This window comes from Zea mays, chromosome 2 (genome assembly GCF_902167145.1).
Source record: "Zea mays cultivar B73 chromosome 2, Zm-B73-REFERENCE-NAM-5.0, whole genome shotgun sequence".
Lineage (NCBI taxonomy): Eukaryota > Viridiplantae > Streptophyta > Magnoliopsida > Poales > Poaceae > Zea > Zea mays.
The window spans coordinates 30,399,378-30,469,419 of record NC_050097.1 but is presented as its reverse complement, the minus strand read 5'-3'; the positions used below and the strand labels follow the sequence as shown (position 1 = coordinate 30,469,419).

General features: G+C 49.5%; 3 protein-coding genes across 17 annotated transcripts; all 3 read left to right on the top strand.

Annotated features, from left to right (window-relative positions):
• The first annotated feature begins 929 nt into the window (after positions 1-929).
• On the top strand, positions 930-6,859 carry LOC100216998 (uncharacterized). Of its 11 annotated transcripts, XM_035965226.1 has the most exons (6): positions 930-3,146; positions 3,244-3,375; positions 3,803-4,026; positions 4,115-4,219; positions 4,940-5,171; positions 6,393-6,859. In XM_035965226.1, exon 1 carries the CDS (start codon positions 1,039-1,041, stop codon positions 2,968-2,970), a length of 1,932 nt encoding a protein of 643 aa, XP_035821119.1. In that variant the 5' UTR covers positions 930-1,038; the 3' UTR covers positions 2,971-3,146; positions 3,244-3,375; positions 3,803-4,026; positions 4,115-4,219; positions 4,940-5,171; positions 6,393-6,859. The 11 variants fall into 11 exon arrangements, with proteins under 11 accessions (XP_035821119.1, XP_035821118.1, XP_008667361.1 ...); XM_035965225.1 differs by having other exon boundaries at positions 3,244-4,026; positions 6,432-6,859; XM_008669139.4 differs by having other exon boundaries at positions 3,244-4,026.
• A 32,742-nt stretch (positions 6,860-39,601) lies between these two features.
• Positions 39,602-44,357, top strand: LOC100383522 (putative casein kinase family protein). Of its 4 annotated transcripts, none has more exons than XM_008670217.4 (14): positions 39,602-40,245; positions 40,357-40,397; positions 41,072-41,141; positions 41,224-41,372; positions 41,518-41,613; positions 41,856-41,926; positions 42,526-42,587; positions 42,804-42,867; positions 42,957-43,041; positions 43,171-43,297; positions 43,378-43,451; positions 43,541-43,601; positions 43,702-43,796; positions 43,891-44,357. In XM_008670217.4, exons 1-14 carry the CDS (start codon positions 40,170-40,172, stop codon positions 44,164-44,166), a joined length of 1,347 nt encoding a protein of 448 aa, XP_008668439.1. In that variant the 5' UTR covers positions 39,602-40,169; the 3' UTR covers positions 44,167-44,357. The 4 variants fall into 4 exon arrangements, with proteins under 4 accessions (XP_008668439.1, XP_020403500.1, XP_020403501.1 ...); XM_020547911.3 differs by having other exon boundaries at positions 39,708-40,245; positions 43,693-43,799; XM_020547912.3 differs by having other exon boundaries at positions 39,710-40,245; positions 43,693-43,796.
• A 2,167-nt stretch (positions 44,358-46,524) lies between these two features.
• On the top strand, positions 46,525-51,045 carry LOC103646229 (disease resistance protein RPS2). 2 transcript variants are annotated; one of them, XM_008670958.4, is made up of 3 exons: positions 46,525-46,989; positions 47,305-47,977; positions 48,674-51,045. In XM_008670958.4, exons 2-3 carry the CDS (start codon positions 47,348-47,350, stop codon positions 50,813-50,815), a joined length of 2,772 nt encoding a protein of 923 aa, XP_008669180.1. In that variant the 5' UTR covers positions 46,525-46,989; positions 47,305-47,347; the 3' UTR covers positions 50,816-51,045. The 2 variants fall into 2 exon arrangements, with proteins under 2 accessions (XP_008669180.1, XP_008669179.1); XM_008670957.2 differs by having other exon boundaries at positions 46,592-47,977.
• Positions 51,046-70,042: the final 18,997 nt, after the last annotated feature.

The following is a 70,042-nucleotide window of genomic DNA, read 5'->3' as shown; positions in this document are numbered from 1 at the left end:
ATTGAGTGAGTTTCTCAATCCCTATCGTCCACATGGAATAAGAATAACCGAACGGACTCTTCATGAAATCCGTTGCGATGAGTGGATAGCTAGCACTTTGTAGGTTCCAAAATGGTTTAAGTTACTAGGTGTTAGCTCTAGACAACCCAAACTCATACGAAGGAAAAACAGAATGTTCTAACTATTTGTTTCAAATGTAGCATTTTTTTATTTGTGCTGTTATGCGTCAATTACCCGGTAGTACTAATCATTTCTTGGCCAATCCTGGCTTGCAACAGAGCAGAGGTTGTTTTGGTTGTGCCCAGCCTACTCCAACAGTAGTTGTTGATGAGCCTACAAAAGGTTTAAGAATTCAAGGACGCTCAGTAAAAAGGCGCAACGTATCAGACGACTTTTGGAGCTCGAGCCCTCACGAAATGTAGAATAGTGTCTTGCAATCCCGGCACAGTATGTCCTCAATCAGCACAGCAGCACAGCCTAATGATCAGCGTGTTTCTGGAACTAGCAGCTCCCCAAATGAATTTGTAAATCAAGGTAAACTAGCTACACATATCTACATTCATATAACAGTTGGTGCTCATATGCACTAATTTATAATGTTAGATTGTTTGTTCCATACCCCTGTGAGTTTTCAGAAAACATTAAACTAATATTTGCTTGTTGAAGTTCTGTTCATGCTTATTTAATTAAACTGCATTTCAGTATGGTGCGTTTGTGCTCGAGAGAATTCAGCGAAATGGCAATTTTACAAGATGCCATGTGATAGAAATCCTATGCAAATTATTACCTAGCATGACTGTATGCAGTAGCAGTTTGTGGAACTCAGCTATGCTCCTATAATTGGTAACTAATTAGTGTTACCTGTTAGCTATGCGATCTATAATCTAGCAATAAGAACCCTTTTTGGTCTTCATGACAGTGTCTCTCACGCAAGTTTTTTTTGGGGGCAATAGGCCAACTGAACCCTGACTTTGCCCGCACGGTCAGATGTAGCCACCGCCTGACCTCCACAACCACAGTATCTACCGACTCGCCGTCATGTCCGTTTCCGAGGCCGCTTATCCACCGCCGCCCCCGTCCTCATGGGCACAACAGATCCGCGCGGCCGCTGCCGAGGGCCACTTCTGCGACGCTGTCTCCCTCTTCCTCCGGATGCGCGCCTCCGCCGCGCCACGCTCGTCTGTCCCGGCCTCACTCCCGGCCGCGCTCAAGTCCTGTGCCGCCCTAGGCCTGAGCGCCCTCGGCGCCTCCCTCCATGCGCTGGCCATCCGCTCCGGTGCATTCGCCGACCGTTTTACCGCCAATGCCCTCCTCAACCTCTACTGCAAGGTCCCGTGTTCGTATCTCGACTCCACTGGTGTGGCCATAGTGGATGTACCCGGATCATCAACCGCATTTGAGAGCGTGCGGAAGGTGTTCGACGAAATGATCGAGAGGGACGTGGTGTCCTGGAACACTTTGGTGCTGGGCTGCGCGGAGGAAGGGAGGCACCATGAAGCACTGGGGTTTGTCAGGAAGATGTGCAGGGAAGGGTTTAGGCCTGACTCGTTCACCTTATCCACTGTGCTCCCAATCTTCGCGGAGTGTGCTGATGTCAAGAGAGGCTTGGAGGTGCATGGTTTTGCCTTCAGGAATGGGTTTGATAGCGATGTGTTCGTTGGCAGTAGCCTGATCGATATGTATGCGAATTGTACAAGGACGGATTATTCTGTCAAAGTGTTTGACAACCTCCCGGTACGAGACCATATTCTGTGGAACTCCCTGCTTGCAGGTTGTGCACAAAATGGTTCAGTTGAGGAGGCCCTTGGAATATTCCGTCGGATGCTGCAGGCTGGTGTTAGACCTGTGCCCGTGACTTTCTCGAGCCTCATACCTGTCTGTGGTAATTTGGCATCATTGCGCTTCGGGAAGCAGCTGCACGCCTATGTGATCTGTGGTGGGTTTGAAGATAACGTGTTTATATCTAGCTCCCTGATTGACATGTACTGCAAATGTGGGGAGATTAGCATTGCCCATTGCATATTTGACAAGATGAGTTCACCAGACGTTGTATCGTGGACTGCGATGATCATGGGGTATGCATTGCATGGTCCAGCAAGAGAGGCACTTGTGCTGTTTGAGAGAATGGAACTGGGAAATGCAAAGCCTAACCATATCACCTTTCTTGCGGTTCTGACTGCATGTAGTCATGCTGGCTTAGTGGATAAGGGCTGGAAATATTTCAAGAGTATGTCAAATCATTATGGAATTGTTCCTACTCTAGAGCATTTTGCAGCGCTTGCTGACACCCTTGGTCGTGCAGGAGAGTTAGACGAAGCATATAATTTTATATCGAAGATGCAAATAAAACCAACTGCGAGTGTCTGGTCCACATTGTTAAGGGCTTGCAGGGTCCATAAAAATACCATGTTAGCTGAGGAAGTAGCCAAGAAAATAATGGAGCTTGAACCTAGGAGCATTGGGTCTCATGTAGTATTGTCAAATATGTATTCAGCTTCTGGGAGATGGAATGAAGCAGCACACCTACGAGAATCCATGAGAAAAAAGGGTATGAAGAAGGATCCAGCTTGTAGTTGGATTGAAGTGAAGAGCAAACTGCATGTCTTTGTAGCTCATGATAGGTCCCACCCTTGGTATGACAGGATTATTGATGCACTGAATGCTTTCTCAGAGCAGATGGCACGCGAAGGTCATGTACCCAATACAGAGGATGTTTTCCAGGATATTGAAGAAGAGCACAAGTCATATGTGTTATGTGGTCACAGTGAGAAACTTGCTATAGTGTTTGGTATTATAAGCACGCCTGCTGGAACAAAAATTCGTGTGATGAAGAATCTCCGAGTCTGTATTGATTGCCACACAGTAACTAAATTTATTTCAAAGTTAGCTGATAGGGAGATTGTGGTGCGTGATGCAAACCGTTTCCACCACTTTAAGGATGGAAACTGTTCCTGCGGGGACTTTTGGTGATCGGGTAACCACTTGGGATTATCATATGTGTTGCGATATAAAGTGAATTGCTTATTTTTCTCCATCTACTTAAGCTTTTGAGTTGAATTGGTCGGATCATGCAATGAGTTCCAATCATTGCGAGAACATTAGAGCCATCTGAACACTATATGTTCTTACTCTTTGATTATATTAAGGTAAACTTACTCTTCTTACTTTCAATAGCTGCTCTATCACTGTACAAAATTCAGCTCGTTGAGTGTGTTGAGATATTTTTTGTACATGAAATTGCAGTTTCATCTGCTTTTGATGCCAGTTCTGCAATCCATCAAAGTACTAGCTACAGTGTGCTCAATTTCTCAAATTATGTTTTCATTGTTGAATCATGGTCACCTTATCCCCACCTTGCATAAAGAATAAAGAAAGGTATGGATTCTTGAAGTGTGCTTAAATAGTTAATCATCCAACCTCAGTGTCCACCTTGACAGTGGTAAACACTGAATGATAGCACCAATACCCATACTATATTAAATGTAGCATCACCTTGCATTGTGTAGCTGTATTGAATGTAGCACCAACACTCATACTTGTAATCATTTGACTGAGTGAGCACCCTGCAGCAATCTTTTTCTGAATCAAGATCTTTCATGGGCTGTTATCTCAGTTTCTTCTCATGTTTGACCATATGCTCATAACATTTGCTCCCTCCGTTCACAAATATATTATGCCGTTGATTTTTTTCTAAAACTTTGACAACTCGTCGTATTTACTTGACAAATATTTATCTGAAGATTGTGAAGATACAGAAAAAAAAAATCGTCATTCTCATTTGGTGGAAGGACAATGCACACAGATTGTCGCTTTTGGTTCACATGGCCCAGGATGTCCTTGCAATACCAATATCAACAGTAGCTTTAGAGTCCGTCTTCAGCACAAGTGGATGTATTTTGGAAGACTTTCGTACCTCCCTTACTCTATTCATGTTGGAGGTCCTTGTATGTACCCAAGATTGGCCCCGAAGGTCTACTCCCATTGACATACAAGATAATATTGAGGAATTGGCCATTATAGAAAAAGGTGGAATAATATCCATCATTTTTTGTATGTATTTGATGTTCAATCATTTCTAATTGATAGCCGCATGCTTTCATTCCTTTAATTTCAGAGCTAATTGAAGAATTTGGTAATGGTGGCAAAGGAAAAATTAAGGAGTCTGCTTCCACTTCCAAGTCTCAAGCAACAGCAACTAGCAGTAGGTGCCTCTCCAAAGGTATATATATTTTGTTGTATGAGCCCATAACTGTTTACTGGTATGACTATGAGCGCATGACTGTTTATTGCTATGAGCTGCACTGTTTACTTATACTCCATCCGTTTCTTTTTAATTGTCGCTGGATAGTTCAATTTTGCACTATCCAGCGACAACTAAAACGAAACGGAGGGAGTATATATTTTGCTTCAACCTGTGTATGTTGGACAGAATGACAGGATAACTGGATAATAAGTGTGCTGTGTGCAACCGGTGCTGCCTGTGTGTCTGTGCATGTCCACGTCCCCCTTTGGCGTTGGCGATCTCCCTGTCTCCCTGTGTGCAAGTGCAACACTGGAAGTCTGCAATAGGTGCTGGCGTGCTGCACTGCTGCCTCTGTCGACTGTGTCTTTGTCTGTGTGTGCATGAGCCATATCCCTGTCTCTATTTGGCTTTGGCGTCTTGGGCTCTTGGATCTTGGCGAATTGCGATTGGCGATGTCCCTGTCTCCCTGTGAGTGTGTGCAACCGGTAATAGCAGTAGCACTACTGCAGAGAACCTGAATGTATTTTTCATGCTGCCAGCCTGCCAGTCTATGAACTATGATCAATGTGAATCAAAACTTTGTATTCAAATTTATGAGTTAAATTTGTGAGTTAGAACTTAGAATGGCTAAGTGACATTCTTCGTATGTTTTTCAAAAATGTTAATCAGAACTTTGTATGCTTCCACTTTAAATAGGCAGTTAATGTGGATAAAATCAATTTGGCTACCGGGAGTACCCATGCCCAGTCCTGCCCGTGTAGAGCGCACCGTGTCGGGGCATCGAGCACGCGTGCGACAGGTGGCGCGGCGCTCGAGCGCGGAGCCGGGGCGTCGAGTGCGTAGTGTTGGTCGACCTCGACCACAACTTCTGGCGACGACCGACGAGGGCACATTGTGGAGGGTGCCGGGTTGCTGGCTGCAGGCACTGGTATGGCCCTCTCGTCTACATCTCCTATTTTAAACCCTACAGTACTATATCTTTACTGTTACCACGGTATATAATTATATTTGATAGTATAGTACAACAGTCATACGACACCCGAGGGTTCAGTGACAAGCCAGATGATGGATCCTCATAAAAAATAAATTTAAAATTAAAGTAGACCATCTCCATAAAAAATCAATTTAAATTAAAGTAGACCTATGATCCACATATCTTATACTGCACATCATTTTAACTAAAAGTTAAAGAAAGATATGAGTGGAAAAAGAGACATGTCTCTTTTTATAGCTCGCTCTCCCGCACCTAGTAAGATGGTACTATCCGGAAGTGTTGCGTGTGGCTTCACGTCATGTTGGTCTTGAATGTTTTCTCACGACATATGTCTTGTTTGTTAGGCGAGACGTCTTGTTTGTTAGGCGAGACGTGGGAGAGAAACAGATTTACTCTACGTGGGTAACGTATGATGCACGAAACTCGGAGTAGAGGCTACGTAAATAGTGTACTTTAGTACTCTATATTGCAAAAACGTGTTTTACATGATCATATAAACGATTTGTTGGCCATTTGTGTTGTCGAGTTGCAAGTCATAGTTATCAATTTAAACTTTGAGCGATTTTTTCAATCACTCCTATTTATTAGATTATTGGTACCTTTTATGTTATACAATTTTAATTTACGATTAAATTCTTGAATATATGAAATCATATATTGATCGTGTTCAACAGTTCACCTATATGGTCACCCAAAACACTGTTTTGCATTGTTTTACACTCTAGACTGTACTGTTTATAGAGTGGAGTTTGAATCTAGGTCTGTGGATGGGGTAAGCTGCTGGAGATAGCCTTATAAGCTTCCTATTTCTAGTCTTTCGGTTGTGAAAAATATACCTCTATATATTTTACTCAGGCCTGCAGAGCAAAGCTATAGGTAGTGAACTGTGGGTGTACATGCACCCACGAAAATTTATAAAACCAGTAGAATAGAATAGATTTTTATCATATATGCATCATTTACAAGATATTATTATACACGCTCAAAGCGTATGCACCCTCCCTTCATTCACTTTAGGTTCGCCACTGCAGGCTTGCCACGTGCTATAGCAAAACAATTAGGAACATCATAGCGAAATACCATATACAAAAGTGTTGGGAGCATCTATTGCCAAAGGTCCTTAAGTGTTACATTATACGCTGAAACATGTTTTAGATACTAGTCAAGGATTGATGAAGTCAACCTTCATCCAAGGTGGTATGTGAACCTGGGGCAAAGCGGAGAAGCTTGATCTTCGAGGGGTTCACATACGAACGAAGTCGGGTATGGAGGCTTCGACTTCATGTCATCACTATGCGAAGCAGGCGACAAAGGAGAGATATTCCAAAAGCCCGGCTATTGCGACGGATACAAGAAAAGACGATTTCGCCCCCACAAGTGTTATGGATCATGTAAATAGGACTTTTGGGCATCTTTGTAATTTTGCCTTCATACAAAGTTATACCTCACCACTATAAATAGAGAAACAGTCCCATACATTACGTACACGTTGTTGATCAATGTATTCTGAAACCACTCTGCCTTCGAAGGTGTTTTTCGTTACCTTTGAACTCCTCTTTGTAAAGCTGAAGGTATCTTTGTAATTATTTGTAAGTAAAAAAAAGAGAAGCTGAGTTCATTTACTCAAATGTTTCGTTATGTTATATTGCTCTTTTGTTATAACATGTTGTATTATTCCCGTACAAATGAGCAGGCTTTTATTAAGTATATTTGAAGATTTCAATCGCTTCTTACCTTCTTCCTCTAGTTGATCCCTTCGAAGAATGGATTTTACTAAGGCCTTGTTTGGGTACTCTCGTATTCACTTCAATTCACATGTATTGAGGTGAATTAGAGTGTAACATGTATTGAGATTAATTGGTGTGTAAATTAGTTTAAGTTACAATCCAATCTAGCTCAATACATGTGGATTGAGGTGAATATGAGAGTACCCAAACAAGTCCTAAAGGTGAAAAGAAGAGTTTTCTCATCTTGTATTGTCTTGTTTTTTTATTTTCTTTCATGAACCAAGAAACAAGTGAAAACAAAAGGCTATAACGGTTTATTTAGAACCATGGTCTAAAAAAGCAGCAACGTGATTGTATTCATTTATCCCTCATGCTTGCAGGGTACACCAAATGAGCAGCTCGTGGTGGAGGCCCATGATTCCAGGGAAGTGCAGCACATTCTGGACTGTGGTCTGTGGAGAGTGGAGACGGGAGACCGCCATTCTTTTTCTTCAGCATGGAGCCACCACAACAATGTACCGGTACTTAGTTCGTCCATTTTTTTGTCATTCGGTATACCTTGGTAACAGGTATGATCCGCAGTGTGTAATTGTTGTGACATCAGAGTTAGATCTGAAAGGCATATATATTGAAACTACCGCGGTAATAATCCCGATCAGCATGATTATTCCGGTGGTATGCTATACTATACCCTGTAGTCTGTAGCTGTACCCAGTACGAGCATGTCATGAATGAGTTCATTAATACCTTCATAAATCTGGGACCGTCCAGCCACATGTGCAAGTACCAAGCGAGCCCATAATGCTAGCTGGAGCTCGCAACTCGCAAGATCCAGCTGAATCCTTCGCCCCAAGTGTGAAATAGTGGAAGCCAAGGTTCGTCATTTTTTTAGCTTGCTCCCTTAGTGCATGTTTGGTACTGCAGTTTTTGTATAATGTAGTTTTAAAATATCACAATTTACAATACATGACTCAGATACTATAGTACTCTCTCCGTTCTTTTTTATTTGTCACGGTTTAGTTAAAAATGAACTAGCGAACGACAAATATTCGAGAACACATGTAATATTATTTTATTACCACAATATCGTTTAAAACTGAGGTATGTTTAGTTCCATTGGAATTTGGAAAACCGAAGTATGGACTGCTTCTCCACGCTCGCACCTCTTGTCGATGACTCTCCCCCCCACGCTGGTGTCTTATGTCACCGAGCCCCTGTCGTGGTTCTACAACAGTGCCGCGAGGATGATGGCCATTTTGTTGTCAAATCTAGTGTTGTTGCTACCCTCAAAGCTTGTCACTCAGCATGTATTGTGCCTCTGTAGTGCTCCTCAGTGACGGAAAGGTGAGACAACAAGCGGAAGCAGCATAGATGAGCATCGTGGTCGTTTGGGAGGCAGGATGTTGGGTGGCAGCGGGCGGCACAGATGAACATGAGAGACATGAGGCAAGGTGGAGTTGGAGAGGCGAGAGATGGCTTGGTGGAGAAAACTTGGCCCGTCCTCTCCCTCTCTCCTAACTCGGGTGTGGTCACCGTGCAACCGATAGGGGACTAGAAGGCGGCACGGGCTACGCGATATGGGGCTAGAGTGCGACAAGGGGCGGCTCTACGATGTGTGCGGTTCGACAACATGGGAGTGTGGGCTGCAGCATGTCGGGAGGAGGAGAAGTCGTGGTGGAGCAAGATTCCGGTGGCGCAGGGGGCGGTGGCGTGGGGGTGGGGGTGCATGACATGGAGGAGACATGGAGGCACCAGGAGGACGAGCTAGGGTTAGGCAACTTATAAAACCTGATCTTCTTTTTGGATAATTCGGGTACCACCCTCTCGTACCCAAAAATACCCGAATTACCCCAGACTCCCTATGACTCATGTCATTGTTAATTATCAATTTGTGTATCTATAATTATGTGTAAGTGTGTATGACAATATTGAGTTGGGGGATTGTGATTACAGGTTGCATGCGTTTTTTATATGCATATGTGTCATTATTTACCTTATGTTTTGTCTGAGAGGAAATCTTCGCCCGGGTGGCGGAGTGCACCCGCCCTAAATCCTAAGATGAGGAGGGGCCTCGGCGTTTTGCTTGTTAGTTGGAAGCTGGGTGGAAACACAAGAACACACAATGATTTAGAGTGGTTCGGGTCGCTGGAGCGTAACACCCTACTCCACTGTGTGATGTATTGCTTGAGAGCTTGTATGAACTCGTGAGTGTCTGAGTGAGCCTGAAAGATTGAGCTTGTGTGTAACATCGCATGCCTCCCCTTTTATAGTTGAAGGGGGGTATGCACAAAGGTATTGAGCCCCGACATGTGGGCCCAGGGACATAAAGAATATAGCGCTTGGAGCCACAAATGTGTGCCGCTGGAGCAATCTTCTTGTGTCCTGACGCCCAAGATCTCCATATCCTCGTCGCGCAGGGGAAGCTTCTTGTAGAAGGGATGATGAGTACTGTGCGCCGCTCGGCACAGGCGCACTGTTCACCAACAGACTGGTCAGACGCGCCGTCTGCTGGGTGACCCTGACGCCTCCTGTCGGCGGATTGGACAGGACGCATTAAATGCTGAGAGGGCGCGTCGCCCGTCAGCGTGGTGGCAGGCGGCGCGTCCTTTCCGCAATAAATGCAAAGACTGCACATCTGTATGGGCCTTACATCAGGCTCGGCCCGTTAGCCTATGTTACGGGCCACAAGCCGCGCGGCCGTGGTGGGTCTCTGCCTGAGCGGGAAGCGTAGGGCCAGGCCTGGACACGTGTCGGCACCGGACCCTTGCCTGTGCCGAGGTCCTCTCCGCCCCAGGACCTTGCTAAGGCCTGGACCTCACTCGGGGGGACCTGAGACCCACCCGGGGGCCCCGGCATGCCCTCTTGGGAGCTCCGGACCTGTACGTACAGGGGTCCGGTGTCCCTTTGCGGAGGTCCGAACCCGACGGTTCTTCCTGGGATGCATTATCCTTCCTCGCCACGTGGTACCCTTAGGCCTGTCCACGTGGTGGGGTCAGGTGCCACTCTCCGTGTGACCTGGAGGCGTCGTACGGGTGCAGCGCCTTCATACTGTAGAAGAGGGTACCCCTGATTCAGGGTACCGACAGTGGCCCTGGGCTCGCCTCATGGGAGGATGCGAGCCTGTAGGTGGGGCCAAAGTCTGGTTGGCCTGCTGCTCCTGTGCGCCCGTTGGCGCGATTACCGCTGGCCCGCCTATGCCGTCTGCCATGCCTATTCCCACGGCTGACTGGCCCGTGACCTTCGTACTTAATGTCACTATTGGGCCATGCTCGGGGTGCCTCGATTCGCTGTACTGGTTCTGAAAAAACTTAGCTTTTTAGACTTCCGCGACGGCCCCGAGAAGTCATGGCATTAGCGCAAGCGGCGGTGCAATTTTTCTGCACTCAGTAACCGGCGCGCCGGTTGCATGACATGTGGGCCTGAGCCCCCGTGTTGGTTCGCCGGTTACAACGCAGCTGAGGGAGCGCACAACCGCGGGGCGGTTGTACGCATCTTGAGTGGCAGTTTGCCTTTTTGACCACTGGTTACGGCGAAGATGAAGGGGCGCTTTACCGTGGGGCGGTTGATGCTCCTTGTGCGGCGGTTCGCCTTCCAGACCGCTGGTTGCCCCGAAAATGAAGGGGCGCATAACTGCGGGGCAGTTGCACGCTCCTTCTTCGGGTCAGTCTGTGTGACATGTGGGGCCTGGCCCCCGTGTCATAAGGTGGGAACCCTGATGCACGTCGGGGGAGACTTCGCCCGTGACGCTTCGGGGGCGCGAGTGGGGAGATCTGCCTTTAAAAAGGGGTCGATCTCCCGGGTAGTAGCCATGCCTCACTCCTCTAGCGACCATCGCGCCCTTCCGCCTTCTGGGCCTCCAGATGGGGTGTGCCGGTGTTCTCTAGAGGGATCCGCGTCAGGGCCGTCTCCTCCGGCGATCTTATCGCCGAAGAGCTTGCGCTCGCGGCGGTGGCGCCGATCTTGTCTCCTTCTTCTTGTTGTTAGAGGAGTGCAACCCTATGAGGGTTGGCATTCTTTTGTCATCGTTCGGCTTCAAGGATTTTCATCATGCAACCCGGTCGCAACCTCCGGCTGGTGGTCATCCACAAGGATGACTACCAGCCTTGTGGTGGAGAGAAGCAAGCCAGGCTGTGGCCTCCCCCTGCCCTCAGCTTCAAGGATGTTCATCATCCGCGCTGGGGAGGAGGGCGAGCCGAGTCGGGGCTCCGCCTTTCGCGCGGGCTAGCGGCCCGCTTCTTCCTCCAACATTCGGGGGAGAAGGGCGTTCGCCAGCCTTGCGAAGGAGGCGAACTTTGGCTATGCGGGGTCGGCCGTCTGAGGCGCCATCAGCTGCCACGTGTCTGGCTCCTCAGCCTGGGTGGCTTTGGTGCCGCCTTCGGCGCTGCCTCCTGCCGCTTGGACGGAGCGTGGCTGCCCGTCCACCGCACGGACGACGGTTGCGCCGTGCGCAGGTCGGCCACATCCACGGCTTCTCCCGCGCCGTCGGCCGCACCGGGGGGGCATACAAGACGTCGTACGCCGCGGGGGCGGCGGCGACGTTCTTGGATGGTCTTGTCCTCACTCCCGCAATGAGGACAGGAGCGAGGACCTCTTCGTGCATGCTGGGGCGGTCGCCATTTGCCGGTACGGCACTGGTGCGCAGGTGGTCGCTGTCGTCAGTGCTGAGGTGGTCGCCGCCGCTGGTGAGGCTCCCCACTGTAGAGGTGGTTGCTTCCGCTGGCGAGACCATCAGTGCCATCTGCCGCCGGGACCCCGACTCTTTGGCTTTAATGGCCTCGTTGTCGCCCCCCGTAGGAAGATGGGGGCAAGGACCCTTTCGCAGCGGCGTACATGCTGAGATGATCGCCGCTGCTTGGCGAGTCGTCGATACAGAGGTGGCCACCGCCGTCGGTGCTGATGTGGTCGCTTCTGCCGGTGAGCCGCTCGGAGCTAGCTATCCCGTGGCCCTTACTGGTGTGGAGGTAGTTCATACCTGCAGAGTAGAAATGGAACTAGGGCTCCACTTGAAAACAGTTGTAATACTTTCGCTTTTTGTAAGGTACTCACGAGTACTATTTATTAAGCAGTATTAGCACTTATCTATTTTCAACTTGTTCCTGCTGTGTGCGATATTGTTGACTCCTCCTTGGTACCTGGCCCCCCACCTGGGATGCAGGCTTGATGTGTTGAGGTTGGATACCAGCGTTTCTGAAAAGGTTGTCAACAATCCTCGGGAGGCAAACTCGCCGGGATTTGGATCTGTACACAACTTTTAGCTAGGAAGCATTAGTAGTACACCTCATAGGGTTCTCCGTCTGACATTAGTCGTCCTTTGATACATGCTCAGGACTCGCAGTTTTAGTCCGGGTGGCCAAGTTGCATGTCTGGACCCCCTTGGGTCGCGGTTCTAGATACTAGGACACTTGTCGCAGGGCGGTGGAGCGTGCAGGCCCACGATACGGGGCCAGGCTGAGCGACTGCACGGGCTCCGGACCACCCTAGGAGACTAATGTCCATTCTCTAGCTCCAGTCCCGAGGTTATCGGACCCGCAGGACTTATAACTCCAGATACTAAGTTCCTGTCACGGGGTGGCGGAGCATGCAGGCCCACGGTACGGGACCAGGCTGAAAGTCGCCTAGAGGGGGGTGAATAGGGCGAAACTGAAATTCTCAAAAATAATCACAACTACAAGCTGGGTTAGCGTTAGAAATATAATCGAGTCCGCGAGAGAGGGTGCAAAACAAATCGCAAGCGAATAAGGAGTGTGACACGTGGATTTGTTTTACCGAGGTTCGGTTCTCGCAAACCAACTCCCCGTTGAGGTGGTCACAAAGACCAGGTCTCTTTCAACCCTTTCCCTCTCTCAAACGGTCCCTCGGACCGAGTGAGCTTCTTCTTCTCAATCAAACGGGAACAAACTTCCCCGCAAGGACCACCACACAATTGGTGTCTCTTGCCTTGGTTACAATTGAGTTGATCGCAAGAAAGATTGAAAGAAAGCACGATTGCAAAAGCCAAGCGACAAGAGCGACAAATAACACACGGATCACTTGCTCTCTCAAGTCACTAATCACTAATGATCTCTTTTCTCAATTGTGAAACTTGGAGAGATGGAGGCTTTGAATGTGTCTTGGAATGGATTGCTAGCTCTTGTATTGAATGTTGAAGGTTGGAATGCTTGGATGAAGTGAATGGAGGTGGTTGGGGTTGTATTTATAGCCACCAACCACTTCCTAGTCGTTGCTCCATTCTGCCGACCGCGGACGGTCCGCGCCTGTAGATCAACGGCTGAAAATGCAACGGTCAGCAGTAACGGCTATATTGCATTTAATGCGTCGTTAGATGTCAGATAAAGTCAGTCGCGGACGGTCCGGTCGTGCACCCCGAACGGTCCGCGAGGACGCTATAATTCATTTTTCCGAACCCGTCACCTTCGGGTTTTTCGGTTCCTCACCTACCGGACGGTCCGCGCCTGAGGCCGGACGGTCCGCGCAAGGTCACGGACGGTCCTTGCCTTTTCTCCGGACGGTCCATAGTGTAGACTTGTATTTTTGCATTGGTTCTATCCGAGGGTCATCCTGGTGTTGCGGACGGTCCGCCGCAAGGGCCTGGACGGTCCGCGCTTGGCCTATTTTTCCAAAAAGCTTCTCCTGTCCGGAATAATCTACGGTATTCCGGACAGTCGATTTAGTATAGTTGTAGATGAACCTTTGGCACCTGTAGAACATATAATCTAGAGCAAACTAGTTAGTCCAATTATTTGTGTTGGGCAATTCAACCACCAAAATCAATTAGGAACTAGGTGTAAGCCTAATTCCCTTTCAATCTCCCCCTTTTTGGTGATTGATGCCAACACAAACCAAAGCAAATGTAGAAGTGCATAATTGAGCTAGTTTGCCTAATGTAAGTGCAAAGGTTACTTGGAATTGAGCCAATATAGATACTTATAAGATATGCATGGATTGTTTCTTTTATTTTTAACATTTTGGACCACGCTTGCACCACATGTTTTGTTTTTGCAAATTCTTTTGTAAATTCTTTTCAAAGTCCTTTTGCAAATGGTCAAAGTTAAATGAATAAGATTTTGCGAAGCATTTTCAAGATTTGAAATCTTCTCCCCCTGTTTCAAATGCTTTTTCCTTTTGACTAAAACAAAACTCCCCCTAAATGAAATTTCCTCTTAGTGTTCAAGAGGGTTTTGGTATATCAATTTTGAAATACTACTTTCTCCCCCTTTTGAACATAATAGAATACCAATTTGAAATTTCCAATTGAAAATCATTTTAAAATTTAGGTGGTGGTGCGGTCCTTTTGCTTTGGGCTAATACTTTCTCCCCCTTTGGCATGAATCGCCAAAAACGGAGTCATTAGAGCCCTTAGAATTACTTTCTCCCCTTTGGTCATAAATAAATGAGTGAAGATTATACCAAAGATGGAGTCCTTTTGCTTTGGACTCTCTCCCCCAAGGATGGAGAGTTGCCCGGAGCGACAGCGAAGGATGAGTTACGGAGTGGAAGCCTTTGTCTTCGCCGAAGACTCCAATTCCCTTTCAATACACCTATGACTTGGTTTGAGATAGACTTGAAGACACATTAGTCATAGCATATGAAAGAGATATGATCAAAGGTATATAAAAGAGCTATGTGTGCAAATTAACAAAAGAAGTTCCTAGAATCAAGAATATTTAGCTCATGCCTAAGTTTGTTAAAGGTTTGTTCATCAAGAGGCTTGGTAAAGATATCGGCTAATTGATCTTTAGTATTAATATACGAAATCTCGATATCTCCCTTTTGTTGGTGATCCCTAAAAAAGTGGTACCGAATGGCTATGTGCTTAGTGCGGCTATGCTCAACGGGATTATCTGCCATGCGGATTGCACTCTCATTATCACATAGAAGAGGGACTTTGGTTAGTTTGTAACCGTAGTCCCTAAGGGTTTGCCTCATCCAAAGTAATTGCGCGCAACAATTGCCTGCGGCAATGTACTCGGCTTCGGCGGTAGAAAGAGCTACGGAATTTTGCTTCTTTGAAGCCCAAGACACCAAGGATCTTCCCAAGAACTGGCAAGTCCCCGATGTGCTCTTCCTATTGATTTTACACCCCGCCCAATTGGCATCCGAATAACCAATCAAATCAAAAGTGTATCCCCTAGGATACTAAAGCCCAAACTTAGGAGTATAAACTAAATATCTCAAGATTCATTTTACGGCCGTAAGGTGAGCTTCCTTAGGGTCGGCTTGGAATCTTGCACACATGCATACGGAAAGCATAATATCCGGTCGAGATGCACATAGATATAGCAAAGAGCCTATCATCGACCGGTATACCTTTTGATCGACGGATTTACCTCCTTCGTCGAGGTCGAGATGCCCATTGGTTCCCATGGGTGTCTTGATGGGTTTAGCATCCTTCATCCCAAACTTGCTTAGAATATCTTGAGTATACTTCGTTTGGCTTAGGAAGGTGCCCTCTTGGAGTTGCTTCACTTGAAATCCTAAGAAATATTTCAACTCTCCCATCATAGACATCTCGAACTTTTGTGTCATGATCCTACTAAATTCTTCACATGTAGACTCGTTAGTAGACCCAAATATAATATCATCAACATAAATTTGGCATACAAACAAGTCATTTTCAAGAGTTTTAGTGAAGAGTGTAGGATCGGCTTTTCCGACTTTGAAGCCATTAGTGATAAGAAAATCTCTTAGGCATTCATACCATGCTCTTGGGGCTTGCTTGAGCCCATAAAGCGCCTTAGAGAGTTTATAAACATGGTTAGGGTACTCACTATCTTCAAAGCCGGGAGGTTGCTCAACATAGACCTCTTCCTTGATTGGTCCATTGAGGAAGGCACTCTTCACGTCCATTTGATAAAGCTTGAAGCCATGGTAAGTAGCATAGGCCAATAATATTCGAATTGACTCAAGCCTAGCTACGGGTGCATAGATTTCACCGAAATCCAAACCTTCGACTTGGGAGTATCCCTTGGCCACAAGTCGGGCTTTGTTCCTTGTCACCACACCATGCTCGTCTTGCTTGTTGCGGAAGACCCATTTGGTTCCTACAACATTTTGATTAGGACGTGGAACTAAATGCCATACCTCATTCCTAGTGAAGTTGTTGAGCTCCTCTTGCATCGCCACCACCCAATCCGAATCTTGTAGTGCTTCCTCTACCCTGTGTGGCTCAATAGAGGAAACAAAAGAGTAATGCTCACAAAAATGTGCAACACGAGATCTAGTGGTGACCCCCTTATGAATGTCGCCGAGGATGGTGTCGACGGGGTGATCTCGTTGGATTGCTTGGTGGACTCTTGGGTGTGGCGGCCTTGGTTCATCATCCCCCTTGTCTTGATTATTTGCATCTCCCCCTTGATTATTGTCGTCCTCTTGAGGTGGCTCATTTGCTTGATCTTCTCCTTCATCAACTTGAGCCTCATCCTCATTTTGAGTTGGTGGAGATGCTTGCGTGGAGGAGGAAGGTTGATCTTGTGCACTTGGAGGCTCTTCGAATTCTTTAGGACACACATCCCCAATGGACATCTTCCTTAGCGCAATGCACGGAGCCTCTTCATCACCTATCTCATCAAGATCAACTTGCTCTACTTGAGAGTCGTTAGTCTCATCAAACACAACATCACAAGAAACTTCAACTTTTCCAGTGGACTTGTTAAAGACTCTATATGCCCTTGTGTTTGAATCATATCCTAGTAAAAAGCCTTCTACTGTCTTAGGAGCAAATTTGGATTTTCTACCTCTTTTAATAAGAATAAAGCATTTGCTACCAAAGACTCTAAAATATGAAATATTTGGCTTTTTTACCGGTTAGGAGTTCGTATGAAGTCTTCTTGAGGATTCGGTGTAGATATAACCGGTTGATGGCGTAGCAAGCGGTGTTGACCGCCTCGGCCCAAAACCGATCCGAAGTCTTGTACTCATCAAGCATGGTTCTTGCCATGTCCAATAGAGTTCTATTCTTCCTCTCCACTACACCATTTTGTTGTGGAGTGTAGGGGGAAGAGAACTCATGCTTGATGCCCTCCTCCTCAAGGAAGCCTTCAATTTGAGAGTTCTTGAACTCCGTCCCGTTGTCGCTTCTAATCTTTTTGATCCTCAAGCCGAACTCATTTTGAGCTCGTCTCAAGAATCCCTTTAAGGTCTCTTGGGTATGAGATTTTTCCTGCAAAAAGAATACCCAAGTGAAGCGAGAATAATCATCCACAATAACTAGACAGTACTTACTCCCGCCGATGCTTATGTAAGCAATCGGGCCGAATAGATCCATGTGTAGGAGCTCCAGTGGCCTGTCGGTCGTCATGATGTTCTTGTGTGGATGGTGAGCACCAATTTGCTTCCCTGCTTGGCATGCGCTACAAATCCTGTCTTTCTCAAAATGAACATTTGTTAATCCTAAAATGTGCTCTCCCTTTAGAAGCTTGTGAAGATTCTTCATCCCAACATGGGCTAGTCGGCGGTGCCAGAGCCAACCCATGTTAGTCTTAGCAATTAAGCATGTGTCGAGTTCAGCTCTATCAAAATCTACCAAGTATAGCTGACCCTCTAACACACCCTTAAATGCTATTGAATCATCACTTCTTTTAAAGACAGTGACATCTACATCAGTGAATAGACAGTTGTAGCCCATTTTGCATAATTGAGATACAGAAAGCAAATTGTAATCTAAAGAATCTACAAGAAAAACATTGGAAATTGAATGGTCAGGAGATATAGCAATTTTACCCAATCCTTTGATCAAACCTTGATTTCCATCCCCGAATGTGATAGCTCGTTGGGGATCGTGGTTTTTCTCATAGGAGGAGAACATTTTCTTCTCCCCCGTCATGTGGTTTGTGCACCCGCTGTCGATTATCCAACTTGAGCCCCCGGATGCATAAATCTACAAAACAAGTTTAGTTCTTGACTTTAGGTACCCAAATGGTTTTGGGTCCTTTGGCATTAGACACAAGAACTTTGGGTACCCAAACACAAGTCTTTGACCCCTTGTGCTTGCCCCCAACATATTTGGCAACTACTTTGCCGGATTTGTTAGTCAAAACATAGGATGCATCAAAAGTTTTGAATGAAATGTCATGATCATTTGATGCATTAGGAGTTTTCTTCTTAGGCAACTTAGCACGGGTTGGTTGCCTAGAGCTAGATGTCTCACCCTTATACATAAAATCATGATTAGGGCCAGAGTGAGACTTCCTAGAGTGAATTCTCCTAATTTTGCTCTCGGGATAGCCGACAGGGTACAAAATGTAACCCTCGTTATCCTGAGGCATGGGAGCCTTGCCCTTAACAAAATTAGACAATTTCTTAGGAGGGGCATTAAGTTTGACATTGTCCCCCTTTTGGAAGCCAATGCCATTCTTAATGCCAGGGCGTCTCCCACTATAAAGCATACTACGAGCAAATTTAAATTTTTCATTCTCAAGTTCATGCTTGGCAATTTTAGCATCTAATTTTGCTATATGATCATTTTGTTGTTTAATTAAAGCCATGTGATCATGTATAGCATTAACATCAATATCTCTACATTTAGTACAAATAGAAGTGTGCTCAATGGTAGATGTAGAGGGTTTGCAAGATTTTAATGCTATAACCTTAGCATGCAATATATCATTTTTAGTTCTAAGGTCGGAAATTGTAGCATTGCAAACATCTAATTCTTTAGCCTTTGCAAGCAATTTTTCATTTTCAATCCTAAGGCTAGCAAGATATATGTTTAATTCTTCAATCTTAGCAAGCAAATCATCATTACCATTTCTAAGATTGGGAATTGAAACATTACAAGCAATAGAGTCAACCTTAGCTAACAAATTAGCATTTTCATTTCTAAGGTTGTCTATAGTCTCATGGCAAGTGCTTAATTCACTAGACAATTTTTCACATTTTTCAACTTCTAGAGAATAAGCATTTTTAACTTTAACATGCTTTTTGTTTTCCTTGATTAGGAAGTCCTCTTGGGAGTCCAAGAGATCATCCTTCTCATGGATGGCACTAATTAACTCATTTAATTTCTCTTTTTGTTGCATGTTTAAGTTGGCAAAAAGAGTGCGTAAGTTATCTTCCTCATCACTAGCATTTTCATCACTAGAAGACTCATATCTAGTGGAGGATTTGGATTTAACCTTCTTCTTTTTGCCGTCCTTTGCCATGAGGCACTTGTGGCCGACGTTGGGGAAGAGAAGTCCCTTGGTGACGGCGATGTTGGCGGCGTCCTCGTCGTCGGAGGAGTCGCTTGAGCTTTCGTCGGAGTCTCACTCGCGACAGACATGGGCATCGCCGCCCTTCTTCTTGTAGTATCTCTTCTTCTCCTTTCTTCTCCCCTTCTTGTCATCGCCCCTGTCACTGTCACTAGAAATAGGACATTTTGCTATAAAGTGACCGGGCTTACCACACTTGTAGCAAACCTTTTTGGAGCGGGGCTTGTAATCTTTCCCCCTCCTTTGTTTGAGGATTTGGCGGAAGCTCTTGATGACGAGCGCCATTTCCTCATTGTCGAGCTTGGAGGCGTCGATTGGTTGTCTACTTGGTGTAGATTCCTCCTTCTTTTCCTCCGTCGCCTTAAATGCGACCGGTTGTGCCTCGGACGTGGAGGGGCCGTCAAGCTCGTTGATCTTTCGTGAGTGTAACATCCGAATTCTAAAGTTGGGATTGGTAGACGAAATCTGAGCAAAGTACCCTTGATAAATAATTGGACGTTATAATTCACCCTTTTAAAGGTAGATGATCATAATAAAATAACGATAGTTAAAATAAATCATAACAAAGAGTAGACAATAAAAAATGTTCCTATCAAAACAAAGGGAGAATTTTTATTTTGAGTACACACCCAAAATAATAATGTATTGCAATAATGCGATGTACTTCATGTTGAAAACATTACCTAAATAAAATAGTAATAAAATAAATAAAGTAATACTATGTAGAAATTGTGAATCATGTTGGGGTTTTGCTTATGCATAAATTTGAATTTTAGAATTCAAACTTGGTCTGAATTGGATTTGAAATAAGAATTTGAAATAGATAAAAATAAAGAAAAAGAAAGAAAAAAGCTTCTCTGCTTGGGCCCATCCGTTCCGTGGCCCAACTTCCTTCTCCCACTCGCGGCCCAGCAATCCCCGCCCGCGTACTCTGCCGTGTGGGCCTCGTTGGTCAGTGGCTCCCTCTCGCATGCGCTGCTCTCCGCATCCGTGCGGGGTTGTGAGCACCTTCGCGCTGACAGTGGGCCCTCGTAGTCAGATTCATCCCTATCGTCTCCAACCGTTCGTGATTCTTGCGCCGCTGCCCTGCGTGACCAACGCGGTTCGTCCCGCCCGCTTCGGTCGGGGCCGTTGCGCCTCACCACGGGTATAATAAGTCGCCGTCCCCGTGACCCTCCCCCTCGTCTACAACTATCCCATGCCAGGCGCCGCAACCATCGCTGTGGGCATAGCAGCATCCCCATCGCCAGCGTTGATCTAGCTAGCGGGGATCGCTCGGTGACCGCGGGGTGGTCGGGGGAAGTCTCGTGTGATCGCGAAGCGTGATAGTGGTTGCCGCGCGTACGATCGGGGTCCAGGAAGCAGAGAATTTCTCCCCAGAACCACTGCGCCACCGCGGAGCCGCGTTCCATCGTGAGCGTTTGTCTTTGTGCCTGAATCCATGGTGAGAAACCTACACCTGTGTCCGCCTCTGTCTTCTCTACGCGTTGCTCGCTTCCGGTAGGAATATAGGGCTCCGGGGCACCGGGCACGCCACTCACCGGCGGGAGCCGCCACACGGGCAGTGGGCGCCGCCGAGCTCAGCCCCCAGGGTAGAAGACGACCACCTGGCCATCGATCCCTAGATGGACGACTCTGATTTGATCTCTGGAAAACGATTCAGGTGTTAACCAATGGTCGTTTGATCATGATCCTGCGGTGCATAAAGGATCCCGCCTTGATAGGTTCTGGGCCGTTAGATCTGAATCTAATGGCTTCATGTGGTGACCGTAGATCTAGAAATGGAGGGCCCAGGGTGTGTGCAGGCTTGTTTGTGCACCAGGATCTAATCGGGAGCGTTGAAACCAGATCGGGCGACCAGAAATCGTGGATACCCTTTCGGTGCGCCGGTTTTGCAAAAGAGCCCCTTCTCTTTTTCGTAAACAACCCGCAGTCCACACTGGGGAAATCCTGAGTCTGGGAAACCTTTCGATTTAGCCCCTGCGCTTCTCTGAAATTGTGGCCGCAGCCCAGGGATTGATTAAATCAAGTAATTAAGTTAGGAAAATGATTTTTAGTTTAAAAATAAATCAAGAGACTTGTTTAATTCATATTAAATCCATTTTAACTCCAAATTAATTCATTCCAGTTGCATTAGACTTGTAATAATATTGTTTATCATTCATAAACTTTATTTTGTTATGAAACCTAAAATGAGATTTTGTACTTAATTTCTTTTATACACCACTGTTAAATCTTTAGAAATTCATAATTCAATAACCGTAACTCCGTTTTGATCCATTCTAGTTACATTAGTCTCACAATAATATTTATTATCATCTGGTAACTTTGTTTTGTCATGAAATATAGGTTAAAATGTTGCACTTAGTCTATTCTATATTTAACCACGTGGATCTTCGGAAAATCATAACTCGGTAAACGTAGCTCCGAATTTAGTAATTCTTATTCCCACGATCTTATAGCAACGCGTAGACTATTATTATGCAGTTTGTACTTATATTTGGTGTAATGTTAATTTTGTCTATGCCATGTTTGTTTGTATTGCTACGACTAGCGTGAGGTCACGAGTCATCTGAAAAGCAAGTTGGTACCTGGAATCTCAAGTCCCAGGCAAGTTGTGCCCTTGATCACTTCTTTTTACCCATTCATGTTCTGATTAATCATAATGATCTGCATAGGTTAATTTTGATGGGACCCAATAGGTTACCCTAGTTTGTCTATCTTTATACCTTGTTTACCACGGAACCTTTTGGGTAGTACTTGCTAGTGCTTTATGTGGTTTTGGGTATGAAGATACATTATTCATGATCACACTTTTATTATCTGTTTATTATCACTGTTCATGATAAGATCATTATGTTAATTGGAACATGGAGCGACCACCCGAGAAAACAGTGCTACCACAAGGGTTTATGGACGCCCTTGGCTGATTAATTAGGAAAGCTAGTGGAGGACTACCTTACCCGAAAGGGGCAAGGGCAGTAGGGGAGTGGTCAGTGTAGGGAGGTCCTTGGTTGATTTTGCTGCGATGGCGGTCAGGCAAGAACCCTGCATTGGAGCTTCCTATAAACTGTAGCGGGTTTTCTGAAGCTAGTGGAACTTTGTAAAGGCCTCATAGTGTTACCCTGCCTCGCCTCCTCGGTAGAGGTGTATGGGAAGTCGCGATCCCTTGGCAGATGGGTAACATGACTTGTGGGTAAAGATGTGCAACCTCTGCAGAGTGTAAAACTGGTATACTAGTCGTGCTCACGGTCATGAGCAGCTCGGACCCTCACATGATTAAATTATGGACCTAAATTCAATTTGTCATATGCATTGCATCGCAGGTGAGGTTGTTACTTTTGTTCTACTATTTAATTGGGTTGGTATTTACTTATACTTAGTAATTGCTAATAAAATTTTGACCAACTTTAAAAGCAATGCTCAGCTTCAACCATCTTCGTTGGTAAGCCTTACACTTCCCGTGAGCTCCCACCTTTGGCGAGTTCATGCACATTATTCCCCACAACTTGTTGAGCGATGAACGTATGTGAGCTCACTCTTGCTGTCTCACACCCCCCCATAGGTCAAGAACAGGTACCACAGGATGAGGCGCATGGAGGATGTTGCGATGTGTTCGTGAGAGGTCTAGGCCGTCGTCTCCCAGTCAACTTTGGGATGCTGGACCGTTGTCTCCTTATAATGTAATTGCTTATTTATTTTGTATAGAACTCCTATTATATAGTAAAGATGTGACATTCGATCCTGTGTCATGATTCATCATATGTGTGAGACTTGGTCCCAGCACACCTGGTGATTATGTTCGCGCCCGGGTCTTGGTGCCCCGAAATCCGGGTGTGACAATGAGCCCTTGATCATAAATTCAAAGCTCACAAAATTCCCGATTACTTTCTCGGGAGTCATTAGTGTATATCTTGGATTACCACGAATTAATTGTACTTGAGTAGGGTTAAGGAAAATAAGAGATCTTAGAATAACCTTAACCACCTCGTGGTCATCCCACTTTTTGCTCCCGAGGTTGCGCACTTGATTCACCAAGGTATTGAGCCGGTTGTACATATCTTGTGGCTCCTCCCCTTGGCGAAGACGGAAGCGACCGAGCTCCCCCTCGATCGTTTCCCGCTTGGTGATCTTAGTGAGTTCATCACCCTCGTGCGCCGTCTTGAGCACGTCCTAAACTTCCTTGGCACTTTTTAGTCCTTGCACCTTGTTGTACTCCTCCCTACTTAGAGAGGCGAGGAGTATGGTTGTTGCTTGGGAGTTGAAGTGCTCGATTTGGGCCACCTCGTCCTCATCATAATCCTCATCCCCTACGGATGGTACCTGTGCTCCAAACTCAACAACATTCCATATACTTTTGTGGAGTGAGGTTAGATGAAATTTCATTAAATCACTCCACCTAGCATAATCTTCACCGTCAAAGGTTGGCGGTTTGCCTAATGGAACGGAAAGTAATGGAGTATGTCTAGAAGTACGAGGATAATGTAAGGGGATCTTACTAAACTTCTTGCGCTCATGGCGCTTAGAGGTTATGGAGGGCGCGTCGGAGCCGGAGGTAGAAGGTGATGAAGTGTCGGTCTCGTAGTAGACCACTTTCCTCATCTTCTTTATTTTGTCGCCACTCCGATGCGACTTGTGGGAAGAAGTCTTCTTTTCCTTCTTCTTCTCCTTCTTCTTCTCCTTGTTGCGGGACTCTCCCGATAGAGCTTTCTCGTTGCTTGTAGTGGGCTTTTTGCCGGTCTCCATCTCCTTCTTGGCGTGATCTCCCGACATCACTTCGAGCGGTTAGGCTCTAATGAAGCACCAGGCTCTGATACCAATTGAAAGTCGCCTAGAGGGGGGGTGAATAGGGCGAAACTAAAATTCTCAAAAGTAATCACAACTACAAGTCGGGTTAGCGTTAGAAATATAATCGAGTCCGCGAGAGAGGGTGCAAAACAAATCGCAAGCGAATAAGGAGTGTGACACGTGGATTTGTTTTACCGAGGTTCGGTTCTCGCAAACCTACTCCTCGTTGAGGTGATCACAAAGACCGGGTCTCTTTCAACCCTTTCCCTCTCTCAAACGGTCCCTCGGACCGAGTGAGCTTCTTCTTCTCAATCAAACGGGAACAAACTTCCCCGCAAGGACCACCACACAATTGGTGTCTCTTGCCTTGGTTACAATTGAGTTGATCGCAAGAAAGATTGAAAGAAAGCACGATTGCAAAAGCCAAGCGACAAGAGCGACAAATAACACACGGATCACTTGCTCTCTCAAGTCACTAATCACTAATGATCTCTTTTCTCAATTGTGAAACTTGGAGAGATGGAGGCTTTGAATGTGTCTTGGAATGGATTGCTAGCTCTTGTATTGAATGTTGAAGGTTGGAATGCTTGGATGAAGTGAATGGAGGTGGTTGAGGTTGTATTTATAGCCACCAACCACTTCCTAGCCGTTGCTCCATTCTGCCGACCGCGGACGGTCCGCCCGCCTGGCCCGGATGGTCCGCGCCTGTAGATCAACGGCTGAAAATGCAACGGTCAGCGGTAACGGCTATATCAACGGCTATATTGCATTTAATGCGTCGTCAGATGTCAGATAAAGTCAGTCGCGGACGGTCCGGTCGTGCACCCCGGACGGTCCGCGAGGACGCTATAATTCATTTTTCCGAACCCGTCACCTTCGGGTTTTTCGGTTCCTCACCTACCGGACGGTCCGCGCCTGAGGCCGGACGGTCCGCGCAAGGTCACGGACGGTCCTTGCCTTTTCTCCGGACGGTCCGTAGTGTAGACTTGTATTTTTGCATTGGTTCTGTCCGAGGGTCATCCTGGTGTTGCGGACGGTCCGCCGCAAGGGCCCGGACGGTCCGCGCTTGGCCTGTTTTTCCAAAAAGCTTCTCCTGTCCGGAATAATCTACGGTATTCCGGACAGTCGATTTAGTATAGTTGTAGATGAACCTTTGGCACCTGTAGAACATATAATCTAGAGCAAACTAGTTAGTCTAATTATTTGTGTTGGGCAATTCAACCACCAAAATCAATTAGGAACTAGGTGTAAGCCTAATTCCCTTTCACAGGCTGAGCGGCTACACGGGCTCCGGACCACCTCATGGAACGGGGTCCCGTTCTCTAGAGCCGGCCCCCAGGCTGTCGGACCTCCCTACTTTCGTATCAGGGGCCCTAAACTGCAAGCCTGGCTGCTCAATTCGGATGTCGTCATGTCAGACAGATGGAAACCGTACGGGTGGGTTAGCTAAAAAGTACTATCTGAAAGACTGCAAGGTAGGACCATGGAGCAGCAAGATGGAACTATCACAAGAGCACAACTGAGGGGGTAGTTTCTCTTTATAACTCGTCGTGCATGTGTGCAGACCAATAGGCCGGGTTTACGGGGACAGACCCCACCAGGTTGTCGTACACGTATGCGTTACCTAGTTACAAAAAGCAGATTCGACCCCTCAGACTTGCTTTATGGATAGAACTTACAGAGATGTTTCGGCATCGGGGTAAGGCACTCCTCCGGTCATAGCTAGATGGCTGCCCCTGGGTCGGTGTATTCCCGTTACCTTGAAGGGTCCTTCCCAGCTAGGGGAGAGTTACGAAGCCCTTCTTGGTTTGGTACTTGCCGTAGGGCTAGGTGAAAGTCGCCTAGAGGGGGGGTGAATAGGGCGAAACTGAAATTCTCAAAAATAATCACAACTACAAGCTGGGTTAGCGTTAGAAATATAAATGAGTCCGCGAGAGAGGGAGCAAAACAAATCGCAAGCAAATGAAGAGTGTGACACGCGGATTTGTTTTACCGAGGTTCGGTTCTTGCAAACCTACTCCCCGTTGAGGAGGCCACAAAGGCCGGGTCTCTTTCAACCTTTCCCTCTCTCAATCGGTCCCTCGGACCGAGTGAGCTTCTCTTCTCAAATCACTTGGGAATCAAACTTCCCACAAGGGCCACCACACACTTGGTGCCTCTTGCCTCAATTACAAGTGAGTGTTTGATCACAAGAAAGAATCAAGAAAGAAAAGAAGCGATCCAAGCGCAAGAGCTCAAATGAACACTACAAATCACTCTCTCTAGTCACTAGGGTTTTGAATGAGATTGGGAGAGGATTTGATCTCTTGTTGGTGTGCTTTGCAATGAATGCTAGCTCTTGTATAGTGGTTGGAAGCTGGAAAACTTGGATGCAATGAATGGTGGGGTGGTTGGGGTATTTATAGCCCCAACCACCAAAAGTGGTCGTTGGGAGGCTGTCTGCTCGATGGCGCACCGGACAGTCCGGTGCACACCGGACAGTCCGGTGCCCCCTGCCACGTCATCACTGCCGTTGGATTCTGACCGTTGAAGCTTCTGACATGTGGGCCCGCCTGGGTGTCCGGTGCACACCGGACAGGTACTGTTTGCTGTCCGGTGTGCCAGTATGGGCGCGCCTGACTTCTGCTCGCGCAGAGCGCGCATTGAATGCGCGGCAGAGAGCCGTTGGCGCGGAGGTAGCCGTTGCACTGGAGTCGCACCGGACAGTCCGGTGCACACCGGACAGTCCGGTGATTTTTAGCGGACTAGCCGTTGGCGATTCCCGAAGCTGCCGAGTTCCTGAGACCGCTCCTCCTTGGCGCACCGGACGCTGTCCGGTGTACACCGGACAGTCCGGTGAATTATAGCGCGAGTGCCTCTGGAAATTCCCGAAGGTGGCGAGTTTGAGTCTGAGTCCCCCTGGTGCACCGGACATGTCCGGTGGCACACCGGACAGTCCGGTGCGCCAGACCAGGGGTGCCTTCGGTTGCCCCTTTGCTCCTTTGTTGAATCCAAAACTTGGTCTTTTTATTGGCTGAGTGTGAAACTTTTACACCTGTATAATTTATACACTTGGGCAAACTAGTTAGTCCAATTATTTGTGTTGGGCAATTCAACCACCAAAATTAATTAGGGACTAGGTGTAAGCCTAATTCCCTTTCAATCTCCCCCTTTTTGGTGATTGATGCCAACACAAACCAAAGCAAATATAGACGTGCATAATTGAACTAGTTTGCATAATGTAAGTGTAAAGGTTGCTTGGAATAGAGCCAATACGAATACTTACAAGATATGCATGGATTGTTTCTTTCTTATATAACATTTTGGACCACGCTTGCACCACAAGTTTTGTTTTTGCAAAAACTTTTGTAAATCTTTTCAAAGTTCTTTTGCAGATAGTCAAAGGTAAATGAATAAGAGTTTGCAAAGCATTTTTAAGATTTGAAATTTTTCTCCCCCTGTTTCAAATGCTTTTCCTTTTGACTAAACAAAAACTCCCCCTAAAGGAGATCCACCTCTTAGTGTTCAAGAGGGTTTTGATATATCATTTTTGAAATACTACTTTCTCCCCCTTCTTGAACATAATAGAATACCAATCGAAAATACTCTTTGAAAAACTAAGTTGTTGAAATTGGTGGTGGTGCGGTCCTTTTGCTTTGGGCTCATACTTTCTCCCCCTTTGGCATGAATCGCCAAAAACGGAATCATTAGAGCCCATTGAATCCCTTTATCCTCCTTTGGTCATAAATGAATGAGTTAAGACTATACCAAAGACGAAGTCCGGTCCTTTTGCTTTGGGCTCTTACTCTCTCCTCCAAAGACAAGGTCCTTTTCTTGGAGCGATGGCGAAGGATGAGTTACGGAGTGGAAGCCTTTGTCTTCGCCGAAGACTCCAATTCCCTTTCAATACACCTATGACTTGGTTTGAAATAGACTTGAAAAACACATTAGTCATAGCATATGAAAGAGATATTATCAAAGGTATATAAATGAGCTATGTGTGCAATCTAGCAAAAGAAATTGCGCGAATCAAGAATATTGAGCTCATGCCTAAGTTTGGTAAAAGTTTGTTCATCAAGAGGCTTGGTAAAGATATCGGCTAATTGATCTTTAGTGTTAATATAAGAAATCTCGATATCTCCCTTTTGTTGGTGATCCCTAAGAAAATGATACCGAATAGCTATGTGCTTAGTGCGGCTATGCTCGACGGGATTGTCAGCCATTTTGATTGCACTCTCATTATCACATAGCAAAGGGACTTTGGTTAATTTGTAACCGTAGTCCCGCAGGGTTTGCCTCATCCAAAGCAATTGCGCGCAACAATGGCCTACGGCAATGTACTCGGCTTCGGCGGTGGAAAGAGCGACCGAATTTTGCTTCTTTGAAGCCCATGACACCAAGGATCTTCCCAAGAACTGGCAAGTCCCCGATGTGCTCTTCCTATTAATCTTACACCCTGCACAATCGGCATCCGAATAACCAATTAAATCAAATGTGGATCCCCGAGGGTACCAAAGCCCAAACTTAGGAGTATAAGCCAAATATCTCAAGATTCGTTTTACGGCCGTAAGGTGGGATTCCTTAGGGTCGGATTGGAACCTTGCACACATGCATACGGAAAGCATAATGTCCGGTCGAGATGCACATAAATAAAGCAATGAACCAATCACCGACCGGTATACCTTTTGATCCACGGACTTACCTCCGGTGTCGAGGTCGAGATGCCCATTTGTTCCCATGGGTGTCTTGATGGGCTTGGCATCCTTCATTCCAAACTTGCTTAGAATATCTTGAGTATACTTTGTTTGGCTAATGAAAGTGCCCTCTTGGAGTTGCTTGACTTGGAATCCTAGAAAATACTTCAACTCCCCCATCATAGACATCTCGAATTTCTTTGTCATGATCCTACTAAATTCTTCACATGTAGATTCGTTAGTAGACCCAAATATAATATCATCAACATAAATTTGGCATACAAACAAATCATTGTCAAGAGTTTTAGTGAATAGAGTAGGATCAGCCTTGCCGACTTTGAAGCCATTAGCGATAAGGAAATCTCTAAGGCATTCATACCATGCTCTTGGGGCTTGCTTGAGCCCATAAAGCGCCTTAGAGAGCTTATAGACATGGTTAGGATACTCACTGTCTTCAAAGCCGGGAGGTTGCTCAACGTAGACCTCTTCCTTGATTGGTCCGTTGAGGAAGGCACTTTTCACGTCCATTTGATAAAGCTTAAAGCCATGGTAAGTAGCATAGGCCAATAATATGCGAATAGATTCAAGCCTAGCTACGGGTGCATAGGTTTCACCAAAATCCAAACCTTCGACTTCGGAGTATCCTTTGGCCACAAGTCGAGCTTTGTTCCTTGTCACCACACCATGCTCATCTTGTTTGTTGCGGAAGACCCATTTGGTTCCTACAACATTTTGGTTAGGACGTGGAACCAAGTGCCATACCTCGTTCCTTGTGAAATTGTTGAGCTCCTCTTGCATCGCCACCACCCAATCCGAATCTTGTAGTGCTTCCTCTACCCTGTGTGGCTCAATAGAGGAAACAAACGAGTAATGTTCACAAAAATGTGCAATGCGAGATCTAGTGGTTACCCCCTTTTGAATGTCGCCGAGGATGGTGTCGACGGGGTGATCTCGTTGTATTGCTTGGTGGACTCTTGGGTGTGGCGGCCTTTGCTCTTCATCCTCCTTGTCTTGATCATTTGCATCTCCCCCTTGATTATTGCCATCATCTTGAGGTGGCTCATTTGCTTGATCTTCTACTTCATCAACTTGAGCCTCTTCCTCATTTTGAGTTGGGGGAGATGCTAGCGTGGAGGAGGATGGTTGATCTTGTGCATGTGGAGGCTCTTCGGATTCCTTAGGACACACATCCCCAATGGACATGTTCCTTAGCGCTATGCATGGAGCCTGTTCTTCACCTATCTCATCAAGATCAACTTGCTCTACTTGAGAGCCGTTAGTTTCGTCAAACACAACGTCACAAGAAACTTCAACAAGTCCTGAGGACTTGTTAAAGACTCTATATGCCCTTGTGTTTGAGTCATATCCTAGTAAAAAGCCTTCTACAGTTTTAGGAGCAAATTTAGATTTTCTACCTCTCTTAACAAGAATAAAGCATTTGCTACCAAAAACTCTAAAATATGAAATGTTGGGCTTTTTACCGGTTAGGAGTTCATAGGATGTCTTCCTGAGGATTCGATGAAGATATAACCGGTTGATGGCGTAGCAGGCGGTGTTAACCGCTTCGCCCCAAAACCGGTCAGGTGTCTTGTACTCATCAAGCATGGTTCTTGCCATGTCCAACAGAGTTCGGTTCTTCCTCTCCACTACACCATTTTGTTGTGGAGTGTAGGGAGAGGAGAACTCATGCTTGATGCCCTCCTCCTCAAGGAAGCCTTCGATTTGAGAGTTCTTGAACTCCGTCCCGTTGTCGCTTCTTATTTTCTTGATCCTTAAGCCTAACTCATTTTGAGCCTGTCTCAAGAATCCCTTTAAGGTCTCTTGGGTTTGAGATTTTTCCTGTAAAAAGAATACCCAAGTGAAGCGAGAATAATCATCCACAATAACAAGACAATACTTACTCCCGCCGATGCTTATGTAAGCAATCGGGCCGAATAGATCCATGTGGAGTAGCTCAAGCGGCCTGTCGGTCGTCATGATGTTCTTGTGTGGATGTTGGGTTCCAACTTGCTTCCCGGCTTGACATGCGCTACAAATCCTGTCTTTCTCAAAATGAACATTTGTTAATCCTAAAATGTGTTCTCCCTTTAGAAGCTTGTGAAGATTCTTCATCCCAACATGGGCTAGTCGGCGGTGCCAGAGCCAACCCATGTTAGTCTTAGCAATTAAGCAAGTGTCGAGTTCAACTCTATCAAAATCTACCAAGTATAGCTGACCCTCTAACACTCCCTTAAATGCTATTGAATCATCACTTCTTCTAAAGACAGTGACACCTACATCAGTGAATAGACAGTTGTAGCCCATTTGACATAATTGGGATACGGAAAGCAAATTGTAATCTAAAGAATCTACAAGAAAAACATTGGAAATGGTATGGTCAGGTGATATAGCAATTTTACCCAATCCTTTGACCAAACCTTGATTTCCATCCCCGAATGTGATAGCTCGTTGGGGATCTTGGTTTTTCTCATATGAGGAGAACATCCTTTTCTCCCCGGTCATGTGGTTTGTGCATCCGCTGTCGAGTATCCAACTTGAGCCCCCGGATGCATAAACCTACAAAACAAATTTAGTTCTTGACTTTAGGTACCCAAACTGTTTTGGGTCCTTTGGCATTAGAAACAAGAACTTTGGGTACCCAAACACAAGTCTTTGACCCCTTGTGTTTGCCCCCAACAAACTTGGCAACGACCTTGCCGGATTTGTTAGTCAAAACATAGGATGCATCAAAAGTTTTAAATGAAATGCTATGTTCATTTGATGCATTAGGAATTTTCTTCTTAGGCAACTTAGCATGGGTTGGTTGCCTAGAACTAGATGTCTCACCCTTATACATATAAGCATGATTAGGGCCAGAGTGAGACTTCCTAGAATGAATCTTCCTAATTTTGTCCTCGGGATAACCGACAGGGTATAAAATGTAACCCTCGTTATCCTGAGGCATGGGAGCCTTTCCCTTAACAAAATTTGACAATCTTTTAGGAGCGGCACTTAGTTTGACATTGTCTCCCCTTAGGTAGCCAATGCCATCCTTAATGCCAGGGCGTCTCCCATTATAAAGCATGCTACGAGCAAATTTTAATTTCTCATTTTCTAAGTTGTGCTCGGCAATTTTAGCATCTAGTTTTGCTATATGATCATTTTGTTGTTTAATTAAAGCCATATGATCATGAATAGCATCAATATCAACATTTCTACATCTAGTACAAATAGTGACATGCTCAATGGTAGATGTAGATGATTTGCAAGAATTAAGTTCTACAATCTTAGCACGAAGTATATCATTCTTATCTCTAAGATTGGCAATTGCAACTTTGCAAACATCAAAATCTTTAGCCTTAGCAATCAAATTTTCATTCTCTAATCTAAGGCTAGCAAGAGAAATGTTTAATTCTTCAATCCTAGCAAGCAAATCATCATTATTATCTCTAGGATTGGGAATTGAAACATTACAAACATGAGAATCAACCTTAGCATTTAAACTAGCATTTTCATTTCTAAGGTTGTCAATCATCTCACGGCAAGTGCTTAGCTCACTAGACAATTTTTCACATTTTTCAACTTGTAGAGCGTAAGCATTTTTAACCTTAACATGTTTTTTATTTTCCTTGATTAGGAAGTCCTCTTGGGAGTCCAAGAGATCATCCTTCTCATGGATGGCACTAATTAGTTCATTTAATTTCTCCTTTTGTTCCATGTTAAGGTTGGCAAAAAGAGTACGCAAATTATCTTCCTCACTACTAGCATTATCATCACTGGAAGACTCATATTTAGTGGAGGAGTTGGATTTAACCTTCTTCTTTTTGCCGTCCTTTGCCATGAGGCACTTGTGGCCGACGTTGGGGAAGAGGAGTCCCTTGGTGACGGCGATGTTGGCGGCGTCCTCGTCGTCGGAGGAGTCGCTTGAGCTTTCGTCGGAGTCCCACTCCCGACAAACATGGGCATCACCGCCCTTCTTCTTGTAATACCTCTTCTTCTCCTTTCGCCTCCCCTTCTTGTCGTCACCTCGGTCACTGTCACTAGATATAGGACATTTAGCAATAAAATGACCGGGCTTACCACACTTGTAGCAAACCTTCTTGGAGCGGGATTTGTAATCCTTCCCCCTCCTTTGCTTGAGGATTTGGCGGAAGCTCTTGATGACGAGCGCCATTTCCTCATTGTCGAGCTTGGAGGCGTCTATTGGTTGTCGACTTGGTGTAGACTCCTCCTTCTTCTCCTCCGTTGCCTTGAATGCAACGGGTTGAGCTTCGGATGTGGTGGCATCATCAAGCTCGTTGATCTTCCTCGAGCCTTCGATCATGCACTCAAAACTCACAAAATTCCCGATAACTTCCTCGGGGGTCATTTTAGTATATCTAGGATTACCACGGATTAATTGAACTTGAGTAGGGTTAAGGAAAATAAGAGATCTTAGAATAACCTTAACCATCTCGTGGTCATCCCACTTTACGCTCCCGAGGTTGCGCACTTGATTCACCAAGGTCTTGAGCCGGTTGTACATGTGTTGTGGCTCCTCCCCTTTGCGAAGCCGGAACCGACCGAGCTCCCCCTCGATTGTTTCCCGCTTGGTGATCTTGGTGAGCTCGTCTCCCTCGTGCGCGGTTTTGAGCACATCCCAAATCTCCTTGGCGCTCTTCAACCCTTGTACTTTGTTATACTCCTCTCTACTTAGAGAGGCGAGGAGTATTGTTGTTGCTTGAGAGTTGAAGTGCTCGATTTGGGCCACCTCATCCTCATCATAGTTCTCATCCCCTACCGATGGTACCTGTGCACCAAACTCAACAACATCCCATATACTTTTGTGGAGCGAGGTTAGATGAAATCGCATTAAATCGCTCCACCTAGCGTAATCTTCACCATCAAAAGTTGGTGGTTTGCCTAATGGGACGGAAAGTAAAGGTGTATGTTTGGACATGCGAGGGTAGCGTAGGGGGATCTTACTATACTTCTTGCGCTCTTGGCGCTTAGAAGTGACGGAGGGCGCATCGGAGTCGGAGGTCGATGTTGATGAAGTGTCGGTCTCGTAGTAGACCACTTTCCTCATCCTCTTGTGCTTGTCGCCTTTCCGATGCGGCTTGTGGGAAGAAGATTTTTCCTTCTTCTCTTTGTGGTGAGAAGAGGAAGACTTTTTCTCCTTCCGTTTGGAGGAGTCCTTCTTCTTCTCCTTCCTCTTGGTGCGGGACTCTTCCGATGAAGTGCTCCCGTGGCTTGTAGTGGGCTTTTCGCCGGTCTCCATCTCCTTCTTGGCGTGATCTCCCGACATCACTTCGAGCGGTTAGGCTCTAATGAAGCACCGGGCTCCGATACCAATTGAAAGTCGTCTAGAGGGGGGGTGAATAGGGCGAAACTGAAATTCTCAAAAATAATCACAACTACAAGCCGGGTTAGCGTTAGAAATATAAATGAGTCCGCGAGAGAGGGAGCAAAACAAATCGCAAGCAAATGAAGAGTGTGACACGCGGATTTGTTTTACCGAGGTTCGGTTCTTGCAAACCTACTCCCCGTTGAGGAGGCCACAAAGGCCGGGTCTCTTTCAACCTTTCCCTCTCTCAATCGGTCCCTCGGACCGAGTGAGCTTCTCTTCTCAAATCACTTGGGAATCAAACTTCCCACAAGGGCCACCACACACTTGGTGCCTCTTGCCTCAATTACAAGTGAGTGTTTGATCACAAGAAAGAATCAAGAAAGAAAAGAAGCGATCCAAGCGCAAGAGCTCAAATGAACACTACAAATCACTCTCTCTAGTCACTAGGGTTTTGAATGAGATTGGGAGAGGATTTGATCTCTTGTTGGTGTGCTTTGCAATGAATGCTAGCTCTTGTATAGTGGTTGGAAGCTGGAAAACTTGGATGCAATGAATGGTGGGGTGGTTGGGGTATTTATAGCCCCAACCACCAAAAGTGGCCGTTGGGAGGCTGTCTGCTCGATGGCGCACCGGACAGTCCGGTGCACACCGGACAGTCCGGTGCCCCCTGCCACGTCATCACTGCCGTTGGATTCTGACCGTTGAAGCTTCTGACATGTGGGCCCGCCTGGGTGTCCGGTGCACACCAGACAGGTACTGTTTGCTGTCCGGTGTGCCAGTATGGGCGCGCCTGACTTCTGCGCGCGCAGAGCGCGCATTGAATGCGCGGCAGAGAGCCGTTGGCGCGGAGGTAGCCGTTGCACTGGAGTCGCACCGGACAGTCCGGTGCACACCGGACAGTCCGGTGATTTTTAGCGGACTAGCCGTTGGCGATTCCCGAAGCTGCCGAGTTCCTGAGACCGCTCCTCCTTGGCGCACCGGACACTGTCCGGTGTACACCGGACAGTCCGGTGAATTATAGCGCGAGTGCCTCTGGAAATTCCCGAAGGTGGCGAGTTTGAGTCTGAGTCCCCCTGGTGCACCGGACATGTCCGGTGGCACACCGGACAGTCCGGTGCGCCAGACCAGGGGTGCCTTCGGTTGCCCCTTTGCTCCTTTGTTGAATCCAAAACTTGGTCTTTTTATTGGCTGAGTGTGAAACTTTTACACCTGTATAATTTATACACTTGGGCAAACTAGTTAGTCCAATTATTTGTGTTGGGCAATTCAACCACCAAAATTAATTAGGGACTAGGTGTAAGCCTAATTCCCTTTCACTAGGTCCCGACCCTGGGTCCCCACCTGCATTTGACACGGGAGCCCTTGTCTTTGGTTGTGGTCACTTCTGTGTGTACCTATTGGCTGCCTGGATCTGCGGGGGATCCAGAAGGGTTTCCGGAGGAAGGCATGCTTCAGCTCCGTGGACTGGGGAGCACGGATTCCCCCTGGGGTCCGCCTAGTTGTCTTCACCGGAGTAGGAGCCTCCGGCAAAAACATCCTTTAGGCCCCCTTCGGGCGACTGATACCCGAGATCCCGCTCAGCCGTGGCCACCTCGCCATCGTCCACCTTTTCTTTGCCAGGTCGGCGGCAAGGTGGGGAGCCATCTTTGGAAAACTGCTCGCGCCGCTCACTGACGCGTTTCGCGAGGTCAATGATCTCGCGACACTCCGCGGCGCTGTGGCGACCGTTGGGGTGCACTGGGCATGAGCTGCTGTTACCCCTCTGCGGCCGTGGGCGTTTGTTTTGGTCGCCCTGGCCCCCGGTCGCGGCTGCGACCACTAGAGCGGTGGACCGCGGCTTCTGGTAGTCGCGGTCCTTCTTCTTTTTCTTCTTTCCGTCCTGGGGGACGACGCCCAAGCCACCCGACTGGGCAGCTCCAGTTTGTGGGGCCGAGTGCCATGCACGGCCCTCGGTGGCTCTGGCGCATTTATCGGCCAGGGCGAAGAGTGTGGGGACAGTTTCCACGTCATGTGTAGCCAATTTTTCCAGCATCTTCTCATCACGTACTCCCTGTCGGAAGGCTATGATGATGGAAGCATCAGAAATACGAGGTATAGTACTTCGCACCTTGGTGAAGCGGGAGATGAACTTCCGGAGAGTCTCCCCGGGCTCCTGCCTCACCGCATGGAGGTCGGCCTCCACATCGTGCTGCTGGTAAGCATTGACGAAGTTCGCAACGAACCGTGCGCAGAGCTCTTCCCAGGAGTAGACTGACCCCGGGGTGAGGTTCATGAGCCAGGTCCGGGCAGGTCTAGACAAGGCCACATGAAAGTATGTTGCCATCATAGCGGTGTTTCCACCTGCTGCCGTGATGACGGTAACGTACACCTGCAGGAACTCCGACGGGTTTGATGTTCCGTCGTATTTTCCGGTAGGTGCGGCCGGAACTTGGGTGGCCATGACGCCGCGTGGAGATGATCCGCGAGGGCGGCGCAACCCACACTAGCCAAGGGGACACCCGTTTGGGACCGGGTGCCCATTGGTGTCTGCGGTACAATCGCAGCGAAATCCTGGTCGAGGTTGCGACCATCTATGTTTTGGCGGCGCTCGCGCGCCCTTTCCAAAGAGATCCGGGCATCCTCTCCCGCACGCCTGCGGTTGAGTTCTGCTCGGAGGTCGTTGGTCTATGCGCCCCTTACTGAAGGCGAGCGCACAGATGCTGACGCCTCGTGTTGACGCCGGGATGACTGCGTCCTCGACCTAGACGGGGTAGAATGTGCCATACCGAGTAGTCGGTCGACGTCGTCCCGCCACTGCTTCATGGCCCCTGGTGAGGCCGTGGAGCTTGGAGGTTGTCGCAACAACTCCCTGGCTGCTGACAATGCTCCCGGAGTCGCCCTCAATGGAGTCCGGGATGTCTGCGCAGCCATGTGCTGCCGAGCGGCGTGCACAGCAGCAGTGCCTGACACGGGGTGGTTGGGAACTTGCGGCGTGGAGGAAGCATCTTCTTCCTCCGCCGCGAAATCCACCGAAGTCTCAGCACGGTGCTCAATGATTTGCACCATCATGCTTGAGCAAGGAGACAAACAAAAACCTAAAGCCTAGTTCCCTACCTGGTGTGCCAAATGTCGGAGAGGAAATCTCCGGTCGGGTGGCGGAGTGCACCCGCCCTAAATCCTAAGATGAGGAGGGGCCTCGGCGTTTTGCTTGTTAGTTAGAAGCTGGATGGAAACACAAGAACACACAAGGATTTAGAGTGGTTCGGGCCGTCGGAGCGTAACACCCTACTCCACTGTGTGATGTATTGCTTGAGAGCTTGTATGAACTCGTGAGTGTCTGAGTGAGCCTGAAAGATTGAGCTTGTGTGTAACGTCGCATGCCTCCCCTTTTATAGTTGAAGGGGGGTATGCACAAAGGTACTGGGCCCCGACATGTGGGCCCAGGGACATAAAGAATATAGCGCTTGAAGCCACAAATGTGTGCCGCTGGAGCAATCTTCTTGTGTCCTGACGCCCAAGATCTTTGTATCCTCGTCGCGCAGGGAAGCTTCTTGTAGAAGGGATGATGAGTATTCTGCGCCACTCGGCACAGGCGCACTGTTCACCAATAGACTGGTCAGGCGCGCCGTCTGCTGGGTGACCCTGACGCCGCCTGTCGGCAGATTAGACAGGACGCATTAAATGCTGAGAGGGCGCGTCGCCCGTCAGCGTGGTGGCAGGCGGCGCGTCCTTTCAGCAATAAATGCAAAGACTGCACATCTGTATGGGCCTTACGTAAGGCTCGGCCTGTTGGCCTATGTTATGGGCCACAAGTCGCGTGGCCGTGGCGGGTCTCCGCCTGAGCGGGGAGCGTAGGGCCAGGCCTGGACATGTGTCGGCACCGGACCCTTGCCTGTGCCGAGGTCCTCTCCGCCCCGGGACCTTGCTAAGGCCCGGACCTCACTCGGGGGGACCTGGGACCCACCCGGGGGGCCGGCATGCCCTCTTGGGAGCTCCGGACCTGTACGTACAGGGGTCCGGTGTCCCTTTGCGGAGGTCCGAACCCGACGGTTCTTCCTGGGATGCATTATCCTTCCTCGCCACGTGGTACCCTTAGGCCTGTCCACGTGGTGGGGTCAGGTGCCACTCTTCGTGCGACCTGGAGGCGTCGTACGGGTGCAACGCCTTCATACTGTAGAAGAGGGTAGCCCTGATTCAGGGTACCGACATGTTTCTATATTGATTTGGTTGGGTGCATGTGTTTTTATGAAGCTGGCACAACAATTCAGGTAGTTCAGAAATACCTGAATCCGAACCCGAATTTTCGAGTAGTATATAATCCGCTGTAATTTCGGGTAACAATTCTCAAAAACTGTAATTTGAATTATTCGAATTATCCGACCCAAAATTTTCGAGTAACCCAAACGCCCACCCTAGAACAAGAGATGCATGGAAAAAATAGGAAAGAAACTAAGGTTTTGAATGGAGTATCCAAAACTTCAAAAATACCAAGGTTTTAAGGTAGACTGATATTTGAAATTATGTTTGGCGAGTATCGATCAAACAACTTACGACTTTCAATACTATAGTATTGGTTCAAATCTACAAAATATTGAACTAACCAGACATGTTTTCCTTAATGATGATGCTCCCTAGCAGGGGCGGAGTCAAAGGGGGGCCGGCAGGGGCCATGGCCCCTCCCAAGACTACAACACATACAAGATAATATTTATACTCTATGTTTTGTGCAGCGCAACTAATCAAATGTTTAATATAATGGTCGGTAATACATGATCCATAACTCTATTGTAGTATGCCAACCAAAGTCTAAAAGAGACAAGGAATATAAGATAAAATATTCGTTGAATGATCAATCGATGCATGAAACATCAAACCTAATTCGCTTATAGACAATGATACCTGAACCTCACCTCTTATGATTCATCCTATCATTTGGCTAGACAGTTGTCGATTGCCACTGACCACTTGACTTGTCTCTGTCATAGCCTACAACCAAAGTCCAAAGAAAGTGATCACGCGAAGCAGCAGAATGAGCCCCAACAACTTATATACATACTACATTAGACCTCGTGGATAATAGAATCTACAAATTTCAACTAAAGTTGTCACCTGATAGTTGGTACACGCACGACAAATTTGACATATACCTGCATAGGTTGACGAATTTTCATGGATCCTCGAGGCTAGTTGGATTTTTTAATTCTCTCAAAAATTTGTTAACTGCCTTATGAATACTATAGTCATTATATAAAAATTGAATCTCATCAGTCGGATATTTATCGTTATGTCGTCTTTATTATTTTGGTATTATTTTTGCGTCACAACTTTAATTCAATAAATCAATTAGCTAGAAAACGGGCTCATAGACTGAAATAATTTATAAAGATCTAGAATTCTTATTTCACGTCGAGTGCTTAAACTTGATAACTTTATATAATATTTTTTATAATATAGTATTTATGAATTAGTCGGTCCCTTATATGCTCTGTCCCTGCTCCCTAGTGTTAATTAATGATACTAGTAGCCTAGCACTACACGTACCAGAAATGAAGAGAAGTGGATACGGTAGAGGGGTTGAGATGTTGAGTTCTACGTATGGCAGGAGTTCACCGTACGCGTATACATACTTTTTATACGCCAACGACGAGCGACAAGGACGTGACAACTTATACCAAAAGACGACCAAAAATCTGTGCGGAGAGCTAGGGTTCTCCTACACTGCACGCGGCGGATAACCGGAAGGAATCGCGAATCGCAAGGCAAAAAAGCACCCCTCCATATGCCCCGCTGTCCTATCCGCTCGCCAGTCGCCACCTCCGTTTCGGCATTTTTTTCCCACTCCCACCCACTCCCCCGTCTTCCTCCTCCCGACACACCTCTTTAACTCGCGTCGGCTTCCAAAAAATGCTCCAGCTATAATTTAATCCAGACGAGGAATCGCCTCGCCCGGGATCTCTCCCCCCCCGCGAATCCCCAGGCCCGCTCGCCGACAGGACCCCGCGATCGGCTCCAGCGTGAGCTTGACTTGCGTTGCGGCGGGGACGTCGCCGACGCTCGGCACGGGGCTCGTCGGTTCGGCGGTCGCTTTAGGCTCGGGCCCCGTCGAGGCCAGCGGTGCCGGGGCAATGCGGTCAGTTCGTGGAGCTGTTTGAGGCGCTTGGCTGGGATCTGAGGGTGCCAGCGTGCCAGGTAGGGGAAGCAAGCGAGCTCTCTGTCGGTGGGGGAGCTGCTGGTGGTTGTAAGTGTAGAGCGCGCGTTTGGCTGACAGAATGGAGCACGTAGTCGGGGGCAAGTTCAAGCTCGGGAAGAAGATCGGGAGTGGATCATTTGGGGAACTTTACCTCGGTACGCCCTGTGATGACGGGTCCTTGATTTGTGGAGCTCACTTTTCCTTTTTCTCCGGGTGTGCTTCGTTGTGTTCGTGCTTCTGACTGTGCTTGTTTGATTTGTGTGCAGCCGTGAACGTGCAGAATGGCGAGGAGGTGGCTGTCAAACTGGTATACCACTAACAACTTCCGCATGATTTTAGTGTCCACACTATCCATGTTTTGGTGAGCAGTTCAGTGTTAGGAGTTAACTTTAGTTGGAGTTACTGAAATCTATAGTTAGCCTAATCGCTTGCTACCCACCTTGCAAGCATTATTGCATATTAGGAGCTCGGCAATTACAGCACAAACGTTCCTGTACAGAAAGTCAGAAATGATGTTATCCACATGTGTCTATGCCTCTTGCGACAGAGTTGTCAACAGCGGGACCATTTGGATCCTGTAATCAGCTTCATCCTTGTAAAATGAATCATTTGTTCCACACAATTCTATTCGGGAGACAAGTGTACAAATTTGAGTCAATGAACCTGTAGCACTCCTCGATGCTGAAAAGCAGTCATTAGAAACTAATCTCGTTTGTACTGATTGGACTATTCTTTAAGTTGGGATTAGCTTCTCTGGAGCTATGTTTCGTCAATATATGCTAATTTGAATTAGTGTGTTAGCTGATGATGAATGTTGCTCCAAGGCTGTAATATCAACAGTGGCATATCAAACAATATTTTTGGCACAGATATATCCAGTGCAACTTCCTAAGATGATTGAAATTGTTTGCCATAGTTGCTATTAGGAATTCTGGACTGCTTGCTCACCATATGTTTTGTGCGTATATGACTTCTTATTAGGAATCAGTCACATCACGACATCCACAGCTTCACTATGAATCAAAACTATACATGCTTTTGCAGGGTGGAAGTAAGTGCAACCACAGTAGGATTTGGTTAGCCAATTACACTGGTATTTTACTGATTTGTTTCTTTTCTGTCCTGATTTGCAGCTGGGATTCCACATCTTAAGTGGTTCGGGGTGGAGGGGCAGTACAATGTCATGGTGATTGATCTGCTTGGTCCAAGTCTGGAGGACTTATTTAACTACTGCAGCAGAAAGTTCTCCCTTAAAACAGTACTAATGCTTGCTGATCAGATGGTGAGTCTATCCTACTGTTCTACATTTTTCTTGTATCTGTTTTGGACCTGTTGAAACCACATACTGATGTAGTGTCAATAAATTCTTCACTTTGCATTTCCTTGGTCTTTGCAACAAAAATAACATGCCTTGGTGTGGGATACAGATCAGTAGAGTAGAATACATGCACACAAGGGGGTTTCTACATCGTGACATCAAGCCTGATAATTTTCTCATGGGTTTAGGACGTAAAGCAAACCAGGTTTGTGCTACTTCTGCTAACCTCATTAAGAGTCAGTTTTCTTATTGGAAGCATTGTGTGATTGTGTCTACTAATTTGAGCAATGGTAAACCAAAATGAATATGGGACACTTCAAGAATCCCATTATCTGATGTCTAATGATAAAAGTGAAGTTGAATGATGTTACTGATTATGAAATGCCTATTAACTTGCTGGCAAAATTGCCATCTGATGATCTGAAAACAGTTGAGCACACTCCACAGGTATTTGTCATCGACTATGGCCTTGCGAAGAAGTATCGAGATCTCCAAACTCATAAGCACATACCATACAGGTAAAGGAGAATATATGCTATAGAATTATAAAGCTACTTCTAACTTAGCATCCTGAAAGTGGGAGATTATTCAGGTGTACCATCCCAAATAGATCTCATAGTTTTGTGTTTGTATTCCTGTCTACTCAATGTTTTTTATGCCATTGGCATTTTGACATAGTTCACACATACCATAACCTTTTTTGTAATGTACTATGCAACAGCTTGTTAACAGCTTATTACATGACTGGGTTCTTGGTTCTGAACCTATCTGAAAGTTGAATTTTAGATCAATTGTACCTTTTGTCGTGGGCAAAATTTGGTCATTCTTGAAAGGTTAACCTGGTATCTGGCATAATAGGAAGATGTTTTACACTGGTTTTAACCAAAGTGGTCAAGTTTGTTAGTATAAGCAGGCCAGGGGCAGCCAACTATACTCAATGTGAAACATTGTAAAATGCTGCTGTACTGATTAGCATTAGCTTTTCATTTTTGACATGAAAATTCCCTGTTCCATTTTTCTCCTAGAGGTTCTTTTTTTTGTTCTAAGCTTCTACCCAGGCTTACTTTATGTGTGTTATTATTTTAAAAGCTAATACATTTTGTTTGTGGTGCCACAGGGAAAACAAAAATCTCACAGGAACAGCACGATATGCCAGTGTAAATACCCATCTTGGAGTTGGTGAGTTTGTGGATTGTAAATACAGATGTGCTACTGTATCATCAGTATCTGAGCATTAAATGAATCTATAGGCCAAAGGGCACAGGGAAGACAAATATTTTCAACAAATAAAAAAACTCTTTAAAAACATGTAACGCTATACTTGAGCTTGTAGTCAATCAGCTGCAGGCTATATTCATCCACAAATCTGAATGCACTTTTTTCATTTCTTTCTAGAGCAAAGCAGAAGAGATGATCTGGAATCTCTTGGTTATGTGCTCATGTATTTCTTAAGAGGAAGGTATGCTATAATTTTTTTTCACTAGGATTTCCTACATTCTTGGGCACCATGCCACCATAACATTTTCTTGTCATTTTGGAACCCCCCAGTCTCCCTTGGCAAGGCCTGAAAGCTGGCACAAAGAAGCAGAAGTATGATAGGATCAGTGAAAAGAAAATGCTGACGCCAGTTGAGGTACTTGATTTTTTAGATTAAGGGACAGTGAAGTGCAAAGCTCACATGATCCCATCACTTATGTGCTGTTCAAACAACATAGTATGCTATCAATTGCCTGTGATAATAACATGCCAAATTTCTAAACAGGTCCTCTGTAAATCATATCCATCAGAGTTTACTGCATACTTTCATTACTGTAGATCACTACGATTCGAAGATAAACCAGATTACTCCTATTTGAAGAGACTCTTCCGTGACTTATTTATCCGCGAGGGTATGGTTAAACATTCGAAATGTATAATTGATGTTCCTTGCACGTCTATTTCTGATGTGGCTTATTCTGGATACTTGCAGGGTACCAACTAGATTATGTATTTGACTGGACCATTATGAAATATCCTCAGTTTAGAGATAAAAGCAAAATTCAGGTACGCACACATGCTATTCATTTCCAGCCCTTCATTAACCGATGCGCTTTTCACTGGGCTGACATTGTGCATTTGTTCTTGGCAACTAGTCTAGCGGCAAGATGAGTGGGTTGGCAGGCCCTTCTGCAGAAAGGACTGATAGAACTGCAGGTCCGCAAATCTTTGAGCTAGGAAATAAGTTGGTGAAAGTTACCGAGTTTTTGTACCAACAAGTGGCACAGCTACATCTCTGACAGATTAGTTTCTGCAGCTGAAGCTTTGTTTAGAAGGACTGGATCTGGTTCTGGTCACAATCGAGAGCACACCAAGCACAGAAGTCTTCTGGAGTCACTGATGCCATCCAAGGTGGTAAGATGTTTTGCTGTTCTGCTGTACACCAGCTAATCAGTCCGCAGTGATTTCAGAAGACCTTACACCGGCTACATACTGTTTTCTGTAGGCTGTTGATTCGGATAAAGCAAGGCCACAATCATCGTCGCGCAACGGGAGCACATCAAGAAGAGCTGTCATTTCATCAAGCAAACCAAGCTCTTCTGGGGATCTAAGCGACCCGAACCGCTTGGGGGGCCGCCTGGCCCCTAGTAGCAGCAGCCGCCCACCGACTGCCCAAAGGGAGATCAGATCCTCGTCTTTGTCAAAAATCGGAAGGTCTTCACATGACGACGCTATCAGGAACCTCGAGCTGCTCTCACTTGGTGCTGACAAGAGAAAATAAGGGAACCGACGAAATGGGCTAGGGTCTGGACTCTGGATGATGACGATGCAGGGCTGAGCAGGCAGCTCCATTATCTGTATGTTGAAAATATTCTTTTCGGAATAAAAGAGATTATATAACTTATGGGATTGTTTCCCGGAGCTGTGCTGCTCCAATCCAATAACCCGCAAGAGTTACGTAGCAAAGCTAAATTATGCTGTCCTAGTAGATCACTGTATATCTGAGGACAGGCGGTGAGACAACGAAGGGGAGTTGATAGCAAGATACACCATTGCAGGAGTTCTATGGCGTTCTGTCTTCTAGGACGCGGGGCGGGGGAGCCTGGAAAAAGTGCAGAGCGCCGCTGCGTATATACAACACGTAGAAATAGGATACCCGTCAGCCGAGTGTTTATTTTATGCGTCTTTATTTGTGCTCTGCTGGAAGGTGAACACGTCTACCCGTTCGGCGTTCACTGAGCTAAAAGTAGTGATCCGTCTTCGACTTCAACCAGAAGCGCAGACTGAAATTCAACACTTAAAATTTTGCAACGGAAAAGGAAAAACAAAAGAAGCCACAAGCAACCCCATTCAACTCTGACTCTGGCCAACACGCGGGAGTACCCAGTGCAGACGGATGGCATGTATCTGAGTCAGCACAATGGCGCTGGATAGACGATTAGACGATATGACGTCTGGGTTAGCCTATGCTTGCCGGTAGCTTCTGAACTGCAAATGCTGTGCATTGCTACGACAAGAAACGCGTCCTAGAATCCCACGCATAGTAATGAAACGAACCACAGCTAGGTATAATACCACCAAATAGAAAATCAACTTACTTAAGATGGAGAATCTTTGTTCTGATAATACCTGTTGTCTTACAAGTATGTTAGTGTATAATGTAACCGATCTCTTCGCCACAAGGTCTTCAATGTCAAATATGATGAGCCCAAAAACGTCCTGTAAAGAGATTGATGTTCAACGTAAAGTATTAGAAAATCCAATGATCTGTCTACATTTGATCCCAATCGTCAATTTCTTTAATAGAGTTCCATGTACGATGCGTGTACACCAGTTGGCGAGAGCATATTTCTGTGAGTCAGGCAGCAGTCCTCTTAAGATACGAACAATATGAATATATGATGGTACTGGAACAGATATAGATGCACTGATGTGTATCTGCATCACTACATATGTCAGCCTATGTTGCAGGTAGATTTTTTGCAGCTACAAATGCTGTGCGTTGCTCCAACAACAAACGCGAACTGTCGCCGCTGTGGTCCACAAAACGTTGGCCACGATATCTTGTTGAACCTGTACCAGAGGAAATTGTTGCATTCAAAGTGAGGCATTAGAAAAAAAAGACAAACGTTTAGCCCCCCTCTAGAATGCAAGATGGTGAGAGCACGGAAAATTGAGAAAGCAAGTCTTTGGATGAAACACAGGAACTTGCATAATAGGAATGCATAATTCTTCTTTCACTACATCTGCCCGGGGTTTATTGTTGTTATATATCATATAAGTAAGTATTAAAATATTTATTTAAATATAATTATTGTTTATTTTCTAAACACTAAAGTACATGTAGTCTAGTGGTTAACTCTAAATTTTTGGAGAAAGGGTGTGAGTTCGAGCACCCGATGCCTATATTAGATTTTTAATATAATATTATATATTAGGTTATCAGTCATAAAAATAATGTTTTGGATGAATCATAGGAAAAATTAGTAGCATTAAAGTAATGATTTGCCTACGCGATAAAAATTTGCAAAGAGGTCCATGCCAATGTTTTGTTTTTCTACGTTCTCCATACGAAATCGACAAGATAGAAAATTTTCGTTCACTTTTCCTTTGGCTCATTCCTACATTTCAAAGATATGAATAAGATTTTCCCTATAAAACTGAAATTCAACATTTTTTCTCTAAAGTCCTTCAATCCAAAGAGACCCTTAGACTTTATTACTTCCTCTGTTCTAATTTATAATTTGATTGATTTTTAGGTTAAGTTTAATTGACTCGTCTAATTGTTTTTCTTTACAAAAGATGAAAAAATTATAGCCACTTAAAGTATATTATATGCCAAGGGAAGAAACGCGAGATTCGTAGACAATATTGTTCTGTTATATTAGAGCATATATAACCTTGAGACATCAGTTCAGTTTTCTAAATATACGAGAGAGCTAAGAGACTATATAATATAATCCTGAGACCCTAAATCATAAATACAAATAAAAGACACATTATATAAAAGTTTTTGTCTTCGCGAAAAAGCTATATTTTGTATTTTTTTAATTAGCCTTTTAAAAACTTTTCGAGAATCTCTATATTAAATAAGGTTGTATATGTCTTTACACCCAACTGGCCCCGCGCCTCGTCACCGCGTCCGCGCGGCGGCGCGAAGGAGCCACTAGCTTACCTCACGGGCGACTCGTCCAGGTCGTCGTCGTACGTCGTCTCGCTTCTAAAAAAAATCAAGTTACCCGGCCCAGCGCTAGAGGGCTAGAGGCTAGACTCTCTTGATCACGAGGTTCCATTCCATGTCAGTGTCAAGTTGTCAACGGAGGTGCTGGCATCTGCCATGTGGCGGAAATGATTCTTCCTGCCCAGCATCTACTTCGGGTGCCAGCTCATCAATTCATCAGCCGTCCACAAACCCGCGGGCGCAACTTCTCGGCACGTACGCAGCTGTGCGCGCGCGCGGGAGGAGTGGCGCCGCACGCAAGGTGTTTGGCGGATTGCCTCTTCCAGATCATCTCCGCCGTGCTGCCTCCTGCCTTAGACAGTCGCATGCCATTGTTGAATGAAGCCCGGCGCGGCTCAACGGCAACCGTTGCTTCCACTTCTGGTAGGCTCTTCATCTTCACGAGAAACGACGAGGAAACTGGTTCGCCGTAGAGTGATCTTTTCTCCCGCGTCCGGCCTCAGCCAGTTGATATTGTCCCAACCTGGCATTTTGCTCCCATTCGATGACTTTTCAAGCCGCAAGCCCACCGAACAACGTGCGCGCGGACGTTTTCTTGGCAAGGCCCGAATCCTTCCAATCCAATCCCCATCCGGGCAACCGTCTGCCGTGTTGCCCCATTCCTGCCATGCACCGCGTGGCGCCTAGCCTCCGCATATGCTTCCTTTATAAGCTTCAAACAACAACTCCCTTTTGCAGATTCCTCGTTCGCCTGCTGCACGCTCACCACTGTACGTCCCCGATGGCTGAAGCCATCAGCGCGACCAGCTCGTGCCTGGAACCCCTGTGCGGTTGTCTGGAAAGCACAGGCGTGTTCGAGGCAGTGGGCCGGGAGGTGGCCGCGTTCCTTCGCATCAAGTCGAATTGTGGCGACCTCGAGAAGGCCCGGGACAGCCTGCGCGCCGTCGAGACGACAGTCAGGGCGCGGGTCACGGCGGAGGAGGACAAGCTGAACGTCTGTGATCCTCAGGTGCAGGCGTGGCTCAAGCGCGTCGACGAGCTTCGCCTGGACACCATCGACGAGGATTACAGCAGTCTGTCGGGGTTCTCTTGCCTCTGCCAGTGCACCGTGCACGCTCGTCGCCGCGCCTCGATCGGCAAGCGTGTTGTGGACGCGCTGGAGGAGGTGAACAAACTGACCGAGGAAGGAAGGCGGTTCAGGACATTTGGGTTCAAGCCACCGCCGAGGGCCGTCAGTCAGTTACCCCAAACTGAGACCGTTGGGTTGGAGCCCATGTTGGCTCGGGTCCATGATTTGCTTGAGAAGGGCGAGTCGAGCATAATTGGTGTGTGGGGTCAAGGAGGCATCGGCAAGACGACTCTCCTGCACGCCTTCAACAATGATCTCGAAATGAAAGACCACCACTACCAGGTACTATTTCGCTTCCTCAGCTCCAAAGCTGCAATTTACTCATCAGAATATACCAGAATCTGTTTATTTGTGTTCCCCTTTTGAATTGCATACATAGGAGTGCTTCAATGATGAACTGAGTGTTGCTTACACTCGTAGTTTATCCAGAATGATATGCAGAACGACCATAAATTAAACTGCAGAACTTTTGAGTTTCAGACTTTCAGTAATGGGAGAGAAATGCAAATGCGGCTGTTCGCGTATAGCCAAACATTTATGACACATGTATAGTACAACTAATATGTTGTTCATGAGTACTGGTTCAAACTGAAGATGTTGCAGCTTCAGATGTAAACTATGGATATTTTATATTTACATGAACTGTGCATATTAGACAGGAAGAAGAAAGTAGCACCATCCTTTTTTACAGCATGAAATGGATGCGACTCTTTTGTGTGTAACAAGTTTTTTTTAGGGTTCCTCTAAAAAAATATTTTGGAACATATGCAATTGTAGAAATATAATAAAGCTGCCTCATTCTCCAGAAATTTTAGCTATTTTTAGTCAGGATTCATAATTCGCCTCTTTATATTGGATACATTACCTATCAGGGGGGAGGGGAAGGTCAATATTTCTATTTTGTATTTCAATCATATCAACAGATTACTTTTGCACTGCTATTCATTTTTATATCTTTCCTTAAATTGTCTATTCCAGGTTGTTATTTTTATTGAAGTATCCAATTCAGAGACACTGAACACAGTGGAGATGCAGCAGACTATCTCCGATAGGCTTAATTTGCCATGGAATGAATCAGAGACAGTTGAGAAACGGGCCAGATTCCTATTGAAGGCACTGGCCAGGAAAAGATTTCTATTGTTACTTGATGACGTAAGGAAGAGATTCCGACTGGAGGATGTCGGTATCCCAACTCCGGACACAAAGAGCAAAAGCAAGCTGATCCTGACATCACGTTTCCAAGAAGTATGCTTCCAGATGGGTGCACAGAGGAGCCGCATTGAAATGAAGGTTTTGGATGATAATGCTGCCTGGAACCTGTTCTTGAGCAAGCTGAGCAACGAGGCTTTTGCAGCAGTTGAGTCACCGAATTTCAACAAGGTTGTTCGGGACCAGGCCAGGAAAATATTCTCCAGTTGTGGAGGTCTACCACTTGCACTCAATGTCATTGGGACTGCTGTGGCAGGGTTGGAAGGACCAAGAGAATGGATTTCAGCTGCTAATGACATCAATATGTTCAGCAATGAAGATGTGGATGAAATGTTTTATCGGCTGAAATACAGCTATGACAGGCTGAAACCCACTCAACAACAGTGCTTTTTGTACTGCACTCTTTTCCCAGAATATGGATCTATTAGTAAGGAACCATTAGTTGATTATTGGCTGGCTGAAGGTTTGCTTCTCAATGATCGTCAAAAGGGTGATCAGATAATTCAGAGCCTTATTTCAGCATGCTTGTTGCAGACCGGTAGCTCATTGTCATCAAAAGTAAAAATGCACCATGTAATCAGGCATATGGGGATTTGGTTGGTTAACAAGACAGATCAAAAGTTTCTCGTTCAAGCAGGGATGGCTTTGGATAGTGCTCCACCAGCAGAAGAGTGGAAGGAATCGACAAGGATCTCCATCATGTCTAATGATATCAAAGAGCTTCCTTTCTCACCGGAATGTGAAAACCTCACTACGTTGTTGATCCAAAATAACCCAAATTTGAACAAGCTGAGTTCAGGGTTTTTCAAGTTTATGCCCTCCTTGAAAGTGCTGGATCTTTCTCACACTGCAATAACAACACTCCCAGAATGTGAGACATTGGTTGCATTACAGCATCTCAATTTGTCACACACACGTATTAGGTTATTACCTGAGCGGCTGTGGTTATTGAAAGAGTTGAGGCATCTGGATCTCAGCGTGACTGCTGAACTCGAAGATACCTTGAACAACTGCTCAAGGTTACTCAATTTAAGAGTTCTTAATCTCTTTCGCAGTCACTATGGTATTAGTGACGTCAACGACCTGAATCTGGATTCCCTGAAGGCACTGATGTTCCTTGGAATCACTATTTATACAGAGAAGGTGTTAAAGAAACTGAACAAGACTAGTCCTTTGGCAAAGTCAACATATCGTCTGCATCTTAAGTACTGTAGAGAAATGCAGTCGATCAAAATCTCCGATCTCGACCACTTGGTGCAACTCGAGGAGCTGTATGTCGAATCATGCTATAATCTAAACACTCTTGTTGCTGATACCGAGCTGACTGCATCAGATTCAGGCCTGCAGCTCCTCACCCTCTCAGTTCTTCCTGTGCTGGAGAACGTCATTGTTGCACCAACGCCCCACCATTTTCAGCACATCCGCAAATTGACCATTTCGAGTTGCCCCAAGTTGAAGAACATCACATGGGTCCTAAAACTTGAAATGCTCGAGAGGCTCGTCATAACCCATTGTGATGGGTTGCTGAAGATTGTTGAAGAAGACAGCGGTGATGAGGCAGAGACAACAATGCTGGGTCAGGGTCATCCTTCTGAAGAACAGGAAGATAAACGGATTGATGGTGGTCAAAGTGTGTGCAAGAGCGATGACAATGCGCATGCTGAGCTCCTGAACCTGAGATCAATCGTGCTGACTGATGTCAAGAGCCTGAGAAGTATCTGCAAGCCAAGAAATTTTCCCAGCCTCGAGACCATCCGGGTGGAGGATTGCCCGAATCTGAGAAGCATCCCACTGAGCAGCACGTACAACTGTGGGAAACTGAAGCAGGTGTGCGGTTCAGTTGAATGGTGGGAGAAACTGGAGTGGGAGGACAAGGAGGGCAAGGAGAGCAAGTTCTTCATTCCAATCTGACAGGCCCCTCCGTTCAGCTGTTCTCGGCGGTTGCTGTGTCAGTTGGCAGGAAGCTTCGTTCAATGCTGCCACGAATAAGCGGTTCGGAATCTGTATATGCGACGAGTTGTTTCTTTTACAGGTAGTCTGTGTATATTGCTTGTGTTCACAAACCTGTACATGATATGATTCATTCATGTATTGCTGTAAATGCGATCAATAAAATTCCATTTGTCTACTTGGATAAAAAATAGTCCTCTATGACCACTTCACAACTGTTTGATGCTCATCGGGTTCAACCAAATGTACTGTTCACCAGTTGTCCCTCACTGCAATTGGCTCACTGTCAGGTGGGCCTGATTTCAACCTGGTTCACCTGCCAGTGACACAACTGGAGAGGAACCACCACTCGCACCGCGGCAGCTTGCCGAAGACCTCTCTCGGCGCAAACCCCCCGTCAACCGAGAATTTTGTAAGCATGGCACCGCCTACGGCGGGCTTCAGACATTTGGCACCGCCATCGCGATAATTGAAATCATGACATTATAATCCTTCATGGTTTGAACATTTAGTATCCATCCCGCTTAATGGTCATTAGCACATTTGCTCTTCCCGTCGTGCCCTCGCGCTGTTTCGTCCCTGGGCGCCGTCATCCTCTGCCGTTCATGCCGGTCTTCCCTGGGCACCGTCATCCTCTCCACGGTCACACTGGTCTTCTTCTTCTTCAGACTCTCTGTTCTTTCACTGGCCGTCGTCTTCCTCGCGAGATCTCCTTCCTCCCTCTTGCTTCCGAGACTGGTCGTCGGCTCTCGGCTTCCTCCCTCGGCTCTGTTCGGCGCCGGATTCCTCCCTCGGTTTTGTTCGTCGCCAGCGCGCAATGCGGCGCGAGTGCCATGGCATTCCCGGATCTGCGGCAAGCGACGTTCGTTCACCATGCCATTCACCGGATCCAGCGTGCCCAGCTGCGGTAAGTGAGGCTCTGCAGTTCACTAGCCGCCCAGCTTAGCGTCGAGTGTGTAGCATATTGTTTGTGCAGTGTACTAGAGCCGAGCACCCATTTAGCATTCATTTTTTGTGCAGTGTAATATGAATAATACTACGAACGACGAGACAGTCCCCCCATGGATGAAACGACTGCATGCATTGTCGAAGAACAAGAGTGGGCATTGACTTGTAATGGCACAGAGCATACAATGGTTAGTGATTTGAATTTATTGTATGCAATTTAGTAGTTATATATTATATTACAACTATTTTTGGTGAATAGGAGAGTGGCCATGGAATGCATGATATCGATTGGGATTCAATAATGGTAGAAGAAACCAACAACGAAGAAGGAAGAAATGACGTTACTAGTAAACAAGGACTATATTTTCAGCTTGGACTAGATAATCAAGATGATGGAAGGGAAGATGATTCAAGTGCTTACCGTTTTGGAAATAGCAATTCATGTGAAGATAAATTGGGAGCAGACATTCTGTGTTCTGATTCAGTGCTTGATGAAAATAGGACAATATATGATATGAACAATCCAGTTATGGAGCCTGGCAGCTTATATGCAACAATGCACCACTTCAGACTCGCAATTAGACAATACGCCATAAATAAAGAATTTGAGTTTGGAATTGAGGCAACCAATAAGACTAGATTTAGAGGGTATTGTAAAGGGCCAGATTGCCCTTGGAGCATTCATGCTAGACCGGAGAGGAAAGGGGCTCCAACAATTCAAGTAAGCTGAGAATATAGCTGTTTGTACTTTATATGTACCTTTCTATTCGTGGTTATATGCTCACGACACTTTAACTAATTTTCAGGTAATTGTCTTGAATGACAAACATACTTGTACGTCGAGTGGTAGACGTAAGACGACTACACCTACAGGAGCTTGGGTTGCGGCACGTGCGCTTCCTTTACTAATGAAGAAGCCTCATATGGGTGCTAAGGAGCTACAAACTACATTACAGGACACTTTTGGTTGTATAATTGCATATGACACAGTTTGGCATGGAAAAGAGAAAGCTTTGAAGGAATTGTTTGGAAGTTGGGAGGAGAGCTTTCAGCTACTATGGCGTTGGAGAGAAGCAGTTATGCAAAAGTCACTAGATAGTGTCATCGAGCTTGATGTAAAAATGGATGAGGGTCGTCCTTTCTTCAGTCGATTTTTTTGTGCGCTCGGTCCATGCATTTATGGTTTCAAGGGTGGGTGCCGACCATACCTAAGTGTTGACTCCATAGCTCTTAATGGAAGGTGGAATGGTCACCTTTGTTGTGCAATAGGTGTCGATGTGCACAATTGGATGTATCCAGTAGCATATGGATTTTTTGAGGCAGAAAATACAGAAAAATAGACATGGTTTTTTAACCAGTTGCGCAAGGTTGTGGGAGATCTGCCTTTGCTAGCATTGTGTTTAGATGCTTGCAAAGGTCTAAAAAATGCTATGAACAATGTCTTCCCATATGCGGAGAAAAGGGAGTGTTTCAGGCATCTCATACAAAACTACATAAAGCAGTTTGGTGGGTCTGAGTACATTATCCAGCTGCTAGAGCTTATAGGAGAGAAGTCTTCGACCACTATTTTAGCAGCATCCAAGAAATCCCTAGGTTAAGTAGTTGGCTAAATGAGCATCATGACTGTCTTTGGTACCGGAGTAGCTTCAATACGGATATCAAGTGCGATTACGTGACTAACAACATTGCTGAGGTTTTCAACAATTGGATTAAGGATTGGAAGGATTTGCCTGTATGTGATTTAGCTGATAGGATAAGTGAAAGTCGCCTAGAGGGGGGGTGAATAGGGCGAAACTGAAATTTACAAAGTTAATCACAACTACAAGCCGGGTTAGCGTTAGAAATATAATGCGAGTCCGAGAGAGGGCGTAAAAACAAATCGCAAGCGAATAAAGAAGTGAGACACAAGGATTTGTTTTACCGAGGTTCGGTTCTCTCAAACTATCGGCGTTCTGAGACCGGGGGGTCCCTGGGCCGACGAGTGAATGTCGCCGCGTGCCCCAGCCCAGATGGGTCGAGCGCGAGGGCGAGCGCGAAGGGGGGAGAGCGAGGCGGCCGGAGACCGGCGTGAGAGAGGTGGGAGTCCCGCGGCCTTCGTGTTTGTCCCGCGCCCAGGTCGGGTGCGCTTGCAGTAGGGGGTTACAAGCGTCCACGCGGGAGAGGGAGCGAGCGGCTCCAAGCGAGCGGCTGTTCTCGTCCTCGTCCCCGCGCGGCCAACCTTCTCTAAGAGGGCCCTGGTCCTCCCTTTTATAGGCGTAAGGAGAGGATCCAGGTGTACAATGGGGGGGTGTAGCAGGGTGCTACGTGTCTAGCGGAGGTGAGCTAGCGCCCTAAGTACATGCCGTTGTGGCATCCGGAGAGATCTTGGCACCCAGCTGGTGTGATGTCGTGGCCGTCGAAGGAGCGATGGAGCTTGGCGGAGGGACAGCTGTCGGAGCGGTTGAGTCTTTGCTGACATCCTCTTGCTTCCGTAAGGGGGCTGAGAGCTGCCGTCGTCACAGAGCATGCGAGGCGCCATCATTGCCTATCTGGCGGAGCGAGCCAGATGGGACGCCGGTCTTGTTCCCTGCGGCCCGAGTCAGCTCGGGGTAGGGTGATGATGGCGCCTCCTGTTGACGTGGCTGGTCTGCGCCCTAGGTTGGGCGATGTGGAAGCTCCTCCGAAGCCGAGGTCGAGTCCGAGCCCCCGGGTCGGGCGAGGCGGAGATTGCCGGCTGGTGCCGGGGCGGAGTCCGAGCCCTGGGGTCGGGCGAAGCGGAGTTCGTCGTCTTCTGGGGCCGAGCCCAAGTCCGAGTCCTGGGTCGGGCGAGGCGGAGGTCGTCGTCTTCTGGGGCCGAGCCCAAGTCCGAGCCCTGGGTCGGGCGGAGTTCGCCGTCTTCCGGGACTTAGCCCGAGTCCGAGCCCTGGGTCGGGCGGAGTTCGCTGTCTTCCGGGACTTAGCCCGAGTCCGAGCCCTGGGTCGGGCGGAGTTCGCCGTCTTCCGGGACTAAGCCTGAGTCCGAGCCCTGGGTTGGGCGGAGCGGAGTTCACCGTCTTCCGGGACTTAGCCCGAGTCCGAGCCCTGGGTCGGGCGGAGTTCGCCGTCTTCCAGGACTTAGCCCGAGTCCGAGCCCTGGGTCGGGCGGAGTTCGCCGTCTTCCGGGACTTAGCCCGAGTCCGAGCCCTGGGTCGGGCGGAGTTCGCCGTCTTCCAGGACTTAGCCCGAGTCCGAGCCCTGGGTCGGGCGGAGCGGAGCTTCCTATGGTGCCTCCGGCAGGGCCTGACTGCCTGTCAGTCTTACTCTGTCCAGTGGCACTGCAGTCGGAGTGGCGCAGGCGGCGCTGTCCTTCTGTCAGGTCGGTCAGTGGAGCGGCGAAGTGACGGCGGTCACTTCGGCTCTGCCGGCTGGGGGGCGCGCGTCAGGATAAGGGTGTCAGACCACCTTTGCATTAAATGCTCCTGCGACTTGGTCGGTCGGTGCGGCGATTTGGTCAGGGTTGCTTCTTAGCGAAGGCAGGGCCTCGGGCGAGCCGGTAATATGTTCGCCGCTGAAGGGGGGCCTCGGGCGAGACAGGAATCCTCTGGGGTCGGCTGCCCTTGTCCGAGGCTAGGCTCGGGCGAGGCGTGATCGTGTCCCTCGAATGGACTGATCCCTGACTTAATCGCACCCATCAGGCCTTTGCAGCTTTGTGCTGATGGGGGTTACCAGCTGAGAATCAGGAGCCTTGAGGGTACCCCTAATTATGGTCCCCGACAGTAGCCCTCGAGCCTCGAAGGGAGTGTTTGCACTCGCTTGGAGGCTTTCGTCGCACTTTTTTGCAAGGGGACCAGCCTTTCTCAGTTGCGTTTTGTTCCGGTGGGTGCGCGCGAGCGCACCCGCCGGGTGTAGCCCCCGAGGCCTCGGAGGAGTGGTTTCACTCCTTCGAGGTCTTACTGCCTCACGTAGTGCTTCGGCTGGTCTGGTCGTTCCCTCATGCGAGCTGGCCGTAGCCCAGGTGTACGGTCGGGTCCCAAGTTCTCGGGTTGGTATGTTGACGTCAACGGTTCGGCCGGAGCCGGGTTTGCGAGAGCAGCCCCCGAGCCTCTGCACAGAGCGAGAGGGCGGTCAGGGGTAGACTCGACTTTTTTACATACGCCCCTGCGTCGCCTTTCCGCAAGGAGGAGGGGGGAAAGCGCCATGTTGCCCTCGATGGGCGCCGAACATGGTGTCTCCGATGAGCTGCAAGCGGGTAATCCGAGTGGACATCCGTGCCCCGTTCGTTAGGGGTCGGCTAGGGGCCCAGAGGCACGCCCAAAAGTACCCGCGGGTGTTCTGCCAGACCCGGTCCCCTGGCGACGGGGTCCGAGGGCTCGATGCCTCCCTCTGATGGGATTCTGTTACAAGATCGTTCCCGCTGGTCTCGGAAATGTCCTAGGGTACCTCGGGAGCGCAGCCCGAGCCTTGGTTATGTATCGAACGTACCCATGGTCATCCCTCGCTCGGCGTCTGAGGCGGCTGTGAACCCTTCGGGGGCCAGCCTTCGAACCCCTGATCGGTAATGGGCACGGAGCCCGAGTAGCCTGAGGCGGCCGTGGAACCCTTTCGAGGGGCCGGCCTTCGAACCTCTGACCAGTAGTGGGTGCGGGGCCCACGCGATCTGAGGCGGCTGTTGAACCCTTCCGGGGGGCCAGCCTTCGAACCTCTGATCAGTAGGGGGGCTCGGAGCCTGGTTCCTTCTCGGGGAAGGATCCTTTTCGGGGTATCCCCCTTTCCCGGTCCCTGTTGCAAGAGAGAGAAAGAGGAAAAACGGAAAAGGATACGAAATCGAACGATGCGGCGTACCTTTTTGGATGCGGTCATTATGGCGAAGGCGAAGCGTCGCCCGCTTCTCCTGCCAGAGGCGCCGCGTGTCCCGCCGCGGAGTTAATGCGACAGGGCGAGTGGTTGGAGGGGCGACCGTTGCGCGTACGCGAGCCGTTCGAGGAACGGATCACGGGCACGTTGTCTTCACGCCGTGGGAGAGGGTTCTCTCGCTGCCCCCGGATGGGACGTAAGCTTGGCTGACGACGTGGCCGCTGCACCTGCCCGCCTGCCACTGCCATTACTGCCGGCCCACTTTTGGCCGTGTTGACCGTCGCGCTAGGCTGGTGCTGCTGGGTCGCGCGCCGGGTCGCCTCGAGTCGCGGTATTGGTTCCGCAGTCGAGGAGGCGCGGTAGTGGCACAAGTGGCGATGCAGTTACTCACACGTAGCAACCGGCGCACCGGTTGCATGACGCGTGGGCCTGGGCCTCCATGCCGGGCGTGTTAGGAGTCGGAGAAGCGCGCCCACCTGGCGCGGTTGCATGCTGCCTGCATGGCTGCCCACTCTTTCGCCCGCTGGTCTGGGCAAAAGTGGAGGGTCGCTTGTAACCGCTGGGCGGTTGTATGCACCGCGCACGGCGGTTTGACTTCTTCTGCCCTGAGTCGGCTTGCATGACGTGTGGGACCCAGCCCCCGCGCCGTAGGGGAGGACCTTGGAGTGTGTTGGAGAGGATTCAGCCCGTGGCGGCTGGGGACGCGAGTAGGGAGAACCGCCCTTAAAAGGAGGGTGACCCCCTTGGAAGGCGACCATGTCTTCGCACTCCCTTATGCGTCGTGTCTTTCCACCTTCCAAGCCCCCGGATGGGGGAGATCCGCCGTCTTTCCGCCTCGTCGTTGGGGGAACGCAACTCCGCGGGAGTTGGTACCTTTCAGCCATCGTTCGGCTTCAAGGATTTTCATCATGCAGCCCGGCTGCACCCCTCCACCGGCGGTCACCCAAGATGGTGAACTCCAGTTTGGTGGGGGGGGGAAAGCGAGCCGGGCTGCAGCCTCTGCCCCTCCCTCAGCCTCAAGGATTTTCATCACTAGTGCTGGGGAGGGGAGTGTGCCGAGTTGGGGTCGGCCCCTGCGTGGGCGGTGGCCCGCTCCTTCCCTCAGTGATCGGGGGGAAGGGCGGGAGTCGTCCGTGGCGCTGACAGCTGCACCGTGCCCGGCTCGCTGGGCCGAGCGGCTTCGGAGCCGCTCCCGGTGCCGCCTCCCGCCACGGCAGCTGGAAGAGGTTCCGCCGCCGACGAGTTTGCCGACGCCACCCGCGGACCGACCTCCAACTCTACGGCCTTCTGCCCATCCTTGCCTCTCGAGTTTGGGCACGGGTGGCGGCCTCCTGGCAGCAGCATCCGCCCTGAGGTCATCGCTGCTGCTGTTCGGCCCCCCGGGACAGAAGTCGTCGTCGTCGCCGCGGCTGGAGCGAGCGACGACAAGCCGTTCGTCGGTCTTCTGTCGCTCCGCAGGCCCTTCCCCCGTCGAGTGGGGTTGTTCGTATCTGCGGAGGCGGAACTGGAGTTCCGTTTGTAATGGCACCTTGAGTGCCAGTGTTTTTGTTCATTATGGCTGTCGGGGCCTGAACATGTATGTGATTTCGGCACGGAGCCGTGTTTTTTCCTCCTTTTCGAGCACTAAGACTCGCCTGTTGGTTGTCTGAACCGCTTCACCAAGCGAGAGTCGCCCCGTGTACAGGTGACGAGTGAGGTATCCATATCCCGGAGGCGTAGGAGTCCCTCGGCTCGGTCGGCCTTGTTGTCCGAGGCTTCTCTCACTTAGTTAAAGGAACACCTCGGCCGCTCTTCGATGAGCTGAGGCTAGGGGTGGCGGCGTCAACATGAACAGAGGCAGAGTTGGTTTGAAAAGAAGAACCTGGTTGGCCGGAGCCTGGCCGGGTCATCCGTTAGCGGGACCGACGCCGGAATTGACCAGCCGAGGCCTCGGGTCGGGCTGACGTCCTTGGAAGGTAGCTGACCGAGGCCCCGGGGTGACCGGCCGAGCCGCCTGCTCGGGCCGGATTCCCGGAGAAGACCCTGGCGGCGATGGCCCGGGCGTGGTGATGACGTCGTCCTCCGGAGTGGAGATCCTCGGACCGCGTCGCCGTCCGAGGCTAGGTCGGCCCTCGCCGAAGGTGTCGTCGATGCCGAGGGTGCTGCTGCTCTCTTCAGCCGTCAAGATCCGAGCCTGCAGGATCGGATTGTCTTGTAGCGTGTGTTTCCTGCGGCCGTCGAGGCCTAAACACACCCTCGCCGTGTTGTAAAGCTGCGTCTTTTTTCCTTTCGTTTCGAGTATATGGACTTTTTTGTCGGTAACAGAAATGTTTGTGCGAGCAAGAGTTGCTTCTCGCGGAAGGTGATGAGTGAGGTATCTGTATCCCGGAGGCGTAGGAGTCCCTCGGCTCGGTCGGCCTTGCCGCTTACGCGCACTCTTACCCGTCCATGGGGCTCTATCACTGACACAGTCGAGAAGGCTCGAAGGATCGCTTCAGCAGAAGAGCTTTCGAACGTGAAGACTTGTTCAGTCCGCAGAATCACTTATCCGAACGTGAGTTACTTATCGCAGAAGGTGATGAGTGAGGTATCCGTATCCCAGAGGCGTAGGAGTCCCTCGGCTCGGTCAGCCTTGGCTGCTTACGTGTACTCTGTCGTTTTCAGGATCCACTTTCGAAGTAGCCAAAAAGCGCGAAAGACATTCTGGCAGAAAAGATCTTTTTTCGAGGAAAATTTGGACGCAGAGGGGGTTCCCCCCCTTTTAGCCCCCGAGGGAGGGTCGAGCTTTGCCGAGACGAGGCCGACCCTTCCTTGATGACTAAACTTTGCGTGGGTGCGAGGTATATGACCAACTTGAAAACATCTTAAGGGTAGAAGCGACATAGCTGTTGGATGTTCTAGGCGTTGCCGTAGACCTTGCCTTGACTGTTGGCCAGCTTGTATGTTCCGGGCTTCAGAACCTTGGCGATGACGAATGGCCCCTCCCAGGGAGGCGTGAGCTTGTGCCGCCCTCGGGCGTCTTGTCGCAGCCGAAGCACCAGGTCGCCCACCTGGAGGTCTCGGGACCGGACCCCTCGGGCGTGGTAGCGTCGCAGGGACTGCTGGTACCGTGCCGAGTGTAGCAAGGCCTGGTCCCGAGCCTCCTCCAGCTGGTCCAGCGAGTTTTCTCGGCTGACTTGGTTGCTTTGGTCGGTGTAGGCCCTCGTCCTCGGGGAGCCGTATTCTAAGTCTGTGGGCAAGATGGCTTCGGCCCCATAGACTAGAAAGAGCGGCGTGAAGCCCGTGGCTCGGCTCGGCGTTGTCCTCAGACTCCAGACCACCGAGGGGAGTTCCTTCATCCATCGCTTGCCGAACTTGTTGAGGTCGTTGTAGATCCGAGGCTTGAGCCCTTGTAGAATCATGTCGTTGGCACGCTCCATCTGCCCATTCGTCATAGGATGAGCCACGGCGGCCCAGTCCACCCGGATGTGGTGATCCTCGCAGAAGTCCAGGAACTTCCTGCCGGTGAACTGGGTGCCGTTGTCGGTGATGATGGAGTTCGGGACCCCGAAGCGATGGATGATGTTGGTGAAGAACGCCACCGCCTGCTCGGGCCTGATGCTGTTCAGGGGTCGGACCTCAATCCACTTGGAGAATTTGTCGATGGCGACCAGCAGGTGCGTGTAGCCCCCGGGTGCCTTCTGCAAGGGGCCGACGAGGTCCAGACCCCACACCGCAAAAGGCCAGGTGATGGGTATCGTCTGCAGAGCCTGAGCAGGCAGGTGGGTCTGCCTCGCGTAGAATTGACACCCTTCGCAGGTGCGGACGATTCTGGTAGCGTCGGCCACCGCCGTCGGCCAGTAGAAGCCTTGCCGGAAAGCGTTCCCGACAAGGGCTCGAGGCACTGCGTGATGGCCGCAAGCCCCCGAGTGTATCTCTCGCAGGAGTTCCTGACCTTCGGCGATGGAGATGCATCGTTGGAGGATGCCTGAGGGGCTGCGGTGGTAGAGCTCCTTCTCATCTCCCAGCAAGACGAATGACTTGGCGCGCCGCGCCACCCGCCGAGCCTCGACTCGGTCGAGGGGTAGCTCTCCTCGGTGGAGATATTGCAGGTACGGGGTCTGCCAGTTTCGATTAGGCGCGACCCCGCTTCGCTCCTCCTCGACGCACAGTGCCTCACCCTCGGGGGCCGAGGGTACCTCGGACTGAACCGAGGGCGCCTTGGACCGAGCTGAGGCTGCCTCGGGATGAGCCGAGGGTGCCCCGGACTGAGCCGAGGGCGCCTCGGGTTGAGCCGTGGGTGCCTCGGACTGGGCCGAGGGTACCTCGGGCTCGGACGTGTCGTCGATCTTGACGGAGGGTTGATGCAGGTCTCGGGAGAAGACGTCTGGGGGAACCGTCGTTCGCCCCGAGGCTATTTTAGCCAGCTCGTCCGCAGTCTCGTTGTAGCGCCGAGCGATGTGGTTGAGCTCGAGTCCGTAGAACTTGTCTTCCAGGCGCCGAACCTCATCGCAGTAGGCCTCCATCTTTGGGTCGCGACAATGGGAGTTCTTCATGACTTGGTCGATGACGAGCTGCGAGTCACCACGAGCGTCGAGGCATCGGACCCCTAGCTCGATGGCGATCCGCAACCCGTTGACCAGAGCCTCATATTCGGCCACATTGTTGGACGCCGGGAAGTGGAGGCGTAGCACGTAGCGTAGATGCTTTCCGAGGGGTGAGATGAAGAGTAGGCCTGCGCCGGCTCCTGTCTTCATCAGCGACCCGTCGAAGAACATGGTCCAGAGCTCCGGTTGGATCGGAGCCGTCGGTAGCTGGGTGTCGACACATTCAGCCACGAAGTCCGCCAAGACCTGGGACTTAATGGCTTTCCGGGGAGCGAACGAGATTGTCTCGCCCATGATCTCCACCGCCCACTTTGCAATCCTACCCGAGGCCTCTCGGCACTGGATGATCTCTCCCAGGGGGAAGGATGACACCACAGTTACCGGATGAGACTCGAAGTAGTGTCGCAACTTCCGTCGCGTTAGGATCACCGTGTACAGCAGCTTCTGAACTTGTGGGTAGCGGATCTTGGTTTCGGACAGTACCTCGCTGACGAAGTAGACTAGCCTCTGAACGGGCAATGCATGCCCCTCTTCTTGCCTCTCGACCACAATCGTGGCGCTAACCACCTGGGTGGTCGCAGCGACGTAGACCAGGAGGGCTTCTTTGGCAGCTGGGGGCACCAAGATAGGCGCCTTTGTGAGGAGCGCCTTCAGGTTCCCGAGGGATTCCTCAGCCTCAGGGGTCCAAGTGAAACACTCGGCCTTCCTTAAGAGGCGGTACAGAGGTAGACCTCTTTTGCCGAGGCGTGAGATGAAGCGGCTCAGAGCCGCGAGGCATCCCATGACCCTCTGTACGCCTTTCAAGTCCTTGATGGGCCCCATGCTGGTAATGGCTGCGATCTTCTCCGGGTTGGCTTCGATGCCCCGCTCGGAGACGATGAACCCCAAGAGCATGCCTCGGGGCACCCCGAAGACACACTTTTCGGGATTGAGCTTGACGCCTTTCGCCTTGAGACATCGGAATGTCATTTCAAGGTCGGAAAGGAGGTCGGAGGCCTTCCTCGTCTTGACTATGATGTCATCGACGTAGGCCTCGACCGTGCGGCCAATGTGTTCGCCGAACACATGGTTCATGCACCGCTGGTACGTCGCGCCCGCATTCCTCAAACCGAACAGCATGGTGACATAGCAGTACATGCCGAAGGGTGTGATGAAAGAAGTCGCGAGCTGGTCGGACTCTTTCATCTTGATTTGATGATACCCTGAGTAGGCATCAAGGAGAGACAGGGTTTCGCACCCAGCAGTGGAATCCACGATTTGGTCGATGCGAGGCAGAGGGTAGGGAACCTTCGGACACGCTTTGTTGAGACCAGTGTAGTCTACACACATCCGCCATTTCCCCCCTTTCTTTCTCACAAGCACAGGGTTGGCAAGCCATTCGGGATGGAATACCTCTTTGATGAACCCTGCCGCCATTAGCTTGTGAATCTCCTCGCCTATGGATCTGCGCTTCTCCTCGTCGAATCGGCGCAACAGCTGCTTGACGGGTCGGGCTCCGGCTCGGATGTCCAGCGAGTGCTCGGCGACATCCCTCGGTATGCCGGGCATGTCCGAGGGACTCCACGCGAAGACGTCGGCGTTCGCGCGGAGAAAGTCGACGAGCACTGCTTCCTATTTGGGATCGAACCCGGAGCCGATCCGGATCTGCTTGGAGGTGTCGCCGCTGGGGTCGAGGGGGACGGACTTAACCGTCTCCACTGGCTCAAAGTTGCCGGCGTGACGCTTCACGTCTGGCACCTCCTTAGAGAGGCTCTCCAGGTCGGCAATGAGGGCCTCGGATTCGGCGAGGGCCTCGGCGTACTCCACGCACTCCACGTCGCATTCGAACGCGTGTTTGTACGTAGGGCCGACGGTGATGACCCCGTTGGGGCCTGGCATCTTGAGCTTCAGGTAGGTGTAGTTGGGGACGGCCATGAACTTCGCGTAGCATGGCCTCCCCAGTACCGCGTGGTAGGTTCCTCGGAACCCGACCACCTCGAACGTCAGGGTCTCCCTTCGGAAGTTGGAGGGTGTTCCGAAGCAGACAGGAAGGTCGAGCTGTCCGAGGGGTTGGACGCGCTTCCCGGGGATGATCCCATGGAAGGGTGCAGCGCCTGTCCGGACAGAGGACAGATCAACACGCAGGAGCCCGAGGGTCTCGGCATAGATGATGTTGAGGCTGCTGCCTCCGTCCATGAGGACCTTGGTGAGCCTGACGTCGCCGATGACGGGGTCGACGACGAGCGGGTATTTCCCCGGGCTCGGCACATGGTCAGGGTGATCGTCTCGGTCGAAGGTGATGGGCTTGTCGGACCAGTCTAGATAGACTGGCGCCGCCACCTTGACCGAGCAGACCTCCCGGCGCTCCTGCTTGCGGTGCCGAGCCGAGGCGTTCGCCGCTTGCCCACCATAGATCATGAAGCAGTCGCGGACCTTAGGGAACTTTCCTGCGTGGTGATCTTCCTTCTTGTCGTCGTCGCGGGCCTTGCCACCCTCCGCGGGTGGCCCGGCCCTGTGGAAGTGGCGCCGAAGCATGACGCACTCCTCAAGGGTGTGCTTGACCGGTCCCTGGTGATAGGGGCACGACTCCTTGAGCATCTTGTCGAAGAGGTTGGCACCTCCGGGGGCTTCCGAGGGTTCTTGTACTCGGCGGCGGCGACAAGGTCCGCGTCGGCGGCGTCGCGTTTCGCTTGCGACTTCTTCTTGCCCTTCTTCTTGGCGCCGCGCTGAGTTGACGCCTCGGGAGTACCTTCCGATGGGCGGCCCTGGGGCTGCTTGTCCTTTCGGAAGATAGCCTCGACCGCCTCCTGGCCGGAGGCGAACTTGGTGGCGATGTCCATCAGCTCGCTCGCCCTGGTGGGGGTCTTGCGGCCCAGCTTGCTCACTAGGTCGCGGCAGGTGGTGCCAGCGAGGAACGCGCCGATGACATCCGAGTCGGTGATGTTGGGCAGCTCGGTGCGCTGCTTCGAGAATCGCCGGATGTAGTCTCGGAGAGACTCTCCCGGCTGCTGTCGGCAGCTTCGGAGGTCCCAGGAATTCCCGGGGCGCACATACGTGCCCTGGAAATTGCCGGCGAAAGCTTGGACTAGGTCGTCCCAGTTGGAGATCTGCCCCGGAGGCAGGTGCTCCAACCAGGCGCGAGCGGAGTCGGAGAGGAACAGGGGGAGGTTGCGGATGATGAGGTTGTCATCGTCCGTTCCACCTAGTTGGCAGGCCAGACGGTAGTCCGCGAGCCACAGTTCCGGTCTCGTCTCCCTCGAGTACTTTGTGATAGTAGCCGGGGGTCGGAACCGGGTCGGGAACGGCGCCTGTCGGATGGCTCGGCTGAAGGCTTGCGGACCGGGTGGTTCGGGCGAGGGACTCCGATCCTCCCCGCTGTCGTAGCGTCCCCCACGCCTGGGGTGGTAGCCTCGGCGCACCCTCTCGTCGAGGTGGGCCCGTCGGTCACGGTGATGGTGCTCGTTGCCGAGGCGACCCGGGGCCGCAGGCGCTGTGTTGCGCGTGCGCCCGGTGTAGACCGAGGTTTCCCGCATGAATCGGGAAGTCGCAGCATGAGGTTCCGAGGGGTACCCCTGCCTTCGGGAGGCAGAGCTCTCGGCCCGTCGGACCGCGGCGCCTTCCAGGAGATTCTTGAGCTCTCCCTGGATTCGCCGCCCCTCGGTGGTTGATGGCTCTGGCATTGCGCGAAGAAGCATTGCTGCTGCCGCCAGGTTCTGGCCGACCCCACTGGATGCGGGTGGTGGCCTGAGCCTGACGTTGTCGGCGATGCGGTGCTGGAAGCCCTGGGGTAGATGACGTATTTCTCCAGGCGGAGGTTGGCCCGCCCATGCCTGCCCGACGTCCCGACGGATCGGCTCAAGCGCTCCTGCTCCCTCGTCGAGCCTGGCCTGCACCCCGCGGATTTGCTCGAGCTGTGGGTCATGACCCCCCGCCTGAACGGGGACCACAACTAGCTCCCGTGGGATGTCAACGCGAGGCACCGGCCTAGGGAGGTCACCGTCCTCCGGCATGCCGAGATGGTTGCCTTCGGGGGGACCCCCTAGATCGACGTGGAAGCATTCGCGACTTGGGCCGCGGTCCTCGTCGCCGAGGCTACGGCTACCGTCGGAATAGTCGGAAAGGCAGTAGTCGCATGCGGTCATGAAGTCGCGCATGGCACTGGGGTTGCCAAGTCCAGAGAAATCCCAACAGATGCTGGGTTCGTCGTCTTCCTCGGACCCAGAGGGCCCGTAGGTCGAGACGTCCGTCAGCCGGTCCCAAGGTGACCGCACACGAAACCCCAGAGGGTCTGGATTTGCCTCTACGAGGGCGCCCGCCAAAGCGAAGTCGCTAGACGGGTTGAGGCTGAAACCGAAAGACGCGGGATGGGAATCGATCGGTACCTTTTAGTCAACGGGCGGCGATAAGGTCGCGTCGGGGACTGACTGCGCCATCGTCTCAGGTACGAGGGTGACGTCCAGCAAGCTTTTCGCGAGCGTGCTGGCGTCGTCCGCTTGCTCAGGATTGGCGTGTCGCGGGGAGATGGCACTCGCCTTCGTCTCAAACGCGAGGTCGACGCCCGGTGCGCCCCCCGTTGGGGTGCCGGGGCCGTCGACTCGCTCGACAGCCGACGAGGCGCTGTCTCCTGCTTGGCCTTGGTTGCCCCGCCTCCTCCTCCGTCGGCGGGGGAGAGGACGGGGTGAGCTCGAAGGTTGCTCTTCCACCATGCGGGGAAGACGTCGCCGATTCCGCCGCCGGCAGGCGGGTTGTCGGCCGCCACTGTTGTTGTCGCACGGCGGTGGAAGGAGTATCATGTTGTAGCTGCCGTCGAGGGACATGAACTCAAGACTCCCGAAACGGAGCATCGTCCCGGGTTGGAGAGGTTGCTGGAGACTGCCCATCTGGAGCTTGATGGGAAGCTGTTCGTCAACACGCAGCAGGCCCCTACCTGGCGCGCCAACTGTCGGCGTTCCGAGACCGGGGGGTCCCTGGGCCGACGAGTGAATGTCGCCGCGTGCCCCAGCCCAGATGGGTCGAGCGCGAGGGCGAGCGCGAAGGGCGGAGAGCGAGGCGGCCGAAGACCGGTGTGAGAGAGGTGGGAGTCCCGCGGCCTTTGTGTTCGTCCCGCGCCCAGGTCGGGTGCGCTTGCAGTAGGGGGTTACAAGCGTCCACGCGGGAGAGGGAGCGAGCGGCTCCAAGCGAGCGCCTGTTCTCGTCCTCGTCCCTGCGCGGCCAACCTTCTCTAAGAGGGCCCTGGTCCTCCCTTTTATAGGCGTAAGGAGAGGATCCAGGTGTACAATGGGGGGTGTAGCAGGGTGCTACGTGTCTAGCGGAGGTGAGCTAGCGCCCTAAGTACATGTCGTTGTGGCAGCCGGAGAGATCTTGGCACCCAGCTGGTGTGATGTCGTGGCCGTCGAAGGAGCGATGGAGCTTGGCGGAGGGACAACTGTCGGAGCGGTTGAGTCTTTGCTGACGTCCTCTTGCTTCCGTAAGGGGGCTGAGAGCCGCCGTCGTCACAGAGCATGCGGGGCGCCATCATTGCCTATCTGGCGGAGCGAGCCAGATGGGACGCCGGTCTTGTTCCCTGCGGCCCGAGTCACCTCGGGGTAGGGTGATGATGGCGCCTCCTGTTGACGTGGCTGGTCTGCACCCTAGGTTGGGCGATGTGGAAGCTCCTCCGAAGCCGAGGTCGAGTCCGAGCCCCCGGGTCGGGCGAGGCGGAGATTGCCGGCTGGTGCCGGGGCGGAGTCCGAGCCCTAGGGTCGGGCGAAGCGGAGTTCGTCGTCTTCTGGGGCTGAGCCCAAGTCCGAGTCTTGGGTCGGGCGAGGCGGAGGACGTCGTCTTCTGGGGCCGAGCCCAAGTCCGAGCCCTGGGTCGGGCGGAGTTCGCCGTCTTCCGGGACTTAGCCCGAGTCCGAGCCCTGGGTCGGGCGGAGTTCGCCATCTTCCGGGACTTAGCCCGAGTCCGAGCCCTGGGTCGGGCGGAGCGGAGTTCGCCGTCTTCCGGGACTTAGCCCGAGTCCGAGCCCTGGGTCGGGCGGAGTTCGCCGTCTTTCGGGACTTAGCCCGAGTCCGAGCCCTGGGTCGGGCGGAGTTCGCCGTCTTCCGGGACTTAGCCCGAGTCCGAGCCCTAGGTCGGGCGGAGTTCGCCGTCTTCCGGGACTTAGCCCGAGTCCGAGCCCTGGGTCGGGCGGAGCGGAGCTTCCTATGGTGCCTCCGGCAGGGCCTGACTGCCTGTCAGTCTTACTCTGTCCAGTGGCACTGCAGTCGGAGTGGCGCAGGCGGCGCTGTCCTTCTGTCAGGCCGGTCAGTGGAGCGGCGAAGTGACGGCGGTCACTTCGGCTCTGCCGGCTGGGGCGCGCGCGTCAGGATAAGGGTGTCAGGCCACCTTTGCATTAAATGCTCCTGCGACTTGGTCGGTCGGTGCGGCGATTTGGTCAGGGTTGCTTCTTAGCGAAGGCAGGACCTCGGGCGAGCCGGGAATATGTTCGCCGCTGAAGGGGGGCCTCGGGCGAGACGGGAATCCTCCGGGGTCGGCTGCCCTTGTCCGAGGCTAGGCTCGGGCGAGGCGTGATTGTGTCCCTCGAATGGACTGATCCCTGACTTAATCGCACCCATCAGGCCTTTGCAGCTTTGTGCTGATGGGGGTTACCAGCTGAGAATCAGGAGCCCTGAGGGTACCCCTAATTATGGTCCCCAACACAAACCTACTCCCCATTGAGGTGGTCACAAAGACTGGGTCTCTTTCAACCCTTTCCCTCTCTCAAACGGTCCCTCGGACCGAGTGAGCTTCTCTTCTCAATCAAACGGGACACAAAGTCCCCGCAAGGATCACCACACAATTGGTGTCTCTTGCCTTGATTACAATTGAGATTGATCACAAGAAGAATGAGAAAGAAGAAGCAATCCAAGCGCAAGAGCTCAAATGAACACAACAATCACTCTCTCTAATCACTAAAGCTTTGAGTGGAATTGGGAGAGGATTTAATCTCTTTTGTGTGTCTAGAATTGAATGCTAGAGCTCTTGTAAGTAGTTGGAAGGTGGAAAACTTGGATGACTTGAATGTGGGGTGGTTGGGGGTATTTATAACCCCAACCACCAAACTAGCCGTTTGGTGAAGGCTTCTGTCGCATGGCGCACCGGACAGTCCGGTGCGCCACCGGACACTGTCCGATGCACCAGCCACGTCACCTGGCCATTGGGTTCCGACCGTTGGAGCTCTGTCTTGTGGGCCCGCCTGGCTGTCCGGTGGCGCACCGGACAGGCCCTGTAGGCTGTCCGGTGTGCCACCCGCGCGTGCTCTGCTCCTCTGCGCGCGCTGGCGCGCATTTAATGCGTTGCAGTCGACCGTTGTGTGCGAAGTAGCCGTTGCTCCGCTGGCTCACCGGACAGTCCGGTGAATTTTAGTGGAGCGGATTCCCGAAGCTGGCGAGTTCAGAGTCGCTCTTCCCTGGGGCACCGGACAGTCCGGTGAATTATAGCGAAGCGCCTCTGAGATTTCCCGAAGGTGAAGAGTTCAGCTTGAAGTCTCCTGGTGCACCGGACACTGTCCGGTGGTGCACCGGACACTGTCCGGTGGCACACCGGACAGTCCGGTGCACCAGACCAGGGCAGCCTTCGGTAGTCCCTTGCTCTCTTTGTTTGAACCCATTCTTGGTCTTTTTATTGACTTTTTGTGAACCTTTGGCACCTGTAGAACTTATAGACTAGAGCAAACTAGTTAGTCCAATTATTTGTGTTGGGCAATTCAACCACCAAAATTATTTAGGAAATAGGTGTAAGCCTAATTCCCTTTCAATCTCCCCCTTTTTGGTGATTGATGCCAACACAAACCAAAGCAAGTATAGAAGTGCATAATTGAACTAGTTTGCATATTTGTAAGTGCAAAGGTTACTTAGAATTGAGCCAATAGAAATTCATAAGATATGCATGGATTGTTTCTTTATAACTTTAACATTTTGGACCACGCTTGCACCACATGCTTTGTTTTTGCAAATACTTTTGTAAATTCTTTTCAAAGTTCTTTTGCAAATAGTCAAAGGTAAATGAGTAAGATTTTGAGAAGCATTTTCAAGATTTGAAATTTTCTCCCCCTGTTTCAAATGCTTTTCCTTTGACTAAACAAAACTCCCCCTTAATGAAATCTTCCTCTTAGTGTTCAAGAGGGTTTTAAGACATCAATTTTGAAAATACTACTTTCTCCCCCTTTTGAACACAATGAGATACCAATTTGAAAATCATAAGTTTTTAAAATGTGGTGGTGGTGCGGTCCTTTTGCTTTGGGCTTAATACTTTCTCCCCCTTTGGCATGAATCACCAAAAATGGATGTTTGAGAGAAATATAAGCCCTTGTATGAACTACTTTCTCCCCCTTTGGCAAACAAATAATAGGAGTGAAGATTATACCAAAAGACAGAGAGATGCTTGGAGCGACGACGAAGGATGAGTTATGGAGTGGAGTGGAAGCCTTGTCTTCGCCGAAGACTCCTTTTTCCCTTTCAATCTATGACTTAGCATGAAATGGACTTGAAAGAACACATTAGTCATACCACATGAAAGAGATGATCAAAGGTATACATATGAGCTATGTATGCAAGACATCAATAAAAATTCCTAGAATCAAGAATATTTAGCTCATCCCTAAGTCTGGTAAATGTTTGTTCATACAATGGTTTGGTAAAGATATAGGCTAATTGATCTTTAGTATTAATGTATGCAATCTCGATATCTCCCTTTTGTTGGTGATCCCTTAAGAAATGATACCGAATGGCTATGTGTTTAGTGCGGCTATGCTCAACGGGATTATCCGCCATGCGGATTGCACTCTCATTATCACATAGAAGAGGAACTTTGGTTAATTTGTAACCATAGTTCCTAAGGGTTTGCCTCATCCAAAGCAATTACG

What these genes read in the sequence shown, in the direction of transcription:
- LOC100216998 (XM_035965226.1), top strand. Translation starts at nt 1,039, where the DNA reads ATGTCCGTTTCCGAGGCCGCTTATCCACCGCCGCCCCCGTCCTCATGG.
- LOC100383522 (XM_020547911.3), top strand. Translation starts at nt 40,170, where the DNA reads ATGGAGCACGTAGTCGGGGGCAAGTTCAAGCTCGGGAAGAAGATCGGG. An exon ending in CATAAGCACATACCATACAG is followed by an intron (nt 41,927 to 42,525) that starts GTAAAGGAGAAT and finishes GTGGTGCCACAG; the next exon opens with GGAAAACAAAAATCTCACAG. An exon ending in TGACTTATTTATCCGCGAGG is followed by an intron (nt 43,298 to 43,377) that starts GTATGGTTAAAC and finishes GGATACTTGCAG; the next exon opens with GGTACCAACTAGATTATGTA.
- LOC103646229 (XM_008670957.2), top strand. Translation starts at nt 47,111, where the DNA reads ATGACTTTTCAAGCCGCAAGCCCACCGAACAACGTGCGCGCGGACGTT. An exon ending in TGAAAGACCACCACTACCAG is followed by an intron (nt 47,978 to 48,673) that starts GTACTATTTCGC and finishes TGTCTATTCCAG; the next exon opens with GTTGTTATTTTTATTGAAGT.